We start from the raw sequence: 72,089 nt of genomic DNA on the forward strand, positions 1-72,089 counted from the left end.
CCGTGGACCCCGAGCTCCCAAACATAAGTTGTAACCTACCGTGACGATATGATTATAGGAGTGTAAGAAACCACAAACAGTGGCCGTCGGAGTCGAGGTCAAGCTTCGGTGGATGGGCTCCCTGCCTGTCTACCAGGCAGCGAAATCCGAGACCTGTTCACCTATCAGGACAATGCCGTAGAAGAAAGTACCCCCCCCCGTCTCCTGCTTTTTGTTGCATGCCATTTGGTGTTTAAATTTTCTAAATCCAAGAATCGGCCCCCTAAATGGGGCCACACCGATGTACCCTTTCCTCTGTTGCATGCCATAAGTTCCCCAAGCCGGAGAACTATCCTAGGTTTTTGATAAAGGGATCCGTTGACATGTCGAACCCCCTGGCCACGAAGTCTGTCTTTCTCATCTCCAAATTTCTTGAAGTCATTGTTGGTCAATCCTAAAAAGCCAAAGAACTTAGAACCGGAGAAGTTCTCCTAGAAGTCAACAACATGCAACCAGCTACAAATCGCTGACTCGAACTCCCACAGAAGATCTGGAAATCAGGTTCACATCCCACCGCAGCCTTCACGGCTCCCAGGGTGTAAAATCTGAGCCAGATCTGATGAGTGAAACTGAAACCGATCTTTGGTAAGGCCTTAAATATCAAGCTGTGACAGCAGTGAGTCGTTTCATAATTCGTCAAGATCATAAAGAAATTCAAACAAACCATGATATATTGATTTTAGACCGTTCAACAGTTGCTGAAATAATAAATGCAGGCTTAATTCATTGCCTGTCCAGACCATACATTCCTAACCCGTGCAGCTGTTTTAGATGCCAGCGGTTTGGGCATGGCAGTAACTCCTTCCGCGGTCGACTAACGTGCGCGGAATGCGCACAACATGATCTTCCCTCAGAACTATCCTTCACAAAACTTCATCTGTGCTAACAGCCCAGGGACGACATGCTGCATACTCCCGAAAGTGCGAGAGATTTGAGCTTGTAAAATGGATAATTAATGTTAGGGCCACGGAGAACATCACCTTCCCAGAGGCGCGGAGGAGGTTCGCCTCTTTCTTTCTGTTGAGGGGAATGCGGACGCAGCTCGCCGGGGCGCGGAGAGGAGTCTGGCGTCGGAAGGGACTCAGTACTGCGAGTCAGACTTTGTCCCGGCCGCTCCTCCCCCTACCCCGCTGGACTGCCTCTGGTGGCTCACCCCGTTGCCGCAGCGCTTGCTGAGCCAGCAGCCGTTATGGGGACGGGATGGGCCAGCATCCATCACTTCCCTGCAACCGTCCGAAATCACAAGTGAGGGCACGGAGGAGATGGAGACGGAGGAACCAGTGCAGCTCCCCCCCCCCTCCCCTCCACGCACGGCCAGTGCCATCCCAGGCATGCTGACACCCTCGGAGGTTGCGAGCCAGGCGAAGCGCGCCCAAAAGGATGCGCGGTCGAAGGAGCCCGATGAGTCAGGCACTCCGAGGACATACGACCACGAAATGAACGTCGGACCGTTCCTGTGTACGGTGCAGCGCAAAAAACGTGTCCCTATGCCAAAGTATCCGTACAAGCGAAAAAAGACAGCCACAGCTCCGAAAGACAATACATAAATATAAAACTCCAGTAGGTCTTGCAGTAAATAATGTGAAGAGAAAACATTAACTCAATGAAACTGTAGAGGCATTATTAAAATATTGACGAAGTGTACGAGATACTGCACTCGAATCAGCCAAGTGTCATGTGGCTACAAGAAACACATTTAAATTTCTAACATAGGAATTTCTAGAATAGGTACATGGTATTTAGGGAAGACAGGGATGGTGGTGGTACATCTTCCGGGGTGTGATCATTATTGCCAGAAAGTACGTGGCGTGTCACACTATCAAGTTACAGATCGTCATTGAGGCTGTTGCCATTAGAACCATAATTTTCAATAAGCAAATAACAGTGTGCTCCATCTATATCCCTCCTGATTTCCAGCTTTCAAGCTCATATTTCGAGGGCCTTGTAGATCAGATACCGGGACCTTTCATTCCTTTAGGCGACCTCAATGCACGTAACACTCTGGGGATCTCTGCGCACGGATGCCCGAGGTCGCCTAATGAAAAAATTTCTAACATCATCACGAGCATGCCTATCTAACAAAAACAAGCCTACATACTATAACACATGACACAACACTTATTCCAACCTTGACTTGGCTATTGACGCTGTAGTACTCTTTCCATCGCTTGAGTGGGATGTTGGCACTAACGGATATGTGAGGGACTACTTTCCTACCTCACTAACATACACAGATAAAGGTCTTAGCAGTTAACCTTCCCATTGCAAGTTTATTCTTGGCGCTCTTTGCCTAGTAGGCCTTGCGCTATTAACATTCAAACATCAACATCACTTTTACAGAAGACAGAGAAAGCTGGAACACATTCACACAATCTCAACAACACTACACAAGCATAGCACACTTACCTGTAGAAAAGGCAAGTCAGCTGGTCACGGCGCACATGCTGCCGCTGAAAAGTAAATTCCCCAGACCTCCTTTGCCCCGCGCAACCAAGGAGGCCCTGGTGGAATGACAACTGCAGGCGTGCGCGGGAGGCCGAGAACAAGTACCCCACAGTTTTTAACCTTCTTTCTTTCAAAAGGGCAAAGGCATTAGGTAAGACTGTGTGCCGTGAGGCCAAAAGGGAGAGCTGGCGCGTCTTTCTCACATCCATCAATTCATTCACGGACACCCACAAGGTATGGACAGGAATACGTAAACTAAAAGGACAACACACACATAGCCTGCCCCTGGTTAGCACGACAGGAGACATGGCGGAAGATCAGGCTAGCACACTCGCACAGCATTTCCAACACGTGTCTAGTTCTGGACACTATACAAACACTTTCTTGCAACACAAAATATCTGCGGAAAAAAACCCGTACGTGACAAGAACAAGTGAAAGTCTGCATACAACTCTGAATTTACACTGCATGGGCTGAAGATTGCTCTTGCCACTTGTAACCCTTTAGCTCCAGGTGCAGACATTACTCTATGATTCAACACCTACACGCAGCCACTCCTGAGACACTCCTATAGCTATACAACCAAATGTGGCTTTCGGGGCACATTCCACCGCTTGGGGGGAGGCCATAGTTGTAGCATTCTTGATAAAGGTGAACGATCCTTCCTTTCCCTCTAGCTATCGACCCAATGCCATGAAAAGCTGCCTGTGCAAGCTTTTTGAGAAGGTGATTAACCAGAGGCTCATGTACTTTCCTGAGTACAATGGTCTTCTCAAGAGCTGCCAGGCACGTTTTCGGGCAGGGTGATCCACAAATGATCAGCTTGTTGCATTAGAATCATTCATTAAAGCTGCCTTTATGCACAAACAGTACTGCATGACTGTATGTTCTGACATCCAAAAAGCGTATGAGACGGCATGGCGTTACGGCATTCTTGCAGTCTTAAAATCGTATGGTGTAACAGATAACGTGCTGAACACTCTTGATAGAGACTTGTCCAAACCAACATTTTGTGTCGAAGTGGGGCGGCACTGTGAAGAGTTCACATTCAAGAAAATGGCGTGCCTCAAGGTCAAGTTTTGAGCTGCACGCTATTTATCGTAAATATGAATTCGCTCGTAAAGCATTGCCTCCATCTGTCTCCTTTTTAAATGATAAAGAAATATCTGCAAGTCTTGTAACATATCTATACGTGAACGTCAAGTCCAGCTTGAGGTAAAGAAAGTTTCTCGCTGGGCAGAAGAAAATGGTTTCAAACTTAATCCCGCGAAACGTACGAGTAAGGCCCGATCCTGAAATAAATCTCAAAGGTGACGCAATTCCTGTTAAAACGGAACACAAGTTTTTGGGTGTGGTGATGGACGAAAAACTCACACTCTTACATCGAAGAACTCGAACAAAAGTATCGAAAACAATGAATATTCCGAATTTCATATCTCACCAATCATACGGTTCATATAAACAACTCCTACTTCACCTTTATACCGCTTTGGTAAGGTATCGGTTGGATTACAGAAGTGTTGTCTACGACTCGGCCACACAAACGGCGCTAAAATGCTCGAACCAGTGCTGCACTTGGGGCTTCGCCTCGCATGTGGTGCTTTCCGTGCGAGCCCTGTCGAAAGCCTGTATGTGGAATGTGACAAATGGTGCCTGGAATACCAGCGAACTTATGTTGATCTTTTATATGCTTGCAAAATATCGTCAATCGAGAACCATCCTTTTAAACATGTTTTACGGATACATCCGCATCACAGCTCTTTAAATCGCTCATCCGTGTCTGTTCCCTTCTCACAGAGAGTGAGAGAGGAGGCGGCTTTACCTAATGTCTCCTCTTTAAACAACTTCAAGTCATCTTCCATTGATTATAAAGTACCATGGCACCTTCGCACTGTGCCGTGTGGCTGTCTTTCATCAAACGTGATCAAAATAGGATACCCAGAAATACGATTCTGCAGCACTTTCTGGCACTGCAGGAGAAGTACCACTGTATAGACGTTTACAGCGACGCCTCCAAAACTGCCTACGCCGCGTCATGTTCTGCGCACGAACCCAATTTCTAAAGTTCTGAGACCATGAATATAACTTGTAGTATCCACAGAGCAGTGGCTCATAGAATATTTGTTGCTGTGAATCACATTGTGAAATGTTCTATTCCAAAATCGGTCTTTTAGTCTGACTCACTAAAAGTTGTACGGGCGTTATCATCCTGACGGAAGTCCAAAAATTACATTACGAATCTTATTAGGGCAGTTATGTCGGCATATGATGCGAACCTTGAGGTGACTGTTTGTTGTGTCCCAGTCCACTCAGCTATCGCAGGAAATGAAATAGCAGATAAAATGGCCGCTGCTGCACTCGCAAACACGGTGCACATAACAGTACCCTACACCGACTTCTACCACACATAAAACAACTGCAAAACACTGGCAACAATGGCAAAAACACTGGCAAAAACAATGGAGTGAACTCAGAGACAACGAAACTGCACATTGTAAAACCACTTGGGACGATACGCAGCCGATTCACACAACCGACACACAGAAGTTGCGCTGGCAAGGTTATGGATAGGCCACACACATGTAACGCACTCCCACCAGCTCGGTGGATCCCCAAGACCCATGTGAAGCGGGTGTGGAGAGGGCCTATCCGTAATCCGCATACTGATTTAATGCAAAGCGCTTGACAGAACACGACGCAAACACTTCCCAGAACTATACACGCGACACATTCCACAACACCCGTCATACTTCTGTGGAGATGAGCCCAGGTTTTAAATCATACGTGTTTTTCAGTTTCTCACCAACGTAAAATTTTGCATCTCATTTCTTATCATGCATCTTGACAACCTGACCCTTTACACCAGTCATCTTCATTACGTGGTGTTTTTTTTATTTTTACTGAAATATTTTACTTTTACTTTCATGTCACTCTCATGAAATGGCTTTTGTTTGGCGCTCTTTGCCCTTAGTTCATCTTGCGCCATTAAAATTCAAACAGCATCATCTTTGTGGCAATACAGTTGTATATGAAGGATTCCATAGTTCACAAAAAAGTTTTGGAACTGTGCGTTTCGAACTCGAAAAGGCCTAAGACACCGCTTGGCGTTATGGGATTATCAGTGAGCTCGAGTCATTCGGTGTTTTGGGTACTATGGTAAAACGCCTTGCTAGTTACTTGTCAGAGAGAACCTTTCGCGTCAGAGTTGGTTGTGCACAGTCAAAGGTTCATGCGCCAAAAAATGGCATGCCGCAAGGTGGAGTGTTGTCAAGATAAACTCTTTTAAATGCATTGCCACCTACAGTCTCCTATTTTATAAATGTAGACATCCAGATGTCCTTTAAATCATGTACTATGTCAATCTGTGCCCGTCAAATGCAGATTGGGCAGAAGAAACTTGGCGCCTGGGCAGAGAAGAATGGTTTCAAACTTAATCCTGGAACGAGCTCTTGTGTTGTGTTCTCCAGGAAGCGTGGGGTCTACCAGGACCCAGGCATTACTCTTAATCGTGCGAACAAGGAGCACAAGTTTTAAGGTGTTGTGTTTGACCACAAACTCACATTCGTTCCTCAAATCAAGCAAGTGAAGCATAAAAGTTTGAAAACAATGAACATACTTAAGGTCCTTTCACACCAATCCTATGGGGTCGACAAAATCTTCCTGCTGTGCGTCTACACTTCCTTGGTAGAGTCTCAGCTTGAATAGGGCAGTGTCGTATATGGGTCGGCGACAAAAACATCTGTGCAAATGTTCGACACAGTGCTGCATCTTGGCCTTCTCCTCTCATGCAGCGCTTTTCTGCACTAGCCCTGTCGAGATTCTGTATGTTCGGATGACAGATGGTGCTTATTGTGTCAGCGGGATTATGTTGATTTGGTGTATTCATCGAAGATCATGTCTCTCACCAACCATCCTTTTAATCCTATCATGAACGATACATTAAACTTACGACCCTTTAAACAGGCCATCTATTTCTTGACCTGTCTCTCGCAGAGTGAGGGAGGACGCTTCTGTACTCAAAGCCCCCTTTGAGACACGCACAAGACACCCATCCATAAATCCATTCCACCATGGCAACATCGTCCTATACCATGCGACCGGTCATTCACGCAAGTAGAAAAAAATAGGGTACCCAGGAGAGCGATTCCGCAGCACTTCCGGTTCCTGCAGGACAAGTATAGGTATGCAGAATTCTTCAGCAACATGTTGAAAACTGCTTTTACGGTCTCTTGTGCAGCGCACGGACCAGATTTTAGTGTTAGCAAAAGGATAAAATTTCATAGCAGAATTTACACGGCAGAAGCGTATGGCATCTTTACTCGTTTCAAATCATATCATCCAACGTAATATTCCAAAGTCCATCCCGTACACAGACTCCCTAAGTGTTGTGCAGGCACTGTCATCATGAAGGTGACAGGAAAGGTTCCAATGAGTGCATATGTCTCAAACCTTGGAATAACTTTATGCTGGGTACCAGGGCGCTGTGAAATCGCTCGCAATGATGTCGCTGATCAAATGGCTCATCAACCATTAGATAACGTCTTCTTTGTAGCTCTTTGCCCTTGGTGACCTTGCGCTACTAAATATCAATAATCATCTTCATCATGTGTTGTGCAATGAGTGATTCTATATGCTTCAGCTAAGTAAATTGTTGTGTATGTGCTCATGGTTCTGCGTGCATGAAGGTTTGTCCCATGAGTAGCGAAAGACACCATGGTTGCACTTTGATGCGTCACTGTAAAACTCTGGCACATTGATATTTATCCTGCAGGGACAAGGAGTGCTTCGAAATTGCCGTTTGTAGTGCCGTGCTTTGGTCTATATTCATTAAAGATGAGTTACAAGATACAGGTTGAAGTTGCCAGGGTGGTAAAAGGCCAGTGAAAGATGGTGTGTAAATGTCTATAAAGCTTCCGGTCTTACTCCAAGTGAGAACGGCAAAGAAACGGATGGGCGATTTACAAGCAGTGGAGATCTGGATGTATCATTAAAAACGTTTGAAATGGATGGTTATTCAGCGTAGGAATTTTAAAAGCATAAAGCAAGTCCATGTACGCCCATGGTTATGAAGGCACCACTTGTTATATTCACCATATACTATGGACTGGGTTAGTACGGGAAGCACCCGATGCAAGGCGAAGCCCCAAGTGTAGCGTTAGATAGAGCATTCTAATGCTGTTTTTGTCGCTGACTTATACGCAACACTCGATATTTCAGCCGTATGCAGGCGGAATACAGGCTGTATACAGTCGCACCAGGAGTTCTTTGTCAGTACCATACGATTAGTTTAAGATAACCTTAAGGATTTTCACTGTTTTGAGACATTTATTCTTAAGTTGCTTGATTTGAGGAATGAACGTGAGTTTGTCATCAAACACAGCATCTAAAAACTTCTGCTCCCTTTTAGCAGGAATTGAAACGCCATTGAGAGTAATATCTGTGCACGGATGGATCCTACGCTTCTCAGAGAACACCATCAACAGTTCTTTCTTGGATTGAGTTAAAACCATTCTTGTCTGCCCAGCTGGCACGTTTTTTGACACCCAGAGCTACTTGACGTTCACAGATTGACATAATGATTTAAAAGATATCTGGACGTCGTCTACATCCATCGAATAAGACATTGTAGTGGGCAATGCCTTCCAAAGAGAGTTCATTTTGAGTCTAAAAAGAGTTCAGCATAATACTCCACCTTGTGGCACGTGAACCATTCAGAGTGCACTACCGACTCCCACGCGAAAGGGTGTCTCTGAGAAGTAACTAACAAGCTTGTTTTACGTTACCCGAGACACCGAATGACCTAAGGTTACTAAGAATGCCGTAACGCCAAGCAGTGTCATAGGCTTTCTCGATATAGAAAAACACCCACGCACGGGGGGCGTAGAGTAGTCTTGGTGACGGTATTGGGGACACCTTGGACCCCGAGCCCTCATACTCACGCTGTAACCATCCGTGGTAACGAGGTTTAAGGTGATGGGTAGAAACCACAAGCGGTGGCTGTCGGAGCCCAGGTCAATCTCCGGCGAATGGGTTTCCTCTCTGTTTACAGATTCGGAACCTCTCTAGCTAACAGGGTAAGGCTAGAGAAAAAAGTACCCCCGTTTTCTGCTTTATACTATAGCGTATGATATATTCTAAACCCCCCAAATAAACGATCCAGCCCTGAAGAGTGCTCGCACAGAAGTAATTGCTTTTTCACCACTTGCTGCTGAATTCCTTACAAAACCTGAACACATCCCTCATTTTCTGCTAATAGAGTCGTTGAGAAACATGCAGCTATCACCAGTAAATTAGCCTTTTTCGCAGCTAAGTTCATAGAGAGTGTAGTTGGCGTAAACTTCAAAGCAAAGAAGCTAACATCAGGTGACATTCTCGTTGAAGTGCAAACTAAATAACAATCAGTAAACTATTCAGCCACACTGACCTGCACGATGTCAATGTATCTGTCACAGCACACCGAAGCCTAAACAGCTGGCAAGGCGTAATTTCTGAACTTGACCTTTTGAAAGAAACCGACTCTGACATCCTAGATGGCATTCCTGACCGAGGAGTTACTGTAGTCACGAGAATGATCACACGACGGGATGGAAATTAAATACCCACGCAGCATGTGATACTAACTTTTGATTGGAGCACTCTTCCCCAGTCAGTACCTGCAGGAATCGTGCACTCCGAAGTCCGAGAATCCATCCCCAACCCACACTAATGCTTCAAGAGCTGAGAGCACGGCAGAGTACAACCTCCTGCCGCGGACGTCTGACGTGTGCCAAGTGGGCAGCACGTGATTACCCGTCCGAAAATTGTACAAGGGATCAGCTAAAATGTGCACACTGGGAACACCCGCAGGCAGCCTATTCTCGAACATGTGAAACGTTCAAAGTTCCAAGCTGAAAAACAAATAATCAATCTTAAAGTAACGCAAAACATTACCTACCAGGAATCGTAGAGAAATCAAGCGATTCTTTTCTCATTGGTATGCCAACGGGACTGGAGCCGCGTCTGGGGTCGGTGGCGGCCCAGTAGAGCAGTGCGGACTTGTTTCCACACCCGCCCCCCGCTGTGCTGCCCTCGGCAGCACAAAATGCCACACTGCCTGTGCCTGCAGCAACAGTGGCGACAAACTCTCTTGAAGATGGTGCGGCCGCTCTACCCACCCCCAGTTGCGCCCCAGTTGCATCCACTCCAAGTATTCCTGAGCGGCAGGAGAACATGGACACGGGGAGGCCGGCTGCACCTTCCGCGCTTGCTGGGCCGCGTTTTGCGCCTTCAGTGCGCGTGGCAAAACCAAAGCATAAAGCCCCTCGGAGTACGCCCGAAGGAGCCTGACCCATCAGCTACCCATGGGGCGCCTGTTGAGGGAATGGACCTAACGCCATCCGCGATGGCACCAGAGCTGTTGAGGGAGCGTCGGCCCTGAGTTGAGCGTTGAAAACAACAAGAGTAACTGGTCCACCACGTAACTAACAACAAAGCGGAAACAAAAACACACAATGTTCCCTCATGGAAATCGATGAAAGAAAAGATTTTGCAATGGAATTGTAGGGGCCTGTTTCAAAATTTTGGCATTTTTGAAATCATGTCAGAACACAAACCAAATGTGATTTGTCTTCAAGAAACACATCTGAATGCAACACAAACAAACTTTCTGACACAGTATACAGTTTTTAGGCAGGATAACGATGGCTGCATTTACTCTTCGGAAGGTGTTGCCCTAGTTGCCCAAAAGTCGATAGCTTTTCACCAAATAAGCCTGCAAATTAACCTTGAAGCAGTTGCCATGCGGGCGATTTTCATTGGTAAGGTAATAACAGTTTGTTCTCTATATATACCCCCAAATTACCATCTTGACAAGAATGAATTTGAAACTTAGGTGACCAACTTCCAGACCCTTTCATACTGATGGGTGATTTTAATGGTCACCATCAACTCTGGGGCTCCACACGTGCCAACATGCCAGGTGGTCTGTTGGAAAAACTTTTGCTCTCCTCTGGCAACTGCCTATAATACAGAAAACACCCAAATTATTACAACGCAACGCACAACACTTATTCCGCGATCGATCTAGAAATAGGCTCCCCTGCTCTCTTCCCATTAGTAGAGTGGAGCGTATCCCCGAAGAGTAGCATGTAGGCGAATACATGCCTGCAGACCTCCCTGCTTTCTTCTAATAAAGAGCCCTCTCTCTCTCTGTCTCTCTGAATCTCTATGGTAAAGACCACTTTCCTGCCGCATTACCCGCAATTCCGACCCACGTACAATTTCGTGAAGAGGAAGCCAACTGAAAAAAACTGCAGGAATTGTCCCACCTGTCGTATGCCTCAATACAAAAGTGAGATATTGAACAGGTGACATATGTAATTGCTGCACACTTAATAGAGCCAGCACATTCCTCCATTCCCAAAACCTCTGGTAGAAACAACAAATGAATGCCTTGGTCGAACGATACATGCAAGATAGCTCGCAAACAACAACAACAAAAGCCTCGGCAGCCCTTAGAATGTTTTTAACAACTGAAAATCTGGTTGCCTTAGCGCGCAAAGGCAAACGGCCGCCGAATTAGACGAGAGGCGAAACCTGACAGCTGGAAAAAATTTCTTTCTTCCGTCAACCCTTACACTGATACCTAAAAAGTTTGGAAAAGGATCAGTGCACTACAAGGAAGAAACACAAACACCCTACAACTTGTTAGCACAACTGGAGACACGCTTGAAGATCAAGCTAACACCCTTGGGCAACACTTTGAGAGTGTGTCCAGCTCTGCTCACCACACTGCACAATTCTTGGAGCACAAAAACTTAATGGAACTGCAGCCTCTGCTGAAGAAGAAAGTAGATCGCATGGGCTACAATACAACTGCCCGTTCACGAAACATGAGTTTGCTGTTGCACTTGATTGATTGATTGTGGGGTTTAACGCGCCGACGCAAGGCAGGCGATGAGGCGCGCCGTAGTGGAGGGCTCCGGATTAATTTTGACCACCTGGGGATCTTTATCGTGCGCCGAAATCTCGTACACACGGGCGTTTTTGCTTTTCGCCTCCATCAGAAAAGCGGCCGCCGCGGCCGGGAATCGAACCCGCGACCTTGTGCTCAGCAGCGCAACGCCTTAGCCACTGAGCCACCGCGGCGGGTTCTGTTGCACTTTCGACCTGTGGCAAAACTGTCCGAGGGGCCGAGAAAATCACTTATGAAATGCTAAAATATGTTCATCAAGATAGTGAAGAAGCAATTCTTTCGTTATTCAATAAAATCTGGCAAGCAGGACGCCTTCCTAAACCTTGGACAGAATCTATTGTAGTTCCAATACTAAAAGAAGGGAAGGGCACCTGTTTACCTGCCAGTTACAGGCCAATTGCATTAACAAGCTGTTTACGCAAGCTTTGGGAGAGAATGATGAACAGACCCTGATGCCCTTGTGGTCTTTGAGGCATACGCGCGGGACGCCTTCGTGCATAAACAACACTGTATGAGTATATTCTTCCACCTAGAAAATGCCTATGATACTACGTGGTGTTACGGCATTCTACTCGACCTCTGTTTATTGCGATTCTGCGGCAACATGCCAAATGTCAGAAAACTATCAGACCCACAGGACAATCCGAGTGAGAATTGGCCACGTCCTATCACGTGTTTTCTTCCAAGAAAATGGTATAGCTCAGGGAGGTGTTTTGAGTTATTCAATTTCATCGTCAAAATGGATTCTTTAAACAACATTTTACCTCGCTTTCTCTTTTGCTATGTATATTTGGATGATGTTCAGATTACGTTTAAATTTTGCAATATGGCAACTTGTGAGACAACTTCAACTTGGAGTGTACAGCGTCTCAAGGTGGGCAAATGCGAATGGTTTTAAGTTTAACTTTGGCAAAAGCAGCTGCGTACTGTTTAGTAAGCTACGAGGCACTCAGGCACACCCATGTGTCCCCGCTCGGGGCACCTTGAGTTATCTTGGTAACACCGCTTATATTGGCAACACCGCTTACCCCGAGCCCCCGTACTCAAGCTGTGACCGACCGTGGTAATGCGTTTAAGGATGAAGGGTTGAAACCAGGGTCTGTTTACCAGGCAGAAAGCTCCGGGACCTCTCAAGCTATCAGGGTAAGGTTTGAGAAGAAAGTACTCCCGTACCCTGCTTTTATATATAGCATATGGTATTTTCAAACCCACCCTCCAAATGTTAATCGGTCCCTGGAAGTGAGTCGCACTGAAGTATCATTTCCGCGACTTCCAGCCATTCCTTTCTCTAAGCCGGATAACTATCTCCGCTCCTTGATTGTTGATTCTCTTGACAAGTCAACGCCTAACTCCTCCCAGTCAGTGTTCCTTATCACTAAATCCCTTGAAGGCATCCTGAGCAAGTCTTTCGAATCGAAGAAACTGAGAACCGCCGATGTCCTGGTCGAGGTAACACTCACCAGCAAGCCACAAGCCTCCTCACCGAGAATCGCATGGCCGATCTGGACATCAGAGTCACACCTGCCCCAGTCTCAATACCAGTCATCCCTATAAGCATGACTGGTTCGGGCAATTGTCAACCAGCACCTCTAAATGAAAGCTCAAAAGTGGAAGATCAGGAGGGATATAAAGAGAGCATACTGTAATTATTTTTTAAATATTATAGTACGAATCGCTACAGCCTGAAGGACAGTGTTTAGGGTGACACTATTACATGCTAATGATTTTCGTGCGACAATGCCAATGCCACCGGAATATTGTGTGCAGCCATCCCTATCCCATCTGAATACCATATATCTATTAGGAATGTTTCTCTGTTTACAGCTAAGAGGGGTTTCTTGCAGACGCATGATACTTGCCAGATTAGCATGCAATATTTAGTATACATTGTCAAGATTTTTAAGGCCTCTGCAGTTCTATTGGATGGTTTTTTCATGCCATTATAAAGTAATCGCAGATATTGGAGTGTGTTCATGTTCGTATTTCGGGGCTTGAACTCACGGAAGGTTTTTTTTCGGCATCTCTCGATGTTTGGATGAATGGTCAATTGCTTACGCTGCGAAACAGATAGGTAGGATCTGATGTTCATCTCCTCATCGGATGACTTGGGAGTGTCTGGCGGACCGGTCCTCCTAGACTTAGCACCCTTGCGTGTGCCTTTCGGGTCAGCCGTCACCGCCGCGGGCGTTGGGAGCGCCACGAGTGGCGTAGGCAGTGCGGCGGGCGTGAGATCCGCTGAGGGCCCTCGACTTTGCTCTCCACGGCGCCCTAAGATGTATTGGGAACCGGGGAAGTAGAGATGGCAGGAGTGGTCCCTTCTCTGCTTGTTTCCACCGACACAGCTACGGGCTGGCCCGGCGGTGCGGTGGCGAGTTGTTTGGCTGCCTGTGGCAACACGAAGGGGGGGGGGGGGGGTGGCTGCGGGACAAAGTCCGACTCGTGCTACTGAGTCCCTGCCGAAACCAGACACCGCTCGCCCCCGGCGAGCTGCGTTGGCGTACTTCACCCCGATGGAAAGAGGTGAACCTTTTTCGCGCTCCTGGGCAGGTGGTCTCGTTGGCCTTCAAGGTAATGATCTGTTTTTCTGCTTAAACCTTTCACAACTCCTGGAATAGGCAGCGTGTGGTCCCTGGCAGTTCGCACAGTTGAAGCTGTGATTCACAATTGTCAGTTAGGAGAACTTGTGCTGCACATTTTGCGGACGTCAATTTACCACGGCAAGAGGTTGTGTCGTGCCCAAACCGCTGACTCTTGAAAGATCGGCGTGGGTTCGGTACGTAGGGACAGACTGTGCATCTCATTAAGCCTGCGTTGACTGACTCAGGAAGTGTTGAGCAGTCAATCGTCAAGATTATGTGTCTCGTTGCTATTAGTTGGTCGTTCCTGCGTATGGTGATTCGCCTCACTGCCGCAACGCCCTGATGACGAAGGACTTCAGGAGATCGGCTTCGGTCTCACTTATTATATCCCTATTTAGTGATCACGCCCTGGCAGCTGTTAGGGCTGCGGTGGGGCATGATCGTGATATCAACAGCGACCACGCGGGTTTGCGCGATGAGGTTAGAGGATTGTTGTTTGTCTTCCACTTTAATCAGAACTTCCTCCGTTGTGTTTCTTAGCCTTGTACGACTTTCTGTTAAGGCTTTTGAGAAATTTGGAAATCAGAAATACAGACTGGGAAGTAATGGGTTTTCATTAAACAAGGGATTCTACAATCAAAAAGCGCCAGAAATTATCGGGCTTTGGGAGCGAGATCAAGGCAAAGTAGTAAAAGAGCTTCGGTGGAGCCTTTTTAAATGCGGAGAATTTCTTGGGCTCGCCTGGTCCTGCGTCGCTGATGGCGGCGCCGTCCACACGCTCACTGCGCATGCGCAACTCTCCTCCTTACACCCACAGCTCTGCAATACTACACTATAAAAAAAAGAAATAGTTAGCGGCCCCCAGTTTCGATCCCACGACTCTCTGGCCGCAACGGGAGGTACGCGGTGCTTTTCCCACGACGGTACAAATCCGGGACAGGAGCAAGTGCTACGAACGCGCCTTATGTCCTTGACTCATTCAAACTACGTCAAAAAGCTACTGATACAACGAAGGCACGCGAAGCTGAACGTCAACGGAAACGACGAACTGAAAACTTTAGAGGGGGATGCTGAATTTCCCGTGGGAAAGCTGTGGCGGGAAGCGCCACGCGCCTTGCAGCTCAACCAGCCCCGTCCGCAGCGCCTCTGATGCTGATTGTGGCAGGATGCCCCTAGGGATTGGCCAACCAAAGAATCCATCACGAGATAGGTTCGCGTTCAACCACCGTCGTCATCTTCCCGTAGGGGAACCGCCGAAGAAGAAGAACGAGAATACAAAGCTGCGAAGAGGAGGGCGTGTACATTGCTCTCAGCCGGAGCACCAATGTCAACAACCTTTACCTCACCAAAGCTGACGGAGACTACCGATTCTACCACAGAGACAACATCGACAAGAACATGATGGACGAGTGTCGGCGCCTCGAGAACCACCGCGTACTCACCGTAACACAACAGCACTTGCGTGCCTTTGCCCCCGGTGTGGACCCGGACGCGGAATTCCCTGTGGCGCTAGTAAAAACCACATCACTCAACATAAAGGCAACACAATGGAACCACACGAAACCGCCACGATGCTTCGCATCCTCATCAGGGTTCCCCACGGGAGGATGGTGTAATTTTTTCAGGGACCGATCACGTGGGGGGGGGGTGTGTTTAGAAAATACCATATGCTATTGGTGGTGAGATGTTTCAGTGGGGCCCCCTGGCTCTGACGTCGGCTTAGGGACTCCCGCCGCTGTCGTCTGCTACACTGCGCTTGTGGGGGGCAGCAGTGCCTGCGCTAGAAATTCCCCGCTTTGTTGCTTTGAAGCGTGTTTCTGGTAATTCAGTACTTTTTGCCGGCTTCTGACACATGTGAATAATTTCAAGCTGTATCCACCACAAGTATTCAAAATGCGTACGCTTCCCTGCAGTATTTTTGAGATGCACTTATGGAGACTCAACAGTCTGAATGCTACGCACCAAGCAGCGGGTATCGCACAGGCAACGGGCATTCGCACATTGCACAGTAGCAAATAAAGCGGCTGTCTTCTATACCTTTCGTTCAGTTGTACTAGATGAATGTTTCTTTTTCTGTATATCCATTATGCTGCTCTGCAAAGCATATGTAGACGGCTTGCTCCGCTACAGCCTGCCTGTTCTGCAACGGTTGTCGCCCACATGTAAAAAGCAGCTCAATGCGGCTGGGAAAAACTGTTTGCGTACCTGTCTCGGCTTTCCTACAGGCTCATGGTGTGTTGGCGCTGCCGCAGAGGGTGGTTGCTTACTTTTAGATATTCTTGGAATGCAGGAAACATTTCGAATATACATGAGGCATGCGCTGCACGCAAAATCCAAATTCTTAGCAGGTATTGTAAAATGCAACAAAATTTCGAGCTTCGCAGAAACGATAAATACTATAAACATCCCTGTACCTACCCAACGATGACAACTCATTCCATCTGATTTCCCGCCTTGAACTCTATCACCCCTATGCATAAAATTAAACATACCTGGACTCACCTAAAACAATTATGCTTCAGAGGTGCTCCTTCAAATAACACTTGCCCGTATCACTAGCCAATACTCTCATATGAACCACATTTTTTACTCTTGGCTCATCTACACCTGACTGCACATCTTCCGGGCACTTCATTTATTCAACCGGCCAAGCACTTTCATACCGTCTTGATCACCCAACGTAATATACATCTGCTGAGCTTCATGCCATCAAACAAGCACTTCTCTACATTCTCGGCCAGCAGCAAGCACAGTCGGTAACCTTCACAGATTCGAAAACAGCGCTACAAGCTCTTCGACGTGCCAGCTGCTTCAGCATTCACGAACATATATCCCGTGATGTCTCCTACCTAAATCATCTAGTCTGCGTCGCCGGGCACCGAATGATACTGCAGTGGATCCCTGCCCACTGCGGCATCATATGCAATGAAAAAGCAGATGAGGCTGCCAAGAGAGGATTACGACTCGGAACGTGAGAAACATCTTCTTCACAAAGCACGATGCCTCAAGATTAGCAAACGAGCTTTTTTTAGGGCAAGAAGCACCTTCTGGTCTCGTCCGGAAAACGACCAGCCATTCCTGTATTATGTCGATCCAACATTGCAACTGAGGTTACCGGAGTGACTTTCTCGTCAGCTAGAGACTTTGCTCCATCGATTGCGTCTGAACGTAGCGCTCACAAATACCTACCGGTATCGCCTTCGCCTCACCTCGAACCCGTATTGTGACAACTGTGGTTCACCAGAAACCGTCGAGCATATTTTACTTGAGGGCGCGACGTACGGTCAAGAAAGAAACAACATCGCACAGAAGATCGAGTGCCTCAACCACAGCTCTCTAACTTTAAAAGTACGTCTGGGACCATGGCATCTCTCTCGTCTCAGCGTAAAGTGCTGACCGCATTATTTGAATACCTCAATGACATCGGCGTCGCTGAGCTAATATAGGACCAGAACGTCCTGCACCGTGCAACCGTCTACAGACTTTTTACGTGTCGCAGTGACGGTACCCAACGAACACGCTGCCTCCTTTTTTACTTCTTTTATATACTTCTTTCTTCTCTCTTCCTCCTCACTTCCTATTGCAACTTTATTCCCTCCTCCTCATTGCGTAGACTAGCATGTAGGCGTTAACGTGCCGGCAGACCTCTCTGCTTTCCTCTAATAAAGCGCTCTCTCTCGTTTTTCTGTGCCCACCGCATGAACTTTTCTGCTTCGTAACGAACGTCTAATGTTATTAATAAGGTTGGGGTTGTTTGGGAGGCTCACAGAAATTCTGCAGATATATTCTTCAGGCTGTATGGCATACATTTTCTTCTTCATAAATCGGCTTTCCTTATGGCTCCGTGCAGGAAGGTGTATATTTGCAACGCGAGTTGTTTATTCACACCCAAATACAAAGAGAAGGTTTGTGCTACGCCACCGCGATCGCGCTTCTGATAACGTCGTCCAGAGTACTCGAAGGCGGCTTTTGTGCTCCGAATTTCTATCGTAACCATCGTTATCATAACCAACTAACTCTAAACCTGAGTAGTCACGACATGATTACGGTGTTGAAGGTTTAATATAGTCGCTAACGAACGCAATTAATAGTATGCGTGCACATATAACAAGAAACGAAAGTGATGAATATTTCAAAGCAGGTTTTTATTGTTTTCCAACTTTTATTTCTAGGCGTAAAGAACAAAATTAATCTTACTCGCTTGTCTTGGAATGAGGACCCGACCCACTAATCATCTCGATTTTACGGTTAAATAACTTTTTCTCGCCCCTCTCCTCCTCCCCTTGAGTGCAGCTTTCCTGTAACGCATATCTGAGTATTGGAAAGATATGGGTGTGGGAAAGTAACGAAATATCCTTCCAGCTCTGAACAAACATAGTGTTACTGTATTTTTACCAAAGACCTGGCTCGTTTTGCTCAATAAACCTCCATACTGGTTAGAAGCCTGTAAAAAATCAGCGCGCGCCTATACACACAGTGGGCTATTTGGAACTCAGCCTACGGTTTTCGTGGCCCATAATGCATGTCGGCACACTTTCAAGCCATGACACCGCAAATTATGTGACACCATACTTTTGAGCGTTAAAAACTGATTTACCTAACATGCGATTACCGAGAATCGTAATGCCTTCTGCCAAAGCCGACAGCCGCAAAGGCCTGAAATTTGTTTGGTCTTGTATTTTGGCTGTTGTCGGCTACTAGCAGCTGGCTGGTCCCTTAATATTGCTTACAACAGCAGCCGAGGCCTAGCTCCGACTCTTCGCGCTGCGCACATGACCTGCGTCGTAAAGAATTCTGCGACGCCGGCAATGTTTCTTCCGTAGCGGTATCGAAAACTATACGTGGAATCACGCCTCGAGATAGTGTAGGGGATTTTAAGTCTATTCTTATGATGAAAAGTTACGCACATGCAAAATGTGGTGCGGACAAGCATCAGACGTCAACCGAGCGCAAAGAAACAGCAGGGAGAGCGAGCCCGAGTAAAGCAGACGACAAATGCGAGAATCCCTATGCCGACGTCACGGAGGCGCGCTTCGCGCTCCTCCCGTGGTCGCGCTCACCTTACCCTGTACTGGAGCTCCCTGCATGGTAAACAGACAAGGGGCCCATCCGCCGGAGCTTCACCTCTGCTCCGACAGCCACCGTCGGTGGCTTCTAACCCTCCACCTATAAACACATCGTCACGGTAGGTTAGAACTTATGTTTGGGGGTCGGGGCCCGCGGTGACGCCAATACCGTCACCAAAATTACTCAAGGTGACCTGTGCGGGGGATATCATTCGATTCTAAACAGATATAGTTCGGTTGATATAGGTACGGGTTGTAAACTTTGTCGGCTTTTTTTCCTTTTGCGTCCAAAGAAAGAGCACTGCCTCACGTGTAATTTAAAAGGGCAGTCGTTAAGCTTAGCCTCAAAAAAAAAAAAAAAAAAGCTTCGCAACGCACCACCAGCCGTATCGCTAGCTGCGAAGTAAGAGAGATCGAAAAGCCAGCTGAGCAATAAAAATCACGAGGGTAAAACGTTTTGTCTATAGCAATGATCCTAGAACAGAGCCTACTGGGCAGCCACTAGTATTAGTATGTTACCATTTTAAGCTGACCCTTACGTTGTATTTCCCCTGCGCACACGTTGCATTTGTTTTTACAGAAAGTCAGCGTTTTAACTAAGGTATCCGAATCAGCAGATCCAAGGGCGTAGCCAGGGGAGCTATTTCTGTGTAAGAGCAACCCCGAAATTTTATAAGTGCGGCATACTCCCCTCCTGTTGGCCGTTTTTCCGCCCTTGAGTTTTACACTTCATCTATAAATTTAAATGTAAAAAGGGGAATAATATTAGCAAAATAAAATAACGTATTGTATGGGCGCAAACTGTCTTAGTTTTTTTTACCGGCATGGTCTACCACGCCACGAAAAATATTTCTGGCTATGCCACTGACCAGATCCCTTATTCCAAGTCATCCGAATTTCCCATAAGGAGAAGGCTCTTACTGGTTGCCGAATTACCTCTCTCGCCTGACGTACCCGAGGCCAGCTCCCCACGCGTGCTCTTTATAGGTTGCCTAAAGTCCGTTGCCTAATCCAGTATTATGGCCGCTGCCCCTTCAGGCGAAAAGAGCGAAGAACGCAAAGTTGCACTTTGCCGCAAACTGGCCGCTACAAAATGTTGAGTCAAGGTTGGTGATATCTTTTCTTTTCACGTGAAACGCGCCAAGAATGCTGCTTTCCGAGGCTGGGTTGAATCCGCTTTTATTAAAACGTGCATTTTTTTAAAGAAACTGAGTATCCTTTTTACCATTCAGATATAAACTGGAGACGGCCAGAAAGTGCAGTATGAGGCGTGCTGTCAAAAAAGGTTTAAAAACTTACCTGCCCCAGGCCACCTTTTCAACTTTTCCCCAGTGAATACACTATAGTAAAATATCAACGGAAAGCGTCATATTTCCTGGAAGAGAATTGACGTCTCAGCTCAACGTCAGTGGAAAATTTGTTCAAGCGAACTTCTGCTGAATGATATAGCCGCGAAAGAACAAGCGGCGAAGAAGCTGTCATTCAGTTTGCATGCGCGATCACAGTTGGCTAACGGATATGCCACGGGCTGCTCGGTGCATCTTCGAAATGCTGCCATGCCATATCATTACAGAGGGAGATGGCAGTCACCTTATAAATGTCGACGGCGTGTAACCAACTGGAGCTTCGTTTAAGGAACGGCATTGTGGGACAAGACGTCTCGAGCAGCGTATGTATAAATATCCGAGGCTGGCGTGCAAGGTGCCCTTTCTTCATTACGAAGTAGACCTTTTTGTGAAAATTTGATATGGTTTTGCATAGGCACCTCATTCGCGACATGCTCGCCATTACCGTGACCGTTATGTACGTACTTCTTCTTTCCTCCTTTTTAGGCATACAGAGCTGAATGCACAGCATGCGAGGTAATTGTAAAAACCTTGATCACTTTGAATTTCAGGTTTACGTTTTCTGAAGCCAGTTCACCGGGGGTAAGACGGACAGAAATAAACTGCCATAGACGTGTACGGCCCATTTTCACATTCTTTTCCGAATGTACTAAACTGCTGCACCCAGATCAACAGATCTACAGTTTTTAATATTCCAGTTTTTACTATGTTCTGCAGTTGTTACTGGTTAGGTGACAGTTTTTACTTGTAACTGCCTAATAACTCGAGGTTGCCCTTGCTTTGCTGTTTTATGCTAAGCTCGACATTTGCCCCATTCACGTTACACATTTCTTTCCACAGACGTAAAATCAGGTCGGAGTGCCCACGAACTCTGAAAAAGATAACTTGTCCTAGACATACTTGCCGTTAAATTATAACGAGTCTTCTTTTTGAGATGCGCTGAAGCAGCAATGGATCCTACTTTATTCTAAGTTAATACTCTAACTCACTTTTTTTACGAGAGGCTGCTTATGATTTCAGGCACTAGCAAAAAGATCCCGAACTGTAAAAATCGACGATATTTGGGGTTCACTTTGGCAAAACAATACTTCGTGTTTGCAACCGCATTTTAAGCGAGACGACGGGCGACACCCCATTTTGAACACAGTTGTGCTAATAAGGTCCCATAAGTATATGTAAGTGCTGCTGAAAATTATTTCCACCGTAGTTTTTCATCTTCTAATTTGCAGACACCACAAACAGCTAGTAGATTTTCATTTCTAAAGCGAAACTTTCGCATGTCAGCTGTTAATAAACCACAAAATACAGGACAATCCCAAATGTGTGGGTAACTTCGATATGGCCAATTCTACTAGAAAGATTTGAACTACCACAAAGGGTTGCAACTAGGTCAGTGTCTCTTAACTAAAGGCTGTATTTTAGGTATAAGAACGCGTGTTTTAGGCGCTAACAATTGGCAGGCAAAGCAACATTTTAGGCTTCCACCGTCGTAACTACAGGCACCATAAATGTTCAGGATATGGAAGCCAAACATGTCATTGTTTTGATGACAGAAAGGCGCCAACAGTTCAACATAGCCGTTCAAGTTTCCCATAATTGTGCTGGACTATTGGCGATCTGTTGGCTTCATTCAATAATCTCAGTGCTCACATTGATATTGGACGGCCACTGTCGCTTGACAGGCATCAAAAAGAATGCTCGAGAGCTTGGAATACTGATAAAAAGCGGTTTATGTATACCGGACACTAATTACGACCAACAAAAATAGAAACAGATAATAAAGTCAGCAGAGACGACGAGTTATCAAGAAATGAACGTGCTGTTACAAGAGGAATCCCCGCACGGGGCACCTTGAGTAATCTTTTTTGGCGGTATTGGTGACACCGCGGACCCTGAGCCCCAGGCATAAGATGTAATCAACCTAGGCGATGTGTTTATAGGTGAAGGGTAGAAACCTGTAACTGTGGCCGTCGGAGCCCAGGTCAAGTTCCGGCGCATAGGCTCCCTGTCTGTTTACCAGGCAGGGAGCGCCGAGAACTCTTAAGCTATCAGGGTAAGGCTTGAGAAGAAAGTACCCCCGTCCCCTGCGTTTTCCCTATGCCGTATGATATTTTCAACCCCCCCCCCTCCACACGTGATCAGTCCCTGAAAAGGGGCCGCACCGAAGTATCAGTTCCGTCCTAACCAACAATCTCTTTGCCAAAGTTAGTCAACTATTCCCGCTTTCTGATCATACCGTCTGTTAAAAAAGAAAAGCCTGTTGCCACTCTGTCCGTGTTCTTGGTAACAAAGTTCATAGGAGGTATAATCGGCGAATCCTACAAAGCAAAGAAATAGAGAACCGGATATTGTTGGTCGAAGTCAATACCCAGCAGCAGGCAACAAATCAGAACCAGACATCTATCGCAGAGCTGGACATCACCGTCACGCCCTATCGAAGCCTTAAAGGAGCCATGAAGACAGAATACATGTTTGGTTTATTTAAAAGACTGGTTAGCCTAGATAACAATGATACCAATATCATCACAATCTTCGAAAAAATAACAGAAATATTGAAAAAAAAACGTGTGGAGCAGTCACGACCCCCTAGCCAATTTCCCGCAACTTTTCTATGACGTCCCCGAAACTTGTTGAGCCAATGGCGGCCGCCTAACTGACCTGTCGCGACGACGCATGACTGGACGTCTGTAATAGGGCCTCTAGTTTCATTTGACGCATCACTTGAATGCTAACGTGCATAACATACATACGTGCATAACATGAAACATACGTGAAAAGTATGTTTTATTGTTGGCCCGTATGACTCACTGTGGCGCAAAACTGGAAAGTTTTTAACTACCTCTTGCTTGTTTTTAATAAAAAAAAACATTTTTTTGTCGCTGTAATGGAGCTGAGTGAGATACTGAATTCTAGTTCTTTCAAATTAAAAAAAGTTGTATGTTCCCTTCATGGCTCCTGTAACGGCTCACAGGGCGTTATCTCAGATCCTGACCTCATGAATGAAACCGAAACCGATCTGCTTGAGGGCCCGAAAAGGCTGGGCGTAGCAGCAGTGAGGTGCATAACTATACACAGAAAAGACAAAGAAATTCCTACCAAACACCTCATCTTACCTTTGAACCGTCAACACTCCCCGAATTCATCAAAGCAGGATAAACTCGATGTTCAGTTCGGCCATGCATCCCTAACCGCCGGCGCGGTTTTAAGAGCCTGACGTTTGGGCATAGTAAAAACGTTTGCCGTGGCCGAGTTAAGTGTGCAAAGTGTGCCCGGCACGACCTTCCGACAACTGTCCATCGCAAACCCTCACCTGCACCAACTGCCACGGACCCCACGTGGCCTACTCTAGAACATGCGAGAAGTTCAAACAGGAGAAGGAGATTATCAACGTTAAAGTAACTGAGAACCTTACCTTCTGAGAGGCGCGAAAGAGGTTATCCTCTTTCCTCATGGGGAGGTGCGCCAACGCAGCTCGCCGGTGGGGCGGAGCGGCATCTGGTTTCCACGGAGACCCAGTTCAGCGAGTATGACCTGGTCCCGTCCCCGCCCCCCACTTGGTTATCTGACGCAGCCCAACCCGTCACCTCACCGCTTGCTGAGGCAGCAGCGGTTGTGGTGCCAACCGTGTACGTCGGGACCGATGCCACTCCCGCCATTGCCTCGCGATCCTCCAGTATGTTGGAGGGAACCGAGGGGATGGACATCAGGGGGTCCCACATTGGGTCCCAGCGCGACCGCATTGCCAGTGTCACCTCTGGCGCCCCCGACGCCTTCGGCGGTGGCGGCTCAAACGAAGGGCCCGCGAAAGGGGGGCAAGTCGAAGGGGCCGTGTCCGTCAGGAACCCCTGTGACATCTGACGAGGAGATGAATTTCGGCCTGTTCCTGCCTGCTACGCAGCGTGAGCAAGAGAAACCGATGACCAAGCCAACAGAAAGGCCCAAAACGCCCACTTCCAGAGTAAGAGACCCGAAAGACAACACATGAACACACACACACCCTCCAGTGATTCTTAAATGTAAATAATGGGAAAAGAAAACATCATCCAATGGAACTGCTGAGGCCTCCTTAAAAATCTTGACGATCTGTGGCGACCTCAATTCCAAACAACTTTCTTAAATCAGTACTAGGTATTCAGAAAGGACAAGGTTCCTCTTCGGGTGGTGCGCCATTGTTGCCCGGAAATCATCAGCATGTCAGCGTCACTCTTTAAACATTGTCCTTGAGGCTGTAGCAATCCGTACGATAATATTTATTAGGTTGACAACGGTATGCTCCATTTACATCCCTCCTGATTTTGCACTTGTGAGCTCTGTTTTCGAGGCACTGGTTCACCAGCTATCCGAACTATACATCCTCACAGGCGACCTTAATCCGCAGAACTCTGTTTGGGGCTCTTCCCGAACGAATGCCTGAGGTCGCCTGATAGACAAGTTTCTAACATCCTCTGGAGCATGCCTTTTCAACAAAAAACAGCCTAGATACCCAAACGTAGGACACAATGCATACTCACATCTTGACTTGGCTATTTGTTCTGCAGTTCTCTTTCCATGTCTTGAGTGGGGTATGGGCACGGATCTATATGGGAGTGACCAGTTCTCTACTTCGCTAACGTATATAGGCCTCCTGCGCGGTCTATGGGGGCGCTGCGCAAGCGGCTTCCCGGCAGTACTTCCGGGTAGTACAAAGCTGCGCGGGTCCCATAGGATCCCGTGTTGACAGAAGCAAAATGAGCTCGACGCTCCTGATTATTTTGCAACGTGGTCACCAGCTCATCCCTGACGCGTCCGATCTATTTCAGCGATCAGCTTGGTTTTAGCGGGAAAAGCTTTGCAGCTCTAAACACGTTTACAGCGCTGACCAAAGTGCCGGGACCGTGACGGCGTCTGCTACTCGCAAGTTCACAGAGCGATGGTCGTACGAAATGAACTTTTAAGTGAAATATCTAGTTTAAACTAATACTCTAGGTGACAAAGACTCCTCAAAAAAAGCCGATCAAAAAGGAAGAGTGAAGATATCGGCGATGATCGCGCCAGCGAATCCGGCGGACCGCAGGCTTGCCTGCTGCGGTGCGCCGCTCTTTTCCGTACCTGCACACTATGCGTGCACTTTCATTAAACAGTGCTCGTTTGCGTCGCCATTACGAATACATAGTGCAGCGTTAGCTTGCCGTTTTGTTGCGTGTCTCAGTGACAAAATGCCACGACGGTCAGAAGCGTGAAATTTGTTTTGCGATTCCGAAATTAGTGGCCGTAAAACAAAGTGGTCAGGCGAACTAAGAGGCCGCTCGCTTTCTTTGTTTGCTCTCACTTTACTTAATTACGCTCTTGCAGTATATGTACATTCCCAGTTCGCACTTAATAGCATAGAATGAGGGTCAGCAACGGCCGAGTTCCATGCAGCCGACACGGCGGAGGGGTGGACGACAAATCGGGTGAGAGGAGGAAGGGGGCTTTGAATGCAAAGAGAAAAAATTCAGCGAATTTCTAATAATATTTGACAATAATCTGGCGAACTGCGAAGATGGGGGGGGGCAATTCAACTGGAGGACACCAATTCTCCGTTCTTGTCTCGCTGTCTAACTCCATTTGAAGTCAAAACAGGCGTGTCGGCGTTCAGATTCGAGGACCCCTGCACTAGAAAACTAACTCAGTCAGTGATGATCGTATGTAAATATTCGGGGCCCCGCGCCGTGTATGCGGCTGTGTTATGTGATGTTATAGAAGTATACATCTGTGCAGGCAGCGGGTGTGTGATTTGGTGCATTCTTGTATTACAGCGCACTACAAACAGGACACAGGGAAGGACGCAGACACAGCGCTGTGTCTGCGTCCTTCCCTGTGTCCTGTTTGTAGTGCGCTGTAATACAAGAATGTCGAAATACCAACTCGCCCATCAGTCCACACTCGTCAATTTGGTGCATGTTTTGCGTCCTTTAATAGCGCTTAATTTGTTTATTTGGCGCTATTGCCCCACCTATATTCGCTAGTATACATGTACCCTGCCGTTCGTAAATCGTGCGGCGTAAAACTTTACGCAAGAAGCATTTAGTTTGCGAAAATACGAAACAAAATATCCACTCGTTTCAAAGGCGGTGCCAGGCCAGCAGTGTCAGCTGAGTCGGCTGTACAATTCTTGCGTTCGCTTGCATGCTCCCGCTGAAGCAACCTCTTGCAGTTACCTCAGGATATAGGATGAGGAGCGCTCCGTGTTTATACTACCCGTGAACTTTCCTTTGTCGACCGCACGCAAGAAGAAAAAACTGTAACTGTTATCAAACAGTTAAACCACCCGACCTGGCGATACTGTCCCACGCCACGACCACCGCGACAGCTCGCTCAAAAGAAAGCCGACAAATCGGCTTCTTTTAGCGGATATTATTTTGCTTAGCCTCTGCAACTACTTTAAGGGCTATTTCATACAGTATGCAGTCATTTAAACACGCCACAAAGCGCCACAACCAACTTTCACTCTGGCTTGTAATTGAAAACACATGGAGGGCGGCGAGGGTCGTCTGCTTTTGTACTACCCCGAGGCGTCGGCCGCTAGGGGCGCTGCATGTCGCAAAACGCCAGCGCAGGAGGCCTATAGGTAAAGGCCCAAGCAGTCCGTCTTCCTACAACAGGTTTAATGACTCAAACGCCAACTGCAGTACATTCACAGAAACATCTAAACTACACCACACATCCATAAAACACCTACACGTGTAGGAAACAGCCAAACTTATCACTGCGCACATCCTCGGGCTCGGCGAAAAGTCCATTCCTCACGCCTCCGGTGCCCGTCAAAACCAAAGGAGGCTGTGGTGGAATGAGAACTGTATGCGGGCGCGAGAGGTCCAGAGCAAGGTGTGCGGTCTCCTTCGTCGGTACCCCACATCGCAGAACCGCATTTCCTTTAAACGGGCAAATGCAATCGGCAAGCGCGTGCGGCTTGAGACAAAACGGGAGTTGACGCGCCTTCCTCACATCCATAAACTCGTACACACACACGCAAATTATTGACACGTATATGTAAACTCAAAGTACAGCAAACACACAGTATGCTCGTGGATAATACAACGGGGGACACCCTGGAAGACCAGGCTAATGAACTCGCACAACAATTCCAACATGTGTCCATTTCAGCACACTACAACAACACTTTCATAAAACACAAAACACCCTGTTAGAAGAAGTCCTTGCCAGATAATAATAAGTCTACTTCCTCTTATAACACTCCCTTCTCACTTCATGAGCTGAACATCGCACACAGTACTCGTAAACCTTAAGCTCCAGGCGCAGACAGCACTACATACACGATGATACAACACTTACATGCATACACACTTGAAACACTACTTCACCTCTACAACAAAATATTTCTTTCGGGGCGCCTTCCCTTGTCCTGAAGGGAGGCCATCATACTGGCCTTTATAAAGGAGGGAAAGAACTTTGCTCTCCCACAAGGTGTGGAGAGCTGCCAGGCTGGCTTCAAGGCGGGGAGATCCACCAACGATCAACTGGTTGCGTTGGAATTGTATGTAAAAGATGCCTTCATCCATAACCAAGTTTGCATAACAATCGTCTTCGATATTGAAAAGGCGCATGACATGGCCTGGCGGTACGTCATCGTGAGTGTCCTCAATTGATTTGGCGCTTCTGACAACATGCTGAACCCCCTCGCTAGCTACATTTCGGAAAGAATCTTTCGAGTGAGGGTTGGTAGCGCACTTTCCGATGTATATATGCAGGAAATGGGAGTCCGTCAAGGCGGTGTCTTGAGCTGTAGTTAACTTTATCTTAAGATGAACTCTCTCCGGAAGGCGTTGCCACCAACCATTTCCTGTTCTATATATGCAGAGGGCGTTCAAATATCTTTTAAGTCTCGTAACTTCTCAATTTGTGAACGCCACGTTGAGCGTGGGGTGAACAAACTTGCTGGCTGGGCAGATACAAAAGGTTTTAAACTGAACCCTAGGAAAAGTACTTGTGTTGCGTTCTCCCTCAAACGCGGGATTAAGGCGGCCCTGAGATTACCCTCCATCGTGCATCTATTCCTGTAAAAAAGGAGCAAAGATTTTAGGTGTCATATTTGATGAAAAACTCACGTTCATTCCAAGCATCAAGCAACGTAAAAATAAATGCCTGAAAACACTGAAGATTTTGAAGGCCGTTTCCCACCAATCCTATGACGCAGACAAAGAACTCCTTTTGCGTGTCTTTACCGCCTTAGAGGGGTTTCGGTTAGACCCCCTTGGACCACAGTCGTCCATGGAACATTCGTCGGACATCCGTTGTCGGACATTTGGACGTCCGTGAGACATCCGCAGAAAGGGGCCGACGTTTTACGGACGTCCGTGGGATGGTCCAATGCAAAGAAATTGCTCATCCTACGAACGTCCGACAGACGTCTTAGCCAGATTTTTCGACTTCTAGCGGATGTTCAAAATGGGACATTTCCAAACGGAAATGTACAGGGGACGTCCAGGGGATAACAAAATGCGGATATTGAATGTCCGGCGGACGTCCGTTTCTAGTCCCAAATTTTTCAAATCAGGGAGAACCTGTACTCGCTGTAAGCCTTAGTGCCTTATTGATAACATGTCTTGAAGCACTACTCCAGCTTTAGGGAACTTGATACAAGAGCCCCTTCTGTAGCTTGTTTTGCAAAAACCTAATTATAAATGCTTGCACCATGCACTCTGTGGATAGACAGCTCCACACCCTATTCATATTTGTCTTGCCAAGACTGCAAACAGTGATGTTACAGAAGCTTAATGCAGTGGAATGTTGCAAGCTTATCGTCACGACTTTCAATAAAGACTAAGCATACACTGCGGGCTGTTGTGTCAACATAAATATAAATTAGTTGTAGTAGGCAGTTACCACCTCGGTGAACGCGATGCTTGAACATGGCAGCCCTCAGTGTACACATGGTTCCGTATTGAAACGCGGTTACCATAATAGGCCCGCAACTTTCCACTGTAGTATGCTACTGCATACATCAGTGCTCCCACTCTTGCCAAGAAAAGTATGCGCAGGATGTGGAGCGGTCGGTCCACACAGTACGTGGTACAAGCATTGATAAATAGGATTTTGTCAAGAAAAGCCACGGAAGGGGCTTTTGTATCGAGTATTCTTAAAGCTGGAGTAGTTCTTCAAGGCATGTTATCAAGAAAGCAAGGAAATTTACAGCAAGTACAGGTTATCAAGTTTACTAGAAAATTGAAACCTACATTATGAAAGCTTTATGAATACATACCGAGTGTGTTTGGGATATTTCCAATAAATTGCGAAGACAAAACTTCCACTAATGCACGAAGAGTTAGCTTGAAAAAATGAAGTATTCAACAGTTAAGGAGGCTGCTGAAAACAAATATGTTGAATGAAATAGATCTAGCACACTGCAGATTACGTGTTGCCAAGTGTGGCATGCAAACCAGATGAAACGAAGTCGCCAAGCTTGAAAATTGGATGTTTGGATGTCTCTGTAGTTTGGATATCTCTGTAAATGTATTACAGTTTGCTTTTGATTTATTAAACCTTTTATGGGAAGATGGACTGCTCAGGCCTGTACCTATATACGTTAATGAAGTGGGCAAATGGTCACTACCATATGGGTCCTTGCCCACACCCCACTGAAGACATGGAAAGAGAATTGCAGAACCAATAGCCAAGTCAAGATGTGAGTATGTGTTGTGTCCTATGTTATCGTATGTAGGCTGTTTATTGTTGAAAAGGCATGCCCCTGAAGATGTAAGGAATTTGTCTATCAGGCGACCTCTGAAATCACTGCGAGAAGAGCGCAAAAGAGAGTTGTGAGCATTAAGGTCGCCTGTAAGGCTGTATGGTTCGGGCAGCGGGTCAACCAGCGCCTCGAAGTCAGAGCTCGAAAGTGAACATCAGGAGGAATGTATATTGAGCATTGCATTGAACGATATTTTGTCTTCCCATTATGATGTGTTAGAGCTATTGGAGTGTATCTATCTATTTAGGGTCTTTCGGGGCTTGGACTTTTGGAAGGGTTTTTTTAACCTTCTCTGGAGGTTCAGAGGAAGGGACCCGCTCCTTCCGCTGCAACGCAGACAGGAAAGGTCCCACGTCCATGTCGTCATCAGATTTGGAAGGGGTACCCAGCGGACCGGACATCCCCCGGACTTGGCACCCTTTCCGGTGCCCTTCGTACGAGCAGTGATCGACGAGAGTGTCAGGAGCGCCCCGGGTGGCACAGGCGGTGCGGCGATGGTGGGGACTGCCGCTGTTTCCTCCGTCTCAATCTCCGCCGGGCTCTCGCGTGCGCTTCGGCCCGGTGGATAGGAGGAAACAGTGGGTGCAGCAGCATCCCCGCCGGGCCTAGATGCCACCACAGCCGCTGCAGGGTAAGCGAACGGAACGGTGGTGGGTTGGTCCGCCGGAGGCAGCCCAGGGGTTGGGGGGGGGGTGTCGGCGGCGCGGGCCCAAGTCCGACTCGCGGTAGTGGGTCCCCGCCGAAACCAGACGCCGCTCCGCACCCCGGCGAGCCGCGTCGGCGTACCATCCAGGGGGAAAGAGGCGAACCTCTCTCGCGCTTCTGGAAAGGTGGTGTTTTCGTCTCCTTTCAACACAATGATCTGTTTCTCTTGTTTTAACTTTTCACAGCTTCTGGAATAGGCAGCATGCTGCCCCTGGCAGTTCGGACAGGTGAAGTGCTCGGATTCACAATTATCGGTTATTTATCACAATTAACGTCAGTTTACCACGACAAGAGGTTGTGCCGAGGCCAAACCGCTGATACTTGTAGCAGTGGCGTGTGTTTGGCACGTAGGGTCGGACCGGACATCTCACGACCCCTGCGTTGACCGACTCGGGAAGTGTTGAGCGGTCAAACGTCAAGATGATGTGTTTGGTGGGTATGATTTGGTCGTTTCGGCGTATGGTTATTTGCCTCACTGCCGTCACGCCCTGATAACGGAGGCACTCGAGCAGATCGGCTTCGGTTTCACTTATAAGATCCTGATCAGAGATCACGCCTTGGCAGCTATTAAGGTTGCAATGAGGCGTGATCTTTATGTCAACATTGACCATGCGCGTTTGTGCAAGAAGGTTTGCGGACTGCTGTTTGTTGTCTACCGCAATCAGGAGTTCTCCCGTTTACAGCTTTTTAGCATTGTAAGATTTTCCGACAAGGATTTCAAGATACTTGGAGATTAGAAACACGGACTGGGAAGTGATTGCCATTGTCTTATTAAGAGATTCCATGATCAGAAAGCGCGAGAAATTATCGGGCTTAGGGAGCGAGATTGATTGCAACGGAGGAAAGGATATTTCGGTGCGACCCCTTTTCACGGACCGATCACGTTTGGGTGAGGTTTGAAAATACCATACAGCATATATAGAAGCAGGGAACGGGGGTACTTTCTTCCACATCCTTACCCTGATAGCTGAGGAGGTCCCGGAGCTCCCTTCTTGGTAAACAGACACAGAGCCCATCCGCCTGGGCTCTGACGGCCACCGTTTGAGGTTTCTACCCTTCACCTTTAAACACATCACCACGGTAGGTGACAGCTTATGTTGGGGTCTCGGGGTCCGCGGTGTCGCCAACACCGTCACCAAGATTGCTCAAGGTGCCGCGTGCAGGCACATCAAGGAACTTAAGCATAAATGTCTGAAAACAATTGACATTGTGAAGGTTCTTTCCCACCAATCCCATGTTGGTGACAAAGAACTGCTGCTGCGCCTGTATACTGCTTTGGGTGGGTCCCGTTTCGACCCAAATTTTTAGAAGTTACATTTTTAGACCTCATTTCGTACCACGCATGATCACTCCCTAGTTAAATTTTTAGACCTCATTTCGTACCACGGATGATCACTCCCTGGCCCTATAGACCAGCCATGCTCATTGTCGTTCTCTGCTTTTTCTCGTGTTTTTTCTGTCTTAGTGTTTACGGTTTCACCTCTCATATATAACCATTGTTATGGCGCTCTTTGCCCCAGTTGCCCTTGCGCCATTAACATCCAACCATCATCATAAACGACGACATGCTACGGCCATAGCCCGAGCTCCTATGCTGCTTCGTACCTAGTACGCGGGACATTAAAACATTACCCTGCACCCACCTCACCCTCGCAAAACATGACAGGCAAACTGGAATGCGCAGGCACACAACGCATTGCAAATAATAAAACCATGCTTGAGAGCACACACTACTGGCATGCAACAGCTGCACGGAAGTTGCTTTGGATTGCGCACTTACCAGACGCACACAACTCATCTACACCTATGCATAATCGACATTTGATTTCAATGTGAGGCACGTGGCAAAACACGACACTAACACCTGCCTCAGCTCTATAGACAACGTATCCCACTCCACCCATCGCTCGTTCTGCCCGACGATCTTATGTTTTCTGTCGACCGCGTTCGTATTTTCCATAAATTAAGCTCCGACACCTCATTTCATACGACGCATAGTAACAACGTGACCTTCTACACTGGCGATCACCATTGCATTTCGCTGATTTAATTTAGTTCGTTGTCACCGATTTTAGTATTTACCTTAACATCTGCTATCAAACCACTCTGGCGCTCTTTGCCACAGTAAACCTTACGCCATTTGCATCCAGTCGTCATCATCATCCGGTTTTAAAATCACATCAAAGACTGCCTATTCCTTTAAATCAGTCGTTACTATGCATGCCTGTCCGATTTGTTTTATATCGTTCATTCATTTCTGCTTCTTTCTCATATAGAGTGAGAAGGGAAGCTTCTCAAGTTTGTCTGCTTCCTAGATTCCCTGACAAGTCTCACGAATTTCAGATGGAGAAAAACCAAGTGCGTAGAAGCGTTAGCTTGCATCACTTGTCCCTGCAGCGAAATACACAAGTGTAAAAATCTCATGCTAACCCCTCAGAAACTGCCAACATAGGGTTCTGTGCTGCCCACGGACCCACGGTACATGTCTCGTAAACTCTAAATGAACATACGAGTATCTTCATGGCAGAGGATTACGGTATAGGCTTAATTTAAAGTCGTGTTTTTAGATATAGAATTCCCCAGTCTTTCATATACACAAACTGCGTAAGTGCTGTGCGGATATTTCCGTTTCAAAAGCCTACCAAAAACCGTGTTGTCTACGTTGTCGTTAATAGCATATGTGTGTATATGCTTTAAAACTCCACTCGACCAAACGCTTGCTTCAAGACCACTATGGCTCGAAATAAGAGCGCAGATCAAAGCCTGACGCTGCTGCACTCACGAATACAGTGGACCTAAAAACAGTACCGTGCAGTGATGTCAAGCCACACATCAGACACTTTCAGAAATATGGCAAGCAGATTGGAGTGAACAGGCAGAGCAAACTACACGTAATAAAGCCACACTTGTGACCATACATCGCCGACAGATGCACTAGATAAACAGAGGTCGCCTTGGTCAGGTTATGTATAGGGAAAATTCAACACACTCACACCTGCTCAGTGGATCTCCAAGACCCCGGTAGCAGGTGTGGAGGTGGCCTGTCTGTAATCCAAATCTTCATCCAATCTAAGGCACTCGACACAACACGAAACAAATACTTCGCAAATATACAGACAGCTTATTTCACTACAACCATTATACATGTTTGGTGGCGATCACGTGTTATCCATTAGGCGCGTTTTTTAGTATCGATCAGAGGGCAGTTTTTTACACCTGATTTCTTATCACCAGCCATGTTTTTTGCGTTTTGTTTCATTTTACTCTTATCCCTGCTGGCGGCTTTTTGTGTTTATAGTGCTGTAGAAAATAACTAGCTTTGGCGTTCTTTCTACTTCGCCGTCTATATGCCATAAAGATCTACTGATGATGAGATCCTCAGACATCTGTCCGCATTACCGGCCAAGTCCTCAGACCTGATCCCCAGTGAGCGGACGAAATGTAACACGCCAATTACAGCTCCGCGGCGACAATGCAATTCCTGTAATCGCATCCGTGGTAATAGCGGAGGCAGTTAATACTTTTAATAATAGCCTTCGAACAGAAGTTGTGTTTTGGGGAACCAAATGTTAAAACCTGCTCCCAAGCCTCATGGCTGACTGGAAAGCAGAAAGCCGCATTCCGTTTTATGCCTTTCGCTGTATGCAACCCACTTTTTTGGGTATCAATTTTCCACCGCGAGTACGCTTGCATGGGGTTGGGCTCGTCGACCAGGTTTCTTCGGAGGGTTATTATGCAGCTTTATCAATGTGTTCTGCAGGACCGCTGTCATTGCAAGGGAAAGTTAGAGTTGGAAAGTCACGCTGTACTCCGAATTGCTGTTTGCAAAAAGATGCAGTTTTAGTTTGAAGAATAGTTGACATAACGTATAAATATACAATAAACTCATATTCTTCAGACTGAGTTGAGAGTAAAACCGAAATGGGACTGTACATCCCAACAACGAACAATAGGACTGTAACGGAACGATCGCCTTAAAATCCTAATTTATTTGTTGAAATTTTGCTGTTCAAAATTAAGCGTACGACTTCGGTGCCTAGAAAACTGTAGCTATTTATTTATCTAAGCTGCAGTTAGAAATCGTACGCAGACTGAAGCGCAAGAAATAGTGTGTGCCAAAAAACGTTTTAATTTCTTGAGTGCTCTGGTCTTGCACCGCGCGCTTTTCTTGGCATGCTTTGCTGTCGCTGCGATTTTTTGTGTTGAGTTATGTTGATGGTTTGCAGTTTTTACGCAGTAACTATATGTCACCCTCCTTTCTTGCCCTCCAAGTTTTTGCAGCGTACTGTTTTTCGCGTGCTCTTCTCTCGCATGCTGTTAATTTGCGGTACAGAATTTGGCGAGTATGAATTTATAATTTGTTGCGAAGTGATGTGTGAGGGTTTGGGAGTGTGTGTCTTGTAGTCCTGCGATACTGCGTAATTTTCAATAGGTAAGGCTAACGTAACCGATTGGGAGGAGACACGGAAGTGCGACGTACAGTGTACATGTGCCATCAAAAGTAAATAAAACATGGAAGGTGGGACCGAACCGTACTGGAGCGCCGCATAGCGGCACCGGCGGTAACCCAAAGTGCGCGGAATAGGCGTGTGAGCTTGCCAACGGCGGTAGCCCATCTCCAACTTTTAACCAACTCCTCTTACCTGGCTACGAGCATTGTTCGCAGCGTACAGGTTTCTGCGATGGCGCTGATAGCAGACACACATCCTACAGCGTCTCCGAACGCCTCCAGCGCACACGTACTGCCCTAGAACAAGTGCTGCCACAGGAATCCGAAGAAAACATTTTTCTTAAAACAGTCATCGCATGGCAGAAATCAGTACACTACGAACAGCTTCTGCAGCCTGGATAAAAGAAAATCGTTCTGGGTGTAGACGGGCTCCTTCCGTCGGCATGGGATGCATCTCTGTTCGCCCCTTTCTGTTACAGCCGGTGCAGCTACACGATGCTACACTGCCGTGTTCCAATTACTTCTGGCAGTATCTATCCTCGGTATTCAATGGCGTGGAATGTATAGGGACCGGGCGGCCGTTGTATGGCACCACCGTCGCTTCAGCGAACAGCGCCGCCCGTGGCGAACTGCTCGTCAGTGGCGGTCAGCGCAGCGTTGTTGTGCATGGCTTTCTGTTGTTCTGCTGCGGTTCGGCTTGCAATGCGTAGATAACCACAACGCCTTTTTTTTCAGATCGGCACATGTTGAGCCTAAAGGCGACCTTTACGAGGCATGCCATGTGTGTGATTTACGTCCATACGCAGTAATTACAAATAGCAGACGACGCTCTATGTGCCAGGCTAGAAGAAGTTGGAAGTGAAGTCCATTCCTTCATGCACATTTTTTATGCCTGCATGCAGTTTGGCGTATCACGGAATATTTTGCAGCTAAATGCTCCTACAAAGCCGGTGTGTGCAGGTGATCCAGGAATGCTGCGGTGCTGGCATTTGGCAGCTGATGCTGAAACGGCATCCTGCACACGCGAAAGACAAAGTTCGGGGTGCCTTATAAAATTTACCTCAAAAGAAAAATTTTGATGGATAACGCTTCCGTAAATTACCTACGGTAGAAACGTGGTTTATTTCACAGAAATACGCTTTCTACAGTCTTCGGGAATCGCTTACAGAATAAATACCGCATGATAGTAGAACGTTATTGCTTGTCGTGGAAATGCACAGCTTTACAAGAATTGCATTGGTTGCTGGCTATCTGGGGAATTGTTTTTCACAAAACCATTCATGCGTGGCTGAGGGAAGAGAGATAGGAAAGTGCCGAAAACCCGTACTCCGTTCCACAACTGAATGCTGCGGTCGATTTACAAAATCATGGGGTCGAAAAATCATGCACTCCTCCGTCTAACGACGATGATGGTTGATCGCTAAGTTTTCTCTTGTTGTTTTCTTTGGTTGCCTTCTGGATTTAAGCCTTGACTAGTTGAGCTCTGAATTGGCCCAGCACGCAGTTTGATTTTTTGAGCGCAGCGTCTTTGACGTTGGCCATTTACCATTTCTATTTCGCACGAAGAAAGCTTCGCGTTCAACCATCGTCGTCGTTAAACGAAGGTCTGGATTTTGTCGTTTAATTTTGCACTTCCATGCACCCCTCTGCACATCCCAGCTGCTTCCAGCGCGTCCGAATGCGCCTGTGCTGGAGGACGCGGGTTTATGCACCCCTACTTGAGGCATGTTTTTGGTTTCTTCACAAGGCATTACACGATTTTTTCAGGTACTCGGCGAAGAATACTTCAACATTAAAACACACAGGCTGACGTTAACACTGTCATATTTTTTAACTATCGGCGCCAGCGTTTATTCCACATAGGTGGTAAAATGGGAAGAGCAGGAGGAGGGATGGGTTTTAGCTTGGGCTGTTTCGTGGTTGAATAAATTTGGCTTTTGATGTAACGACTCCTGTAAATGTGAAAGTTCAGCTTCGGGTGTCAGGCTCCCATGCTGTCGCTCACTAAAACCGAATGCACAAAGCTCACGCTTACATAAAAAAAAACTGCCGCGACGTGTCCATGGCTACATCATAATCGATCTCGAACGTGAGTGCCTTCAAAGCACATGTATCGAGCTATCCCAGCGTTCAGGCTGGCGCGAAACCCGTAGTCACTGAAACCAATGAGGATAATTTAAAATGGTAGAAATGAATAATATTATTAATAGTCTTATTCCTACTCAGATCGCGCGGAGCCAGGCGCAGAGCGCGATCCTTTCAATATAGCCCATATCCAAACTTGGAAGCGTCCAATAAGTTCATTACCCGTGCATTTAAGAAGGAATGAATACTAATAATAGTTTTATTCCTGCTCAGGATGGGCGGAGCCATTAAGCGTAAATCGCTGCAAAAAGCGCTCATGTCATTGTAGCCCATACCAAACTTTAGAAGCGTCCCACAAGTTTACGTAGCAGTTATTGCAGCTAAGAACCTAACACCTCTGTCAAGATTTCGTTTCACTGCACATATCCGCTCACGACACCACCAAAACATTAAAAGCACCGAAGCAAACACGGTAAAAACAACGGGAGGCTGCGCAGTCCAATGCTGCGGCTTATTCCACTAACGAGGGGAGCGCCGAGTGGTGGCGCCACTCGTCCAGCTGCCCGGTCCCTATGCAGATGCAAGTACCCAAGTGTGCGCCGCCATTTCTGTGGCCAAGCGTCTGTTGCTAGGCGACGTTGCGCGCACAGCCCGCAGATCAGCACCCTTCTTCTCCTCCATGCAGCCGTGTGAGTGCGCCCGTGGCCTCCGCGATTTGCTGCCGGCTGCGCGCCACCGGTAGCCGATCGCGAAGGCCACGGTGGGCCACCACTCGTTACGTCGGTCTCCGAGGGATGGCGGCACTTGTCAGTGCTAAGCCCGACTGTGAAACGCATGACTGTGTTTCACGTTACGAACTCTTCGCCGAACACAAAGTACTGCGTCGAGTTCACTGTGAGTGCGATTATTAACATCTCTGTTGGCGCCACAGTTTAGAATCGGATTGGAACGGAGCAGGTGACGCACGCCGGTTTTTTTTTCTCATGGAGGAAACAAAGTTTAGGAGGGAGCGTAACGTGACAACCGTGAAGCCTAGTCATAAATAATAAAAAGGAAAAACGGATGGGAGATGTACCCCTCACGGGACAGACAAGCGGTAGTTCTTGGCGCCTCGTGCTGCCGCCCGCCCGCCCACGCTGCGTGCGTCGTTCCGTTCCGTTCGGTTTCCGGGCCGTCCAGGTATTCGGGTTTCGGCGACGAGTCCCCGTCCGGGCGTTGCGCGCAGCGCTGCCTGCAACAAGAAACGCGCCGCGGGCTGATCGTGCAGGCAAAGCGGTCGGACGGCAGAGACAGAAAACGTCTTTATTTATAGAGCTTTGGGATCCGTCGAAGTTCACGCCGCAGTGTGCCGCCGCTGTGCAGAAGTGGAGATGACAGAGTACGACATCTGTGCCCTATATTTTGTTTCACAAAACACACAGCACTTTCTTGGTTCTGGTCATTTTAGCCGTTCACCGCACAGGTGTAATTTAGCATTCGTTACCCATATACCTATCGCACGGATTGAGCAGTCCTTGGTCAACCAGCCCGCGTACTGCCTGCAACGCGAGGCGGAAAATGATCCGTTCCTCCTGCGCCCGCACCCAACCTCAGTGCTTCTGCACCTTTTGTTTCCTAATGCACTGAAGGAGACAGCAGCGTAACATAGACGTCACCACGACAATTGTGGCACGTACAACGAGCCACCATGCCAGAGCACCGATAAAGAGAGCGTATGGAAATGAGCACGCAAGCAAAGCCAAAGCTTTCCGCACCACCTCTCAGGTGACAGGACACTCGTTACAGGGCTATGATGTAACGGGAAGGTGGCGCGATAACTCCCAGCAGAATTCCAAGCGCAATCGTCAAAGCACACCTGGCAAACACCACGCACCCGTGAGCCGCTCCATACTTGTGAATGTTTACAGCCGCGCGTTCGAGCAAAGCCGGTCGTGGTTCCCGCGGTAAGCGTCAAATTCGGCTCGCAGCTCGTGAAGGTGCTTTCTGAGCATGGGGTCTACGTCTCGTGTCGCTTTGAACAGCGACAGTACTTCCACGATACGAGGGCGGGAGCGCAACGCTGGCGAAAAATCTTGTACTACCGCGCCTTCGGAAACGCCGCTCGCCTCCACCTCCACCGCCAGCCAGCCGGAGCACTAAATGCTACCGTGGGCCTGAGAGTGGTGCATCTTCCATGGTGCATTGCGCGGGAGGAGCCCGAGGAGAGGAGAATGCGGCGTCAGAGGAGGTTGGCTTGCCAAAGCTGGGCCGCCTGACGTCATGCTCCCTCCCAACATTTTTCTTCCTGCATGTTTTTTCTTCGGCGTGCGGCCGCAGTGGCCCGGGCTGCGCCGTGTCCGTGGCGCATCGGCCATGTCTGTGGCCGTTTCCAGTGTTGCCAAGCAAAGAAATTGACCGCTAAACTTTTCAACAAATACCGTCTATACACTGTGGCAACCCAATGTTCTAATTCAGGATACAGACGTGAAACCTCCCCGCTTCAGTGCGTATATCACCAAAACACTACCATGAAATTGATGAATAAGCATTACGCCGTAACAGCTGAAGTACGTGACTGTCTGAAGATAGCAGCACTTCTTTTTCTACTGCTTGTACGTGCACGCCCAGTCAGCCGATAACATCATCGAAGCTCGTACTCGCTGACTCGTGTCGCCGTGGTGATCGTATCGTAAGGCAAAACTCCCTGAAATACTTCGTCTCCCTTCTCACCCACATCTGGCGGTCGGAAATATTTTCTTGCCAGCAGCTGCCAGCTGCTCCCTGCCGTAGCCCTGGAGGACGGCGTACTCACAGCCAAGCACAGCTGCTTTCTCTCTCAAGAGAACGCATAGGTAGATCAGCGTGCTTCGCGCGCCCCTTTCTCGCTGGTTCAGGACCAGATGCACCATGGGTAGGCCGTGCTTAGTCCGCTCCGCCGAAGAGAGGACAGCGTGGAAGAAGGACTAGGAAATCGGGCTCGCCGACGTGCGCGTCCTTGGCGAGCTAGTCGAAAAGCCCAGAGAAACAGCGATGTCGGGCGGGTCAAGGGTTTCAGGAAGCAGGGGTTGGCGATTTCGTTTGACAGTATTTAACAAGAGATTGGTGTACTGTTCCACAGAAGTGGACTACCTTCGAGTGCACCCCTGTTGCGGATGAGGGCGGGGTTTGTTTGTTTTTAATTAATGTTCTTCGCCCTAGGGACTATCTTGATACTAATTTTTTTGCTCTAATGCAGGCTCTATTAGTCCAACCGGACAATATTTCCGAAGAACATGGGGGCAGTTATAGCAGGTTCAGTAATTGGTTCTATTTGCATATTTTTGCTTATAGCAAGACGCAGTAAAACGAGAATCGGAAATAGCGTCAGCCTATTCTATAGTACTAGTATGATGCAAGTTCCTGAACATGAATTGGCGAATTAAGCCGATTTATTTGAAAACTGACGTTTCTACTGGGAACGATGTCTCTTTGCTTTGAAAGTGGAAGCACTTTAAAATAGGTATCTGAAAATAAAAATGTAGACAAGTGTTTCAAGACCGGAGAGCACACAGCCAGGAAACATTTGAGGAACAACTAAAAGTAAAAAAATAACGATTTAATGTTCCCTTGGCACGTTTACAAATCCTAATATGATACAAAAGAAAACATAACAAAAAGCAGGGTAAAAGGTCCCGCGTGATCTCCCCCCTACTCCCCCCAAAAACTTACACGAGGTTTTGTTATTCTTTGTGAAATTGCATTCTTTGAACACTCTATGCCAGTTCCCTTCTGCCCAAAGTAACTGTTGTTCATGTCTGACTTTTTGCAGTGCTTCTTTCGCGGTCCAGGAGACAGTTATGGCTGCATGAATGGCTGTAAATGCATAAGGTTTGCCCATGATATTGGGTATCAGGGACTTTACGGTGGTTGCTGGAAGATAACGTACGTACACAGATTGAGTGGAGGTGCCTCCTACTCCCATACGGAAATGAAGAAGTAATGCTCGGAAACAAACCGCGACCAATAAAATTGCTATTTGAAATCAGGGGTCAGTAGAATTGATCTTGGGTTCTCATGCGGCGACTCTTTTTGCTCGACACACAATGGCGTGAACGTTGAATCACAGCACGCAAGGAAGCAAACGCAGCAGCACTAACAGGGGCGGACTACACATCACTTTTTTGGAAGGGCTTCTGATAGCCGAGGCACGGCTTGTTAGCTGGAATTTCGGGCGATGCGTGATCGATCCCAACGATGCTCATGCTCATGTCACATGAAAGAATGATGGGCGCAACTTGCACCAGTGGAGTAAGGCTGGAAAAACATCAGAGCTGACGGTCCACCTTGCTTAATTCCACACTGACAGCGGATACCACGGGAGAGGGAGCAGTGACCCCAGCAGTGCAAAATCGTTTTGGATGGCACTGTAGTGCAAAGACCATTAAAGAAGCTACAGTGTTTTTTTTCAGTAGCAAGCGTCGTCATGCCTTTCGTCGTGGCTTCAGACGGTACAGTCACGTAGGGCAAATCCTCTAATGCGCGTCCTCGCCACGGTAGTCCTTGATGTGTCCGTCAGCTGGCCCGACGGCCGTGTCGTGTGGACTGTGAAGGGAAGGCTTATCAGTTTCGTCGTCATGTTCGTCGGCGCGGCGGACCCGTGGCGCTGCGGTCGCTACACGACGACGACGACGACGGTGGGCCTCCAAATGGGGAGTAAACCGAAGCGCAGCATGGACGACGTTAGGCGCGTGCTCACGCACACTCGTTATCAGAGCAAAGCTGTACTACTTCCGTTACGTGATTTCGTGGAGGATGCGCAAATGACCTCTTGACCGGAGACACACCCCCAGCGACACATTAATGGAAGCGCATCGCGATATTCGCATAGCCCGCTGTTGGCGCCTGCGGGCGCCGACAGCGGTGGCCACCGCCGCTGCTGCCAACCATCCCCGCAGCCTCCCATGCGTGCGGTGCTGGGTCGTTTCGGGCAACGTGACTCGTCTAGCGCCTGGCGAAGAGAATGAACGCCGCGTTTGCCAGCCTCCTCTTGTGAACGTTGCACGGAACGGAACAGCTTTCAGACGTGGTGGGCAATACAGCTACATTAAAGGTTTAACCAAGCGAAACCAGGGCTCAACCAGACTAAGCCAAGCTCTTGCTTTGCATTTGCAAGGTTAGCTGAGCTAAGCCGCAGCCATTTTTTGTTTTGCTAAAAAAGACACTGCGCAAAGGTCGCGCCCGGCGGCTGGCGCAGGGGACGCCGGGCTCTTGCCTCGAGGCATGCGCTCACCCGCGCTTGGGTTTTCTGTCTATCCCGGATTGATTTTTGTGGGCGTGAAGAGCTCTGCTGTTAAAAAATTGGAGTGTTCAACACAGCGAAGCTATACCTTGGCTATGAGGTTGGCGGCAGTGAAGGGCTCTTGTACTTTTGACCACGCGAGTAGTTTTAATGTGGGCCGGAATCACGAATGTGGGTGCATGTAAAGATACCCAGGTGGCCAAATTTATTCTGGAGACCTCTACTACGGCGCACCTCATTGCCTGTTTAGCGTCCGCGCGTTAAACGTCATGATCGATCAGTCACTGATCCACCGTGGCGGGCGGAGTTGAAGTAGCTCATTACTCAGCTTTTTATGTTGCTTGTGTGCTACTGATTATTATAATGTCTAGCGCGCCGACGCTGCACAGGCTATTAGGCGCGCCGTAGTGAACGGCTACGGGTTATTGGAGGGCTCCGACGGAGCTCTGCTGAAGTACGTGCCCGGCAAAGACGAATCATACAAGTGTTTTAAAGCCGCTATCCCGTGCTTTGCAGGACTACGACGCAGACGGTCACGGTAGAGCTAGCTACAAAGACATGGCGGAAGCTGTGTCGGTATGCTACTTGGCCCGGAATGAGGGCACATCTAGTTACGCCCGCACATGCCACGTCTGCCAAGAGCACAAACCGCGAGGCATTAGGGCGCCGGGGTTGTTTCAGCCTATCTTGAGCCAAAACCCTAGGAGATCCTGGAAAATAATCTGATGGGCCCGCTGCCGTGCAGCAAATAGGGTACACGTTTGTTCTTGTGGTGACATACCACTTCTGTGGGATCGCTGAACTCTATTCTCTGCGCAAAGCAAAAGCACAGGAGACCCCGCAAAAGCTCTCCAAGGTGTTCTGTTACTACGGGTTTCCGGAGCGGCTGATCACCGACAACGCCATGTATGTTCCCCTCAAGGTTGTTCCGTAAAGCGTGTAGGTCCATGGGTGTCAGGCAGCAAACAACATGGTGCTATCACCCCCAGTGTCACATTTTTACTCGCAACTAACTGTAAAAGCCCTCGCAGTGATGGCTTTTCTGAGATGGCACACATGCAGCTGCATTCGCCGTTACTGCAGTATCTATGGGTATCTTCAGTTGAAAGTAGCGCCCTATATCATTTCCATCATAAAGTATTCTTGTCGTCGCGGACTCGCAGTCCCGGCTGTGCAGAAGAATTTCCAAATAATGAATTGATAAAACCAGCAACCGTTCTTTCAGTTCTCGCCGTAGTTTTAGGGATTTTTGTTGCTTGAATAAGGCCAGTCTACCTTAGGAATGTTGATGATTACTGTGTTGTACCCCGCACGGGGCACCTTGAGTATTCATGGTGACGGTACTGGCGATAACGCGGACCCCGAGCCCCCCAACATAAGCTGTGACCTACCGTGGTGATGTGTTTTTAACGTGAAGGGTAGAAACCTCAAACGGTGGCTGTCGGAGCCCAGGTCATGCTCCGGCGGATGGGCTCCCTGTCTGTTTACCAGGCAGGGAGCTCCGGGACCTCTCTCGGTATCAGGGTAACCCGAGCGAAGGAAGTACCCCCGTCCCCTGCTTTTGCCTATGCCATATGGTAAATCGAAAAACCCTCTCCAAACCTGATCGCACCCTGAAAAGGGTCCGCACCGAAGAATGTTTTCAACCTCTTCCTGCCATCAATTCCCCGAAACCCGACAACTACCGACGTTTTTTGATAGTTGAATCTGTTGACAAAGCCAAGCCTCTTTCTTCACAATCCGTATTCCTTGTATCGAAGTTTCTTGAAGCTATCCTTGGCAAGAGGTACAATGCTGAAAAACTAAGAACCGGTGAGGTCTTAGTTGAGGTCAACATGCAGCAGCAAGCCACAACTCTCATCAGCCAAACCCGCATGGCAGACCTTGATATCAGAGTCACACCCCACCGCTGCCTCAACAGCTCCCAGGGTGTGATATCTGAGTCAGATCTCCTAACAGAGACACAGACTGATCTGCTCGAAGGCCTAAAAGACCAAGGCGTGACAGCACTAAGGCGCATCGTCCTTAGGAGAGACAACAAAGAAATAGCCACTAAACATCTGATTCTGACTTTCTACCGCTGCCACTGGCCGAGCATGTCAACGCAGGTTTCATCCGTTGTTCTGTCCGGCCCTACATCCCGAACCCGCGGCGCTGTTTCAAGTGCCAGAGGTTCGGGCATGGTACCAACTCCTGTCGCGGCAGAACAACATGTGCCAAATGCGCCCAGCATGATCATCTCTCCGGCAACTGCACTGCAACCAACTTCACCTGCCCGAATTGCCAGGGTCCACACGCAGCATACTCTCGCGCTTGTGAAAAGTTTCATCTTGGAAAAAAAATCATTAACGTTAAGGTAACCGAAAACATCACCTTCCCAGAGGCGCGAAAGAGGTTCGCCTCTTTCTCCCTGGGGAGGTACGCCGACGCAGCTCGCCGGGGGGCGGAGCGGCGTCTTGTTTCGGCAGGGACCCAGTACCGAGAGTCGGACTTGGTCCCGCCGCCGCCCCCCGCTGGGCTGCTTCTTGCAGCCCAACCAGCCTCTGCACCACTCGCTCACCCAGCAGCGGCTGTGGTGGCAACAACGTCTGTTGGGGATGTATATCTATCTATCATCATCTCGCTGCATCCACTGCTTCCTCTCCATCGGGCCAAAGCACACGCAAGGGCACGGTGATGGAGACGGAGGCAGTCGCAGCGACCCCCTCGCTCACCTCATTGCCTGTGACATCTGTCGTGCTCCCCACGCCTTCGGCACTGGCAGCGCAAGCAAAGAACACCCCAAAGAGTAGCACGTCAATGGGGCCCAGTCCGCTGGGCACCCCCTTGCCTTCAAATGACGACATGGAGGTCGAGCCCTTCCGGCTTTCATCGCAGCGGAAGGAACGGGCTACGACGTCCAGGTCAGTAGAGAAGGCCAGAAAACCCCTTCCAAGAGTCCAAGCCCAGAAAGACCATGCATAAATAGTCACACTCCAGTAGCTTCGAACACATCATAATGGGAATAGAAAACATAATACAATAAAACTGCAGAGGCCTTCTGAATAATCTTGGCGATGTATACGAAACACTGTATGCTTATCAGCCAAGTGTAATGTGTGTGCAGGAAACACATTTTAATTCCAATCAATCAAATTTCTTAAATAGGTATATGGTATTCAGAAAGGATACGGCTGGCAGCACACACTCTTCGGGCGGTGTAGCCATAATAGCCAGGAAATCCCTAGCATGCCACCCTATCACTCTGAACACCATCCTTGAGGCTGTAGCAATACGCAAAATAATTTTTAATAGGTTGATAACTGTATGCTCCATATACATTTCTCCTGATTTTGTGCTTTCTAACTCTGACTTCGAGGCGCTGGTTGACCAGCTGCCCGAACCATATATCCTAACAGGGACCTTAATGCACACAACTCTCTTTGGGGCTCCTCAGGCACGGGTGCCCGAGGTCGCCTGATAGAGAAATTCCTTACATCTTCAGGAGCATGCCTCTTCAACAAAAATAAGCCCACATACGTTAATATAGGACACAACACACACTCATATCTTGACTTGGCTGTTGGCTCCACAGTTCTTTTTCCTCTTCTCGAGTGGGGTGTAGGCACTGACCCATATGGCAGTGACCACTTCTCCACCTCACTAACATACATAGGTAAAGGCCCTTGCAGTCCATATTCCCACAACAGGTTCAACGAAGCAAGAGCTAACTGAAATACATTTACAGACATCCAAACTACACCACACCACACATCCACAGGACACCTACACGTTGAAGAAGCTACCCAACTGCTTACGGCGCACATCCTCGACGCCGCCGAAAAGTCCATTCGTTACGCCTTTGGTACCCCGCGCAACCAGAGGAGGCCGTGGTGGAATGAGGACTGTAGGCGGGCGCGAGAGGCCCAGAACAAATCGTGGGGTATCCTTCGTCGGTACCCCACGTCGGGTAACCTCCTCTTGTTCAAATGGGCCAAGGCGTTTGGAAAACGTGTGCGCCGTAGGGCAAAACGAGAGAGTTGGCACTCCTTCTTGACATCCATAAACTCGTACACAGACACACACAAAGTCTAGACACACATACGTAATTTGAAAGGAAAACAGACACACAGCCTGCCCCTGGTTAGTGCAACAGGGGACACACTGGAACACCAGACTAACACACTTGCACAACACTTCGAACACGTGTCCAGTTCAGCACACTACACAAACACTTCCATGAAACGCAAAACATCTGCGGAGAAAAAGTCACTGCGTGATAGCAACAAGTCACACACTTCTTACAATTCTCCTCAATTCATGAGCTTAAGGCAGCCCTGGCAACATGTAAGCCACCAGCTCCAGGTGCGGACAAAATCACATACACCATGATACAACACCTACACTCAGACACCCTTGAAACACTTTTACATCTGTACAATAACTTATGGCTTTCGGGGCATATTCCTCGCTCTTGGAGGGAGGCCATAGTAGTGGCTTTCCTGAAGGAAGGGAAGGACCCTTCCTCTCCTGCCAGTTATCTCCCCATTGCCCTGACAAGCTGCCTGTGTAAGCTCCTCGAGAAGATCATAAACAGGAGTCTTGTGTACTTTCTTGAGTACAATGGTCTTCTCGAGGGCTGCCAGGCAGGCTTCAGGGCGGGGCGATCTACAAATGACCAACTTGTCGCCTTGAATCATACATAACGGACACTTTCATTGACAAACAGTTTTGCACAACGGTGTTTTTTGACCTTGAGAAGGCATATGACACCGCCTGGCGCTACGGGATCCTCAGTGACCTGAAGTCATTTGGTGTCTCAGGGAACATGATGAACATTCTTGCTAGTTATTTGTCCGAAAGAACTTTTCGTGTGAGAGTTGGTAGCGTACTCTCAAGGGTTCATGTACAAGAAAACGGCGTTCCGCAAGGTGGAGTTTTAAGCTGCACTCTTTTCATAGTTAAAATGAACTCCCTTGGGAAGGCATTGCCACGTGCAATTACTTATTCCATGAATGTAGACGACGTCCAGGTATCTTTTCAATCATGCAATAGGTCCATCTGTGAGCGTCATGTCCAGCTCGCTGCCAAAAAACTTGCCAGCTGGGCAGACAAGAATGGGTTTCAACTTAATCCAGAAAAAAACACCTGTGTTGTCTTCTCCGGGAGGCTTGGGATCCATCCGGAGCCAGACATTACACTTAATGGTGTTTCGCTTCCTGTGAGGAGGGAACACACGTTTTTAGGAGTGGTGTTGGATGAAAAACTTACATTCATCCCTCACATTAAGCAATTGAAACATAAATGTCTAAAGGCTCTCAACATTTTTAAAATCTTGTCACACCAGTCCTATGAAACGGACAAGCAACTCCTAGTAGAAGCCTAGTGGAGTCCCGATTGGACTATGGAAGCCTCATTTATGGGTCTGCAACAAAAACGGCACTGAAAATGCTCGACCCAGTGCTGCATCTGGGTCTTCGCCTTGCATGTGGTGCTTTTCGCACTAGCCCAGTCGAGAGCCTCTACGCCGAGTGTGATAAATGGTCCCTATACACCAGAGGATTTACATGGATTTGTTGTAAGCCTCGAAAATCATGGCCCTGACTAACCACCCTTTTAATTCAATCATTAATAATACATCCTCACAACTGTTCTTAAATCGTCCATCCATCTCTCTGTCTTTTTCACTTAGGGTAAGACAGGAAGCTTCTGTGCATGAGGTACCCTTTTTAGACATTCACAAGACACCCATTACTGATTTTATACCACCATGAAATCTGCGCCCTGTGCTCTGTGACCTGTCTTTTACGCATCACGTAAGAACAGGGCACCAAGAATTGTGATTCAGCAGCATTTCATGTATCTGCAGGATAAATACAGGGCTGCAGAGTTTTTCACTGATGCTTCCAAAAGGTTCACTGCGGTGTCTTGTGCTGCTCATGGACCCAATTTTGAAAGAGATAGAACCATGAATGCAAAGACAAGTATTTTTTCAGCAGAAGCATATGTCATCTTTCTGGCTGTAAATCACACAGTTGAACACAATATTCCTAAATCCATCATCTATACAGATTCGCTGAGCGTCGTCCGTGCATTATCATACGGAAAGTCATCGAAAAACCATGTAGTTAACCTTGTTTTGAAATCAGTTATGCTGGCGCATTCTTCAAACCTTGAGTTGGCTGTGTGTTGGGTGCCAGGCCACTCTGGCATCGGCGGAAATGAACTGGCGGATGAAATGGCTGCCAATGCTGCACTCCAAAACACAGTAAACATAACAGCACTACCTTACACAGACCTCAAGCCACACAAAAACAGCAACTTCGTAAAACTTGGCAAGCAGACTGGAGCGAATAGACAGACAACAAACCGCACGTCATAAAACCACACTTGGTACAATACACTACTGACTCACACAACAGGCACATTGAAGTTACCTTAGCTAGATTACGGATAGGCCATACACTTGTAACGCACTCGCACCTGCTCACGGGATCTCCAAGACCCCTGTGTAGCAGGTGTGGGGAGGGCCTATCCGTAGTCCACATATCCATACAATGCAAGGTACTTGACACAACACAACAATACACTACTGACTCACACAACAGGCACATTGAAGTTACCTTAGCTAGATTACGGATAGGCCATACACTTGTAACGCACTCGCACCTGCTCACGGGATCTCCAAGACCCCTGTGTAGCAGGTGTGGGGAGGGCCTATCCGTAGTCCACATATCCATACAATGCAAGGTACTTGACACAACACGACACAAACACTTTAGAGAACTATAGACAACATATTCCCCTACACCCATCGTTGTTTCTGGGTGACGATGCCATGGTTTCTGTGAAACGCGTGTTTAAGTATTTTTCAGACGTTAAAATTTTAAACCTCATTTCTTATCATGCATAATCAAATCTGGCCCTATACACCAGCCATCACCATTCTTTTTCGTTGATTTTACTATGTCCAGTTTGCACATATTTATACCTACCTTTTTGTGGTAATCACTTCTCCTCATTAAATAACTTCTTGTCTGGCGCTCTTTGGCCTTGTTGGCCTTGCGCCATTAAACGCCAACCATCATCATCGATTACGGTGTTGTAGAGCAGGTGGGGCGGTATGTCTAGCGTTTATGGTACAGAAGGGTGGCACAGCAGCCCAAAGTAAAGAACTCTTGCGAGTCATGCAACATTGGAACGTGGTCTTTTCCGCGTCTTCCGTGAAAGTGCACGGCTACAAGGTTCATCATCATCATCATCGTCCCTGCCTATCTACGCCACTGCAGGGCAAAGGCCTCTCCCATAATTCTCCAATTACCCAGGTCGTGTGCTAACTGCGACCAAGTTATCCCCGCAAACTTCCTGATACCATCTGCCATAATTTGCGGCCGTCCTTTGCCACGCTTGCCTTCTCTAGGCATCCAATCTGTTACCCTTAATGACCAACGGTTATCTTGCCGTCGCATTACATGCCCTGCCCACTTCAATTTCTTCCTAATTTCTACTAATATGTCCTTAACACGCGTTTGTTCCCTGATCCACTCCGTTTTCTTCTTGTGCCTAATATTACACCTATCATTTTCCGCTCCATTGCCCTCTGAGTCGTTCTCAATTGAAGTTGAACCTTCTTTGTGAGGCTCCAAGTTTATGTCCCGTAGGTGAGTACCGGTAAGAAGCAGCTGTCTTACTTTCTTCTACAGGACAAGGGGAGGCTGTCGTTCATTATCTGAGAATGCCTGCCGAATGCACTCCACCCCATTCTTATCCGTCTAATTATCTCTGCCTTATGGTTGGAATCGGGTGTCACAACTTGACCTAAGTAGATATATTCGCTTACGACTTCTACTTCCTCCCCACCTATCTGAAGTGGCTGTGATTTCCCGAGGTTATTGGTCATTACTTTAGTTTACTGCATAATAATTTTCAGGCTCACGGTTCTACTCTGTCGAGTGCGGTAAGCATGCTTTGCAATTCGCCACCCGAGTTACTTAGCAAGGCAACGTCATCAGCAAATCTGAGGTTACTGTGGTATTCTACATTAACCTAACCCTTACCTTCCCACCTGTTCCCAATCCAACATTCTGAATACTTCTTGTAAACATGCTGTGAATAACAATGGAGTGACTGTTTCCTTGTCTGACGCCTTTCTTTATAGGTGTTTCACTGCTCTCCTTATGGAGGAATATGGTATCTGTCTGTTGTTGAATTGCCCATTGCTTAATAGTCTTTACAAAACGCTTCTTGTTCTTTAGGTTGACTGAAATCTAAGGTGGCAGAAATTCTCTTAGCGATTACCTCGCTAAGTACCTTGAAGACGACTTACAGTAATCAGATATGCCTGTAATTTTTCAAGTCCTTCAAGTCATCTTTCTTGTGGATCAGGATGATTTTTCCGTTCTTCTAAGATTCTGGTGCACTCGCGGTCATTAGGCATTGCGTACATGTTTGCCAGTTTTACTAGTACAATTTGGCCGCAACCCTTCAAGAGGTCTGCTGTCATCTGATCCTCACCAGGTTCTTTGCCCCCTTTCATTTCTTTCAAAGCTTTCTTTACTTCTTCTGTCGTTACTGGTGAGATGTCTATCTCGTCTGAACTACTTTCTCGTTCGACATTATCCTGGGTGTCCCGGCTACTGTACAGATATCTATAGAACTCCTCGGCTACTTTGACTATTGTATCCCTATTTGTGATGACATTGCAGTGCTTGTCTTTAAGTGCATACATCTGATTTTCTCACACGCCTAAACGCCTCTTCACTGTTTCAGGCCGCCTCCGTTCTTTACAGCATATTCGATCCTTTCCATATTCGATCCTTTCGATCCTTTCCCTTCCGTATGCCAGTTGTCCTATGCTGTTGATTAACTTCGAAAGCTCCGCTAGTTGTATTCTGTCAGCGGCGGCGGAGATTGTCATGCTTTGGCGCTTCCTAATTAGATCTTTCGTCTCCTGGAAACGTTTACCGGTATCCTGTGTAGCCATCGCGCCCCCGAATTTGTGCGATGTTCCGCGCAGTGCCCAACTTATGCAAAGCAAGAACAGTGTACGTATTTTCCAGCATTTTTACAGAACTACTTGGAATTTATACAAAAGTACAACGCATTACAGAATGAAAAACAAGGCAACCAATTGTTTGAGGCTATTAACGACGATAGTCTTTCTTGGGCTTCTTAAATCCAGAAATTTGGTCTGTCTGTATGTCTGTCTGCCTGTCGGTCTGTCTGTCTGTGACTCGAGTCACACACCCGGCGAAAGCAAATTGTATACTGCGCAATAGTCTTGTATACTCGCAGCCAAATATGTGTCTAAGCCCGGTTTATATGCTCATATATGTCAAGTGTGTTAAATATGAACAGGACATGACTCAAATATAAGACCGAAAATATTACACAAGGGATATAGACAGTGTAGCTTTATTTAAAAAAATTAATGAATGCACGGTTTTTCGATAGCAAATGCCATTCTACATCTCTGCAGAAAACCGCCGCCTGCTGTTGCCCGCGCTACCTCCTGGCGGCCTATGGCAAATCACGCGGCAACAGCCACGAAAGGTTCCACTAGCTAGGTTCCACGTTCTCCTTGGAACGCACGTGGAGCACGGCAAAACGGTTCTATAAATCTTGAAGTCGGCCGACTCGATTCACGCGCGTTTCTGCCGTACTGCAGCGCTGGCATTGAAGAACCCCGCCTGTAGCAGTGGAACGCGGTAAATTCAGATCGCCTTGAGCAAACCTTTAGTGTTTACCTTGGGATGAACGCGACGGTACAGGAACAGCATGAGATGTGAGCGGGAAAGCAAAGGGGGGCATTTCCTCGTGTTTTGAACGCATTTGCGAGTAAATGAACAGATACGCGGCCCATTTTTTTTATTGTCGTTGGATCACTGCACTCAGGGAAATCTATTTGGAACTTCGTCCTTCTCATGCAAGTCATTCAAAGAATAAGACCTCTTATGCGCTAGGGCTGGAGATAAGAATATGCTTATTTCCAGGGCAAAGCGGCAAATGGGGCAGTGAGGTCACTGACAACGATGCTGTGGTAGCCGAACTGCGGAGACGTATGGACGTGTTCTACGAGTTACAAAAAATAAATGACGTTCACACCAACGCGTGGCATCTCACTACTAGTACGCCAATATGCCAACGCCTGTGGCCTCCATTGCTCACGTAAAATATCACAGCTCCTTGTCGTCCACCCTCACGCTAAACGATACATCAAGCAACACATCAAATACTCCTTGATGCAAGGCCATCACTCCAGGCCCCAGCATCAAGATCCTGGGCGTACATCTCCAGGCCAGTACCAAGAGTGACGTATCCTTGCGGCACCTCAAAGACGGCATCAATGAAATCTTACACATGACCAGGCGAGTTGCCACCAAGAAGCAAGGCCTCAATGAATCTGATACCTTTTGAATTATTCAAGCTTTTGTCCTCTCGAGAATCACTGACGCCATCTCCTTGCCTTCTTCTCAGCAAGGAGGACAAAAAGAGGCTTTATATAATGTATGGCGGATCAAGCAAGGAAAGCGGGACCCAGACGTCCGGTTCTCGTGGTGGTCAGGGAACACTCAAGCTCGAGCACGGGAGCGCGGCCGATCTTCATCTTCTTATCGCGCCACGCTCCCTGCCTTCGCTTGTCTCAACCACCCTTTCCACCTTTATTTTCTACACACTCCCCGGCCCGCCAAGAAGTCTAAGGGTTGGCTTCAACGAAGTAGAGCCGTTGAATGGGCCGCCTGATTTCTTGACCAGTTGACAGGAGGAGTACACAGGAGCGGGCGATTCCGTCGCGTCCGGGTAGCAACTTGGCCCCACGGCCGAGTCTCCAAAACGTTGGGGCGTATCCTTCATCGTGCACTACAACCACGTCTCCGACTGCGAGTTGGTGTAACAGATGGGAGGGCGCTTCGTGAGCGGACCGCAGAAGCAGCAGGTATTCATTCCGCCATCTTTGCCATAGGCGATTTGTGACGTTCTGTCGGTGCCTCCAGTGGCGTGTCAACTCGGAGCTTGTCGACGATGGCTCGAATGGCCCGAGGTTCTGGGGAAGGCACGAGTTCGGCTTGCCGAGCCAGAAGTGTTATGGGATGAGGTCCGTCGGCATCCGTGGTCAGGTACGTCAAGGGCCGGCTGTTGATAACCGCCTCCACTTCACACAACGTGGTTGCCAGTTCCTCAGCTGTCAGAGAGTTGCGCCTAAGGGTACGTCTCAGCGTCTCTTTCGTTATCCGAATCACTCGTTCCCACCAACCGCCCCACCACGGTGCCTTCTCCACGTTGAATTTCAAAACAATGCGCTGTCTGCTGCAGAAATCTTGGAGTGTGGCGTCGGGGAGGGAGTGGAAGGACTTCGCACAGTGTTTAAAAGCGAGGGCGTTATCGGAGTATACCGTGGCAGGTATTTCGCGGCGAGCAATGAAGCGCCTGAAGGCGAGCAAGAAACTTGACGCTGTCATCCCCGTCGTCAATTCCGGGTGTAGAGACCGAGTGACGCCGCACGAGAATACGGCGACGTATGCTTTGACTTTGGAAGGGTCCTTGGTACGGCAGTACAGAGGACCGCAGAAGTCGACGCCCACAATAGAGAACGGGCTTGTTTCCGTTATGCGGTCACGTGGTATTGGTGCCGTCGGTGCTGTCTCCGGTATCAGCCTGCGCCTTCTGCACGGCAAGCACTGGTGGAGGGCTTTCTTCACTGTCTGGCGTCCTCGAATGATCCAATTTGTGCTGGCGGATCTCTGCGAGCGTGGCTTCTGTTCAAGCATGCAACAGGCGCTGGTGGGTTGCCGGAATAAGCAGCCGGGTTAAATCGTTCTTTCCGGGCAGAATGATCGGATGTCGCACTTCGAAAGGAAATTGTAAGCAGTGTAGTCGTCCCCCCACGCGGAAGGCTGTTGAGCAGGCCATTGTTCTTCCCATGAACGAGTCTACGGAGAGGCTGCTTAGCACGGGGCTCCAAAACATGGTGGAAGAGCTGATAGAAGGCCATCTTTCTTACCAGAAGCTCCGAATTAGTAGAACTTCGGCGGGTCCCCCCATCCTTCACCAGATTGGCTGGGAAGCACAGAATGCCACTCCGATTGATCTACTTCTGCACTCTTGGCGACAAGAACAAAAGATGATCCCTTTGCTTTAAAATAAGAACCCCTCACACGACGAGTGTCGCCAACAAGCACGGGCTCAAGCGCTCAACATCATCCTCGGCGGGAATCGTGCAGTTAGCTACACAGACAACCTGCCAACATCGAGGGTAGAAATACGCCATTATCGTGGCTACCTCCAGAATCAACCTGCTTGCGCGTGCCGAACTCAAGACCCAAGATATGACGGCAGCAGAAGAGGCAGCCATGGCGTGGGCTCTCACTGAACCAGAGGTTCGGAACGTAGTCACCGATTCCCAATAAACCTACCGGAATTACCAGTCTGGATGGGTGTCTCAACCTGCAATGCGTGTACTAACAAACCACTCCCCAAGTGGTCCCATTCAGCTCATCTAGACACCTGCTCACGCTTCCATGGAGGGCAGCAAACAAGCCCACGAACAAGCCTGTGTTTTAACCCCCCGTGCTATGGGGCTGCACGACGACAGCCACCCCCGTGTCTCGTTCAGGGAGATAACCCAGCATTATAGCCTTCAGAGACAGACCCAACCTTCGCGTTACCCTGGCCTTTCAAGAGAACAACAAACTACCCTATGGCGCATGCAATCCGCCCCCTTCGCACACCCGACGCCTCATCACTAAATACATCCGAATCGTTACGACGCTGAATGTAAATTTTTCTCAGAAGTAGGAGCACTCCGCCACTTAAGCTCTGAGCACCCTCCTGTCTTTCCGTCGCCTACCCAAAAAGAGCAATGGGAGATGCGGCTGTACAGCCCCTCTGCCTACCCAGCTTCAGCTGGTGGACAGAGCACAGGTGGCGCGGACTGCATATGGGCTCCAGAGCAGATAGAGCCACTCCCCTGGGCCGCACTCTGGGTAGGTTAGAAATCTGATCAGAAGTATTTCCTCCTCCTTACCTCCTACTTTTGTGTCTCTGCCGCCTCTGCCTTTCCTTTAATTTAATTTAATTTATTTTAATTTATTTTTTTAAATTTCCTTTTAAGCCTCAGCTTCCTTTAATTTTATAAAAAAGAGTTCCCACTCATGTGGTACACCAATGCAACTCAACCAACCACGGTTCATGCATCATCAATGATTTAACCTTACAAAGAATATCTCTTTGAAGTAATAAAGGGTTTGATTAATTGAGTGAATTTAAATGACGTCGCATTGGTAATTGTTATGGGTGCCGTTTACAGCTTCGCTTTCCAACCACATTCACGGGTTGATTGGTGCGAATTTTTTTCGTCGATCTCAAAGTTACGTCAGACACCTCTGGCGAAGCACCGGATAATAATCGAAGGTGGAGCCCGACCTACCTGAAAGTCACCGTACCGCGTCTCTTCACACGAGCGCGAAATCATCCGGACTCAGGTAGACGACATGCTCAGCGACGACATAATACAGCCGTCGAAAAGTCCGTGGACTGCGGCGGTCGTACTCGTCAAGAAAAGAGACGGCACTTTAAGGGTCTGCGTTGACAACTGGACACTGAACAAAATCGCCAAAAAAAGACGTGTACCCCCTGCCACGAATCTATGATGGCCTCGACAACCTCTGCCACGCGAAGTATTTCTCATCGATGGATCTGGAGACCGGCTACTGGCAAATTGAAGTGGACGCGAGAGACCGAGAGAAGACCGTATTTATAACCCCGGACGGCCTATACGATTTTAAGGTGATGACGTTTGGGCTGTGCACAGCACCCGTAACGTTTCAAAGAGTCATAGACACTGTGCTAGCTGGCCTCAAGTGGCACACCTGCCTCGTATGCCTTGACGACGTTGTGGTATTCGCCCGGACTTTCGATGAACACGTTGCAAGGTTTGAGTCTGTACTCGAGGCTTTTGGCTCGTCGGGGTTAACGCTGAAGCCCGAAAAGTGCCGCTTCGCGTACGAGGAACTGAACTTTTTGGGACGCGTCGTCAACTCCGCAGGAATCCTGCCGGACCCGGCGAAAACATCAGCCATAGCAAACTTCCCAAGACCGTAAGACAAAAAGAGCGCGAAGATTTCTCGGACTATGCGCATACTGCCGGCGCTTCGTCGCCAGCTTCGCAGCCATTGCAGAGCCACTCATGCGCTTGTCTACAGACGAAAATCACCCAAGAAACAATTTCGCGCCACACCACCCTGTGAATGTGGTTGGAAAACAAAGCTGTAAACGGCATCCACAGCGAGTACCCATGCGGCGTCACTTAAATTCACTCACTTAATCAAACCCTTTATTACTTCAAAGATATTCTTTGTAAGGTTAAATCATTCTTGATGCATGAACGGTGTTTGGCTGAGTTGCATTGGTGTAGCACATGAGTGGGAACTCTTTTTTATAAAATTAAAGGAAGCTGACGGAGGCGGCACAGACAGAAAAGTAGGAGGTTAAGAGGAGGACATAATTTATTCAGATTTCTAACCGGCCCAGAGTGCGGCCCAGGGAAGTGGCTCTACCTTCACTGGAGCCCATATGCAGTCCGCGCCACCTGTGCTCTGTCCACCAGCTGAAGCTGGGTAGGCAGATAGGGGATGTAAAACAGCATCTCCCATTGCTCTTCTTGGGTAGGTGACGGAAAGAGAGGAGGGTGCTCAGAGGTAAAGTCGCACACCCCGATTACGTGGCGGAGTGCTCCTACTTCTGAGCAAAATTTACATTCAGCGTCGTAGCGATTCGGGTGCATTAAGTGATGAGGCGTCGGGTGTGGGAAGGAGGCGGATATCATGCGCCGTAGGGTAGTTTGTTGTTCTCTTGAAAGGCCAGGGTAACGCAAAGGTTGCGCCTGTCTCTGAAGGCGATAATGCTGAGTTATCTCCCTGAACGAGACACGCGGGTACTGTCCTCGTGCAGCCTCATAGCATGAGGGGGTAAAAGCACAGGCTTGTTCGTTGCCATCGTGCAAGCGTGAGCGGGTGTCTAGATGAGCTGAACGGAACCATTTGGGTAGTGGTTTGTTAGTACACGCATTGCAGGTTGGGACACCCATCCAGACTGGTAATTCAGGTAGGTTTATTGGGAGTCGGTTACTACGTTCCGAACCTCTGGTTTAGTGAGAGCCCACGCGATGGCTGCCTCTTCTGCTGCCGTCATCTCTTGGATCTTGAGTTCGGCACACGCAAGCAGGTTGATTCTGGAGGTAGCCACGATAATGGCGTACTTCTACCCTCAAGGTTGGCAGGTTGTCTGTGTAGCTAACTGCATGATTTCCGCCGAGGATGGTGCTGTTGGCGATACTCGTCGTGCTTGTTGGCGACACTCGTCGCGTGAGGGGTTCTTATTTTAAAGTAAAGGGATCATTTTTTTTCGTCGCCAAGAGTGCAGGAGTAGATAAATCGGAGTGACATTCTGTGCTGGCCAGCCAATCTGGTGAAGGATGGGGGGACCCGCCGCAGTTCTGCTAATTCAGAGCTTCTGGTTAGAAAGATGGCCCACTATCTGCTCTTTCATCATGTTGTGGAGCACCGTGCTAAGCAGCCTCTCCGTGGACTAATTCATGGGAAGAACCATGGCCTGCTCAACAACCTTTCTAATCTATATATAAAGCCTCTTTATGTCCTCCTTGCCGAGAAGAAGACAAGGAGATGACGTCAGTTATTCTCGAGAGGACAAAAGTTTGAAATATTCGAAAGGTATCAGATTCCTTGAGGCCTCGCTTTTTTGGTGGCAACTCGCCTGATCATGTGTAAGATTTCATTGATGCTGTGTTTAAGGTTCTGCAAGGATACGCCACTCTTGGTGCTGGCCTGGAGATGTAGGCCCAGGTACTTGATGCTGGGGCTTGGAGTGATGGCCTGGCCATCAAGGAGTATTTGAATGTGTTCCTTGATGTGTCGTTTGGCGTGAGTGTGGACGACAAGGAGCTGTGATATTTTAAGTGAGCAATGGAGGCTACAGGCGTTGGCATATTGGCGTACCAGAAGTGAGGTGCCACGTGTTGGTGAGCGTCATTTATTTTTTGTAACTCCTAGCGCACGCTCAATGCGCGCGCAGGGCCGCTAGACGTGCCGTGGGTGGAGCGCACAGCGCCGCGAGAGGTCAAGTGACGCTATCACGAGGCATTCAGAGAGAATGCAGGGGGTAATCACGAAGATCTGCTTGCTGACTGCACTACCTATCTTCCCTGTCTCCTCCCTGGCGCGTAGCTGAATTGGTAAGGGAACGGGCTCTCGCTGTGTTACGTATTAGTTCCAGGTTCGATTCCTGGCGGTGCCAGTAAATTCTTTTATTTCCCACGGGAGTTTTCTGTTGACACCAACGTTCGCGAAGGAACCCTTGCGGGGTAGATGCAAAAAGCTTTGCTTTAAAAGCATTCATCGAGCTGCGACGCCTGCAACACCCGTCCATGCTCGCTCATTTCGACTTAAACGCCGAAACGGAAATGCACACGGATGCCAGCGATATCGGTTTGATTGCCGTCCTCGTCCAAAAGTTAAGCGGTTGGAAAAGGTAATCGCCTATGCAAGCCGTGGTCTGTCGAAGGAGGAGAAAAAATACTCTGCCTCCGTAAAAAGTGCCTGGCCATCATATGCACCATTTTAAAATTTCGCACATACGTGTATGGGAGACCGTTCAAGGTTGTGACAGACCCCCAGGCGCTGTGTTGGCTCGCCAATTTGAAGGCCCCCTCTGGCCGTCTCGGGCGGTGGAGCTTGCGCCTGCAAGAGTTTGATGTTACAATATTCTACAAATCCGGCAGGAAATACTCCGACGCCGACTGCCTGTCCCGCGCCCCCGTCGACCCACCACCACAGGACTCTGATGAAGATAGCGCGTTCTTCGGAGACGTGACAGAGAGCGACCTAGCCGACCAGCAGCGTGCCAACCACGACCTGCGGGTCATGATCACAACGTCGCCGTGACTAGGGCGTTCAAGCGGAACTTACCAGCATTCAGCCTCAAAAACTCCGTCACCGTGACGAAAAATTTCAGCCCCGGAACGAGAACAAATTATCCACCTGTCATCGCCGCAGACCGTTGTAATGAAACATTGGAAGCGTGCCACGACGACCCGTTTTCCGGATATCTCGGAACAGCTCTCACTATTGCAAAAATCAAGGCAAAGTACTGCAGGTCCCGCCTTACATCCGACGTCACCCACTACGTTTGGAGTTGGCGTGACTGCCAGCGACGAAAAATGCAGTCGACAAGACCGGCCGGACAACTGCAACCGATGGCCGTCCCGTCGAGGGTATTTAAACAGATTGAAATGGACCTTCTAGGCCCGTTCCCTACGTCACGATCACAGAGCAAGTGGGTTGTCGTAGCGACAGACTACATAACGCGCTACACATAGATCGCCGCTCTCCCGAGGGGGACTGCACAAAAAGTCGCTAAGTTCTTCATAAACGAAATTGTGCTGCGACATGGAGCCCCTGAAGTCCTAATCACGGACGCGGAACGGCCTTCAGTATTGAGCTTATGCAAGGAATATTACGCTACAGCAACACTGATCACCGAAGAACTACGGCGCATCACCCAGAAACGAACGGTCTAACGGAACGCCTGAACAAGACAATCGCGGATATGTTGTCTCTGTACGTTGACATTGAACATAAGACTTGGGACGAAGTTCTACCGTATGTCACGTTTGCGTACAACACGGCTATTAAGGAAACCACACATATTACACCGTTCGAGCTTGTCTAAGGAAGACGGCCGACTACGATGCTTGACGCCATGCTTCCCCACGTGGAAGAAGACGACCTCAACGCCGACGTCCAAGGATACCTTCAGCATGTGAAGGAGGCCCGCCAGCTCGCTCGAGTTCGCACAACGGACCAGCAACTGGTGGATGCGAGACGCTACAACCTCCGAAGCCGAGACGCCGATTACCTCCCAGGGGATCGTGTGTAGGTTTGGACTCCCATCCGACGACGTGGACTCAGTGAGAAACTTCTACGAAGGTATTGCGGACCCTGCCGAACTCTACAACGTGTTGGCCACCTTACTACGAGGTGATCCCCGATGGAGTCTAAGGAGCATCACGACGACGCACGCGGCCCGAAGTCGTCCACGTGGTTCCCTTAGAAACTTTCTATGCACGATGACCGACTTCTATTTTTAATTGTTCGGTCTGTCGCTTCTGTTAGCATCGGGTCGAAACACCCTTAGAGGGGACGTAATGCCGCGAACCATGCATTGGGTTTGTTGTTTTGTGTTTTGCTTTTGCCGCCCGGCTGCGCCGACCTGTGTTTTCGCTGTAGTCTCTGTGCCAAGGGGGGAGCGTGTTCCGTTCTTTCTTCCTGTCCCGCATGTGTTATCTATCCTGATAGGGAAAGCGTTCCGAACGAATGTGAACAGCCTAGAATAATCTTTGTTGGTCTACAGTGTTCTGGACACAATTCGACTATTCCAGAAACCCTAGCGCCGAGTGATAAATTCTCGCTGAGCAGATGCCGCAGCATTCTAATCACCGACACCAGTCTACGCACGTCACTTTGTTGACTGCTGTTTCGCCGCCTGTGTATTCTTTGAGTTGTTAGGGGAGTCAGAGTTCGCTCCAATAAGCATGTTTTTTAATAAGCATGGCTACGTGACAATATCAAGAGGAATGACATTCTGTGCTGCCCAGACAATCTGGTGCAGGTTGCGGTGACTCACTGCAGTTCTGCTCATTTGGAGCTTCTGGTTAGAAAGATGGCTCTCTATCACCTCTTCCACCGTGTTGGGGAACCCCGTGCTAAGCAGCCTCTCTGTCGACGCACTTGAAGAAAGTCCAATGGCCTGCTCAACCGCCTTTCTAATCATTATATAAAACATCTTATAACCTCCTTGCCGAGAAGAAGACAGGTGGTTGACGCAAAGGATTCTCGAGAGGACAAAAGCTTGAAATATTCTAAAGGTATCGGCTTCCTTGAGGCCTTGCTTCTTCGTGGGAACTCTCCTGATTATGTGTATGATTTGATTGATGCTGTGTTTGAGGCGTTGCAAGGATACCTCACTCTTGGTGTTGGCCTGGAGATGTAGGCCCACGATCTAGATGCTGGGGCTTGGACTGACGGCCTGCCCATCAAGGAGTATATTAATGTGTTCCTTGATATGTCGTTTGGCGTGAGGGCGGAAGACAAGGAGCTGTGATTTTTTACGTGAACACTGGAGGACACAGGCTTTAGCCCATTGGCGTATTAGGAGTGACACGCCATGCGTTGGTGTGAGCTTCGTTTATTTTTTGTAACTCATAGCACACGCACAAGGCGCGCACAGGGCAGCTACACGTGCCGTGGACGTAGCGCACTGCGGCGCGAGAGGTAACGTGACGCGATCACGTGACATGCAAAAATGCAGGTGATAAACCCGTAGGTGTGCTTGGTGAGTCCAGCACCTGTCTTCCCCGTCTTCGCGTGGGCTCGTAGCTAAATCGGTAAGACAACAGGCTTTCGCTTTGTTACGCTATTAGTTCCAGATTAGATTCCTGGTGGTGCCTGTAAATTCTTTTATTCGCGAAAGTTTTCTGTTGACACCAACGGTCGCGAAAGAACCACTGGGGGGGGGTAAAGGTAAAAAGCTTTGTTTTAAAACAAAACATTCAAATCCAACACACTCCCTCGTATCCCCTCGCAAACACCGTCAGCATGCAACACCTTTACATGAAACTCGTGAAGAATAAACAGAGGGCCAACCGGGCTGATAACTTGGATACAAAATATCAGAACATCAAGAATACCGGCACGTGCTAGCGAAGTACGCATATTCTTTGTCACACAGCGTGATCGACGTTTGGCTTACACAATTAGCTCCCAATATCCTGATGGGAAACGCTTGAATAATTTCCCAGCCTGTCTGCGTGGCGTGTGTGCAAAGAACGGTTGTTTCGTTTAGCTAAGGATAGCAGCCCCATACGCGGCAGTGGTCTGCTAGACGGGAGTAGGTAGTCGCTTTTAGCGACCTTCTATGCTCGCCTAGGCGAGTTTTGACACATCGGCCACTCTGACCTACGTAGCTCTTGCCACAAGACAGAGGAAGCCGATAAACTATACCCGTCTTGCACGGAGCAAACATTGGTCTGTGTTTCACACCACAGCTACCCTCTGAGCGATTGGCCTCTGCGCGGCTGCGCACTTGAGCACTCAACACTCAACACCCAACACTCGCCTAGGCGAGCATAGAACGTCGCTCGCCTGGGCGAGCCCGTATCACTGACAGTGACGTTCCATAAGCCAACGTTTTAATCCAGATAGCTCATGTGTCGAGCAGAAAGAACGGGCCGCATAATCCCCGAAAGAGAAAGTTTGGTCGGCCTAAGGTGCGATGCAGGGGACCAAGAAAAAAACCGGTCGGGGAGGGAAAAAACCAAGATAAAACTCAGCTGTTCATGCAAAGAATCGACTGGTGTGAAGAAAGGTTCGACTGCACCGAGTTCACACACTCCCCGTGGCTGCAGATATAACTTGACAGCTGGTAAGGTTAAGGGAGAACCCAATCACCACCATGCCAGACAGGTGTATGAAAGAGGCAGGGAGTGGCACCGTAGTCACTGTAGAAAACGGGACAAACTTTGTGCCAACCTCAATTTTCTATTGTTTCCTATCCGTGTTTCCCCAGTTATCGCATGCCTTTTGTAAATATAGGCAATGAGTTAATGTGTTCAGTCGTGGCTAAAGCACCGTGCTGTCTCAAGCTTATGTTGAACTATGTTTCTGTGACAGCTTCATTAAGTGTTGGTGTTCTATGTTATGAGTGTTGCGCCGACAGCTTTGCGAAGTTTTGGTGAATTGTGGGTGGTAGGTCTGTGAAGACTTTTTTAAACTTAAAAATTCTTAAGTGGGGGGACGTGTCATGCGACGAAATTGCAAGAACAAAAACAAATGCCGAAACAGTACGATGATAAAAATGGAGGCGCAAGGAACGCTGCGCCAACGCGGCGGCCAACGCTCGAGAGCACAGCATCGACTGCGCCGCGAAAGCGGCTGGCAGCTCGAGCACAGACAGCGGCCAGTGGTAGGGGCGAGCCGAGGAAGAACACCGCGAGACAAGAGAGTGGGAGTGTGGGGTGTGAGCGGGATGCACGGCGGTCGGGCGACCGGACCCGTGCCGTGTCCCAAGAGGTCTTACCGACCGCAGCCTCCAGAACATCGCCGCGACGCCCCAAACACAGCGAAGCCCCAAGACAGCTGCGTTCGCCACGATTGTGCAACCGGAGCTGGGAGCGCGATTTGTCACTGCGGCCTCGACACGTTACCTCGACATTACAACGCTGTCACGGACGGGTACCAGTAAGAACCACGTACTGTGTCTTTCATCTTCATTCCCGGACTAGGAATTTTTCTCGTTTGGTTCAACTGCTTACGGTTTTATATATTGCATTCACTCTTTCTCTACTGTTCCCTGTTCTCTTGCTCTTTATTGTTCCCTATTGTTCTCTGGTTGGTCTCTGCTGTGTGATTTTGATTTGGGTTTTGGTTGTTGCATAAATTAGTCTAGTTTAGAGTTACTTTTTGTATGTATTATTAGCGCTGACACTGACACTCTGATAGAATCCAGGCTCGACTATGGCAGTGTTATCTGTGGGCTAGCGACTAAAACATCTATGAAAATGCTAGACTCAGTACTGCATCTCGGACTTCGCCTTGCTTTCCGTGCTACCCCAGTTGAAAGCCTCTATGTAACATGTCCCCAGTGGAGCCTAGAATATCAGCGAAGCTACATAGACCTTCTCCATGCTTTTAAAATCTCAGCAATGCCCAACCCATCTTTTAAGTCAGTCTTTTATGATACATCCATATCTCATGTTCTTTTATGCCGCGCATCTATATCTTCTTCTCCATTCTCATACAGAGCTAGAGAGGAAGCATAACAACTCTGTCTTCTTTTTAGATACAATGAAAACGAGTTTGACTGATTCTGTAGCCCCATGGCATCTTCGTCCTATGTTGTCTTACTTATCTTTTATACATATCGACGAAAGCCGAGCGCCAAAAAGTGCGATCCTGCAACCTTTCCCGTCTCTCAGCACAAATTCAAGTTTGCACATTTTTGTACTGACGCCTCAAAACCCGCCACCACTGTGTCCTGTGCTGCGCACGGACCCAGCTGGAATATTAGTAAAACCACGAATGTGTATACTAGTATCCTCATGGCCGAAGCTTTGGTTATACTTCTTGTTGTGAACGATATCCTCCAAACTAAAATTCCACAATCTGTAGCCCATAATAATTCCTTAAGTGTTGTGCGGAAATTGTCATCACAGAAATCGTCCAAAAGCCATGTAGCTAAACCTCTGATTAACAAACTTATGTCTTTATATACGTTAGACCTCAAAGTGACCGTGTGCTGGTTGCCGGGGTATTCTGGGATCGCAGTTAACGAGACCGCAAATAAAATGGCCATTGCTGCTGCACCTGGTACAACAGTTGACATAACAGCTGTACCTTACACCGACATGAAGTCACACATCGGAAAACTTCGAAAAATCTCGCAAACAGACTGGAGGGGACAGACAGACAACAAACTACACGTTGTAAAGCCACTCCTTGAGAGCACACACCACTGAGACACACAATAGACACAATGAAGTTACCCTGGCCTGATTACGGGTAGGCCACACCCATGTAACACACTCGTATCTCCTGTCGGGGTCTTCAAGGCCTCCGTGTAGCAGGTGCAGAGAGGCCTTATCCATAGTTCACATGCTCATTCAATACAGGGCACTTCACACAACACAAAAAAACGCTTCCTACAACTGTACAGACTGCACATCCCATTACATTCAGCCCTTTTCCTCTATAATGATCGCATGTTTTCTGTCCAGCGTGTTTTGAAATATCCATGAGAGGTCAACTTTTGGGCCTTCTTTCATACCACTCATAATCAAAGCCTGGCCGTCTACACCAGCCATCCTCATTGTGTTTTACTGATTTTACTTTCGTTCGTGTTGAGTGATCTCAGCATTTACATCTTCATCCTTCATACATCACCACTGTTTTGGCGCTCTTTGCCCTAGTTGGCCTTGCGCGATAAACGTCCAATCATCACCATCAAACGTTGAACGAGGCACTTTTCAGCAAAAATAGACGAAAGAAGCCTGCTACTGCGAATTTAGTTTGGCTATGCACAAACGTAATGTTTGAGCACGCCGACAGAGAAACTGAAAATAATTCTTTTTCTCCACTTTAGATCTCACTGTTTTATAGTTGTTAACGTTTCAGGAAGAATGAGCCTGTATGTTCTAAGGTAGGCAGCACTGACGCACCGGAGTCGGCTATGTGTACTTTTCTTATGCGGTATATAGCGCAGACCTTGCGTCGGAAGTCCCGGCTGCTAGTGGAACCTACATTCAAAGCCCCGTATCTAGGCGTCGACAACCGCCACCACCATGCTTTTAGACCAGTTTGGCTTACAAGTCATGGATGTGTCGCGTAATGTCAAAGTAGTCTCCTATGTTACTAATGGACACTATGTATCATCACTATCACTTCAGGAGTTCATTCTTTGACCACTTTTATTTGTTTTGCGTAAATGGCATGATTAACTAAATCTTGGAGCAAATGTAACCAGCCCTTTTTGGTTTCCTGCAGTTGTGGTAAGCCCCGTCTCCGCCAGCGAAGGACAGGGTTAAGCTAATGTATTTCGTCAAAGAAAGTTTTGCATATGACACTTGGCGTATTCGAGGTGCATAATACATTCAGAAAAAAGGCTTCATTCGGGTTCAGTTCGGTTCCAGAATTGTTTCTAATCTACCACAGTATTTTCTTTCTACAGTATCTTGCTCAGTGGATAAGCCTCCAAGGGGGCCGTGCATAGAAAATAAGTTTGTTAGATTCAAAAGACTGGTGTTTTTAGTGCCCCAGAATTGGACTCGCCCGCGAAAGCTTGCGTTTTGTGATGTCTGCCATGACGTCACAAGGAAGGGTCGCCAAGCAAAATTCAAGTGCGTTGTTAGGTTTGTCGCGGACTGCCGAGCATCGTTTGCCGTCATTCCTCCCAGAGGGCGCCTCCCTACGGCTCCGCACCGCTTTCAGCCTTTGCTTTGTTTTCGTCCTTATTTGCATCCCGCTTGCTTTTGTTCGGGTAGGTAGTAATTGTTTCGTAAAACATGGGGCGTGCTCGACAAACAGGGTCACGTAAGACAATGTCGCTCACGCCTATCGGCCAGTGTCATGTGAGAAAACCGCAAAGCGCCGCACGGCTGCCCCAATATCACAAGCATACTGTGCGCTGTACCAACAGGAGTACGCAGTGATATTTCTATGTTTACATCAACTTTTGTAGCTTTTATTGTTTACTCCACCATTCTCACTGCTATAAAACGAATAAGCATTACACTTAAGCGAAAACATCTCGTTCTGCAAGCTTATAAGCCCTGCCTAACAACTTGCGTTTGATTTTGCCGGCCTCAGCCAATCGTACGGTTGGGCATATGACGTCATATGTGCTAGTGGGGGAAATGAGCTAGTGGGTCGCATGGTCATTCTCTTTCTTTTTCTTCCAACTTACATAGCTTATGTGAGCGAAGTTTGCGTAAAAGAGGTGTCAGTATGATTCTAACGAGGCACTCTATTGGAATGAACCAAAGTTGTGTTTTGTCTGCATGACTTGTTTAGAGCTGCAAAGTACATTGTTTTTCTACCTGGGTTGAAATCACGCAAATTCAAAAGTTACTTTTCCTTGACATTGGATCAAACATTTTAACTACTAGAGTCTTTTACTGGGACACTCTTTCCTGCGCATGGAGCTTCGTGACAAGCGCAATTTTGTTTATGTTTGATTTGTACCAAAAGTTTGCAATGCACCCGAGAGGCCGGCAAGGCGTTCTCGCCAGAAAACATGTAACCGAACAAAGGACATCTCGCATTAAAAATAATTTTTTCTCACCACAAATGCTGTGAAGCCATCATGTCAAAACGTACTGCTTTGGAGAGAGGATCCTGGTCTGTTACTGAAAAGCTCATACCCCCAAGGATACATGAATACACTCGCCATTATTTTTATAGTTGTAAAAGCTGTTCAAAAATAGCAGAGGCTGCATTTTATTTCGCATAATTGGTCGAGAGGAATCTTGGTAAAACCTTCTTTTTCTTTTCGACAGACCGAATACTGAAGTTGCTGCAAACAACGTGGGGCTAAAAGCCCCGAAATAAGATTTTTTAAATTTAATATTGAAGGTAGTTATTCTATAGTAAAAAATGGGTACAGTTTTTTTCTAATGAGCAAAGCCTAATGAGCAAAACTTAAGGCACGTGAAAATTCGCAACAATGCAAGCGTAAAATACAAATCTCAAATTCGAATTATTTGGGATGCAATTAAACCCTACAAACCTGCTGATTCTAATTTGAGGCATTTCATTGCTACGTATTCCACGGGGGAGAACCACTACAATGCACTTAAATTTTGTTCTGGTATAAGTGCACATTTTTTACCAGAAGCTTCATAATAATAATACAATAATACAATACAATAATGTGTAATCGCACATATTGTATTTTTTGAAATAAACTTTGAAACTAAAACCTTGAGAAAAGCAAACTTCGTTAATTCTTTGAAGAAACGAGACTTACGACGGAGCTCTCGGTGGATGTATATTTGGCGAGCATCGGCATTTACGTGCTGGGACACATGACTTAAAGGGGTCCTGAAATACCTTCCGCCGATGGATGGATGTACACGTAACCAAATAAAGCAATATATTAGCAATCTCCTCCCGCAAGAATTTTGTTAAAGCGATGAGTTTTAGCTGAGAAATCGTAAATCCTCCTCCTTTCAACTTATTCTTCGCTGTTGACGGCGGGAGAGCCTTCCCTCCCATGATGCTGCTCCTCAGCGGTGACGTACTTCCGCTATTGCACTCTTCCGACTGCCGTCTACTACGGGCAAGCTTTGTTGACACCATGAATCCCGCACTCCGCTCAAGGCTGAGAAAGCGACCGAAAAATCTGGCTGCATGTGTGCGGTGGCCTGCCCTTGCCCTTTCGCGGTTTACGTAGCTGCAGTTGCTATCGGCGGCACGTAACTTTTTATCGGCGGCGAACTCGCATCCGCACGGGGAGGATTGTGCGCTCGCTCCCTTGGATGCACAGAGCACTGTTTGTCCAAAAAGCGCCGTATCAGATGTGGCCCCGGTGGTGCCGGGTCTTATTTTGCGGCGGTGGTAATTCCTTCCGGCGGCATGGGAAAAAGACATTTTAAACCGATACAGAACCCGTGCACAAAACTCTTCAATAATGTGACCAGTTCAGCTGGGGGCGACGCGTGGCGGAGAGCGGCAACGTTGGCAAAACATGCTCCGCCGCGGCTCTGAGCGTTCTAGCGCTGGAGCGAACGCCATTTCTTTGACAACGTCAAACATCGGTTGCCTTGGCAACAATGCACAAACCGCTCTAGAAGTCAGTTACGGTTGCGTGATCCCGGTTCAGCTCGGGGCCCCACCTCGCGACATGTGGGCACTGCAGGTGTACCACTCACTACCATCGGGAAGTGCGAGATGCGTTTGGCATTACAGGAGGCGATGGTGTGTGTGTTGTGGACGCCTTTGTTTCACGATGAAATGCGACGTTCTGCTTCCGCGGGTGGATAGTGTTTTTCCATGGTCTGGATTATCCTTCTCGAGCGACGTACGACTCAACCTCGCATGGGGTATGTGCAGTGTGCGTGGCTAAAAGCCATCTCGGCTTGTGTGCCAGAGTTACGTGACTTGCTGTTCGTCCCCGCAAACCACGCGCCAGGTGAGTGCCGAATTTACGGCGGGCAGGAGGAGGCAACCCATCATCTCTCAATCGCTGTTCAGGCTTGCAACGCATGTTGTGACGTTGTGTTCGTTCGAAACGCATCTCTGGATTGTTTTGAAGTTGAATAAGATGTGTGCGTCAAACCCGGGCATTCGGCTCTGCGTTCTCTACGATTGCACGAAAGAAGTGCCACTGGGCTTCAACGCTTTCTTTATGGAGCGTACCCTGGGAAGAGAACATCCATGTCGTGGTATGGCCGTGTTGCATTCAATACAAACGGTTAAGCGTTTCTTTACACTTGTTTCGTTTGTCGTAAAATGTCCAAGCACTCCGGCACTACGCTGGCAGATCAGCCGGCGAGCCGACGCTGAGCAGACGACTCATCTCTTTGCCGGAAGTGCGCGAAAAAGCCTCCCATTAGGAGGATGTCTAGCTCATGACGAATATCTGGGAATCGATGACGTAGACATGTGAAGATGGCGGCGTCCAAAAGCACGAAGGGAAGGGTGAAAAAAAGCGACAAACTTTGCAACAAAAGTGTGAGCTTTTCGTTGCGCGTACAAGAGTAATACTTGACACAGATGACGTTGACGACCCAATATAACGATTGGGCTAGTTCATTTAGTGTGCTCAAAACGCCTTTCAGGGCCCCTTTAAAGTGATCGCTGTATAAAGTCATTCTCAGCTTTGCAGCTCGGTGGACGCCGGGTCACACGTTAGCGAATGACACTCTGCGTAGACCTTTATTCCAGTCAGGCCATGTAATGTTATGTGCTGTCGATCTACCTCTGCAAGATAACGTAAGGTATTGTTACGTTGTTTATGGCCCGTAATTGTAGGCAACAAAAGGATTCAGCAGTATGAAATACGGAAGATATGTCACAATTAAAGGGTGACAAGTGATTTGTAAACATTGCGGGATTACGAGGGCAACTTGTAGCCTGGAGTGTGTAGGTTATGTTTCGACATTGCTCGCTGCGTTTACGCGATCTTATTCACCAGAAAAATCAGAAAAAACGTCAGAAACAAATGGCTTGGCTAGACTGCGCTACTGCACGGCTCGCCGACTCTCTGACAGTCAGTCGACGCAGAGTTAAGTCTGCCGGCCGCCGGCGAGTCGGCACAATTTTTTCGCTCGGTTGAAACTAAACCAGGAAATGTTTGTGAATGGATTACTGTGCCTTTATTTAGTTTGTTAGTTTGTACACTGTATCAGGCTCCAAGTCCAGGTCGCTCCACACAAGCGCTGCAAACGCGCACATGCGAAGCTTCGCTGACTGGTACGTTATTAGGAATATCTAAGGTAACTTGGAGGAGGCAGAAGAGTCAGCGAAGCCTATATAGGTACTAAAGAAATAAAATCAAACGTAACTTCTACCGAACTGTATAAAACCATGGTGCAGGAAGCATTTTTTTGCGCTGGGTCAAAAAGCACAGTGGACAGCAGCATGACCACACTTCTGCGAACGCTTTTCCGTCTAAGAAATGCAAATGCTAGACATAAGATAGTGTGGAAATTTGAGGGAGCTTACTGCACGAGCATTATACACAAATTGACCACACACATGCGACAAACAACAAGCTGCTCACTGGGTCTCCAGGACTCCTGTGGAAGAGGTGTGGCGAGGGTCTATGTGTAGTTCTCATGTTTCCTGTTAATGACGTTTTTAGGTTTCTGTGAGACATCAAATTTTTACTCCTGTTACCTGGCCGTATGCACCAGTCATCCTGATTTACTATTGTCTCGTGTAACTGTATTTACTGATATGACAGAGTGTGTAACTTATTACTAGTATCAGCAAATACCTTTATTCCTAGCGTTATTTTCCCGTTGCCGGCATTGCACAAGAAAATCAAATCCTCCCCATCATCATGTGTGCTAGCCTGGTCTTCAAGTGTGTCCTCTGTTTTACTACTAGGGGCAGGTTGTGTGACTGTTGTGTTTTGAGTTTTTCTACTTGTGACCATACATCGATGATTTATGGATGATAGGAAGGTGCGCCATCTCTCTCATTTTGCTTAACAGCACACACGCTTACCAACAGTTTTTGCTTTTTCGAATATGAGGTTACCCGACGTGGGGTACGGACGAAGGATACCCCATGCCTTGTTCTGTGCTTCTCGCGCCGGCTAGCAATGGTCATTCCACCAGGGCCTCCTAGGTCTGCGCGGGGCACTGTGATCCCGTGGAATGGATTTTTCAGCGTGTCGATAATACTAATAATAATAATAATAATAATAATAATAATAATCTTTATTACAGGAAAAGTACACATTATACATTCCAGCCCACATAAGCAGCGATGCTTGTGAGCGGGCTGGGCAGCCCAACTTCGTGCACGGGGCACATGCCTATGCCCTTTACAAAATATACAAAGGTAAATAAGAGGAGGGAACTTCCTCTGGCCGGACAACAATTACTGTTCGATAACACAGACAAAACAAAAGAAATTTCAACTAACACAATGTAACGGAAGAACATATACAATGCAAACTTAAATACTTAACTTATTATGAAACCTATACAATACAAGCATGAGCATGTCAAGTGTGCGGGTGTATAGCTTAGAAATCAAGAAGTTTCGGTGAGCCATAAGCGCAGGAACAATTTGATTTTTTTAAAACTATGAAGGGCAGCATCTACTTCAAGTTTATTAAAAAGAGAACGTACATAGTAGGGTCGTGTTCTTTTCCCGTA

The 72,089-nt window shown here is 47.9% G+C and overlaps 1 long non-coding RNA gene across 1 annotated transcript; it reads left to right on the forward strand.

The window, feature by feature from the left end:
• Positions 1-20,710: 20,710 nt before the first annotated feature.
• Positions 20,711-41,395, forward strand: LOC144173572 (uncharacterized). The gene is made up of 3 exons (XR_013323323.1): positions 20,711-20,885; positions 20,980-21,043; positions 41,183-41,395. It is a non-coding gene; the product is annotated as an uncharacterized LOC144173572 (long non-coding RNA).
• Positions 41,396-72,089: the final 30,694 nt, after the last annotated feature.

This window comes from Haemaphysalis longicornis, unplaced genomic scaffold, assembly GCF_048455015.1.
Source record: "Haemaphysalis longicornis isolate Haplotype H1 unplaced genomic scaffold, Haemaphysalis longicornis Haplotype H1 scaffold_3, whole genome shotgun sequence".
NCBI lineage: Eukaryota > Metazoa > Arthropoda > Arachnida > Ixodida > Ixodidae > Haemaphysalis > Haemaphysalis longicornis.